Here is a 53,139-nt window from a genome sequence, read left to right on the forward strand (position 1 = left end):
ACCGAGTCATCTCCTATTGGTGAAGACTCGGTGTGATATGTGGATGTGATAAGCTGGCAGGCACACCCTGCCTGAATCTGATGTGCCCTAAAACTGTTCATTCTGTAACTTTTTTGTTAAAGCAAGATCTCTAACACATGTTTAAAGCCACTGAGCTTATTGAAGTGCCCAAGAAAAGTAGCACATTTAATCTCACTGCTATGTAGATCCAGTTTTGGAATGTTTGTTATTTATTGAAAGGATCTCTAAATAAGATGTATGTCTCCAGTATTATATTCTAGTCATAAAGGGCTTGGTCATTATTTGTCTTAAAGACTTACCGCACAATCAAAATAATATGTAAAGTTCTCTTGACATGTGTATGTACAGAAAGTTTAAAAATGCGAGCGCATCGTGAAGTCAGTTGGTATATTTGGAATATCGTTTGAAATGCACATATTGTAAAGTTAGTAAGTGCCATGGGCCTCCCAAGTGTGGATATTTGTTGTTTGGCCTCCGCTAAGTTTTAGAAGGAAATCGGTTACGTGGTCTTGTTGTGTGGCTGTGATAAAACAGTAGCGCTCATGGCATTCTAATTCGATGGATCTCGCAATGCAGCTGTTATTTTTCTGTGACTTATTCTACAAAGTGCCTTTTATATAATTGGTAAAAACAATCTGAAAGGCACATTATGTTGGTGCACAATAAATTTTAGCCTAAGCTGCACAACTTCACAGGACAAAGTGGATTAGTGCTGCCCTAACTGATATCTTGGTAACTTTCCAACCTTGCTTATAAGAAAGCCAACCTAACGAGTGTGTGCAGAGAAACAACCTCTCAGGGAGTAAATCTTACAAAAGACTCTAAAAACAATTTATTATTCTATAGAGCAATAGAATAAACACTTGACACATTCTGATCTAATTTAGAATAATATTCGCATCATATTTCACTGTGACAAAGTTACACCTAATGTTACATTGAATCTGGATGATCTTCATGTTTTGTTCTTGTGAATGTAAGTGCTGCTTTTTTTTTTAACCATTGTGGGTAGCCAAAGGATCTTATTTAAAGCATTATTACAACGTAATAAACTAAATTAAGTTTAATAAATTCCCAACTTCAGGGCATCCTGTCAATAGCATTCCATGAGTAGGCATGCTTAAATAAAACACAAAAAGTGTAGTAGCAGATAAATGGAGCAAGTATACAGGGCAGTACAAAAGGTAACTGGGACCATGTAGTTGGCTTTTACTGTGGTTTCGAGATTGCAATTATGTTGTAACTGATTCTATCAAATCACAAAATTGGACTGACTGTTGTATCCAACATATTTTTCTAGCGGGTTTTGTCTTTACGTAATGCTTTCGAGTTATTACAAGAACAATGCTAAAAGAAAATATTTGTAAGCCAGATCTCAAAGTAAAAAAAAAAGATTCACATTTATTATTATGAAAAATACATCAAAAAGTGGCTTTCTGTGAGATGTAGTCTCAGAATTAAAGCAGCTGCCATTGGAGTTGAAAGCACTGTGATAAGTTTTTGCTTATTTTTGTTGTGTAACTGTAGCTTCAGTGTCTTGTAACCCTTTTTCTTGGCTAAAAACGTGTGTCATTATCTGGCCGTGATGTTATGTGGTTTGTTACACCACGTTTTCCTGATGTGATCGGTCTTATTCCTTCGGGTTAGTGATTTTGAAAAATCTGCGCAAAAAAACTTCAGTGCATAGTGAAGAGCCTCAATTAGCACGATTAAGACAGGGTCAACCAATGCATCATTCAGTGGCTGAAGGTGGAGGTATTCATTAAGGCATAATGGTTTGTTCGTCGACATCTTGCAGTGCAGCAACTGTATGTTGTGCCAAATATGATCGTGATACTTTAGTGTTCGTGTTATCGTGCACAGGTCAAGCATCAATGTACTATGGGTGGCATGGGAAGGCATTTATTTATGCCCTGAAGGGCTTGAAAGGGACAATTTAGTTTGTATGAGGTAGTTGCAGTATTGAATAAAAGACAGAGTTAAACAGAGGAGACGTTGAATCAACGTTGGCCGTATTTAAAAAAATGCTAATTTCAATAAATATATCTATATAAAATTTATAGTATCTCAAGGTGGGGTACTTTGTGAACCTTGGAAAACTTCATTGTTCATTAGTCTCTCCAAAAGAAGTGTTCTTACTAGTCTGATGCAAGGAGGGCATCATTTCTCAAGCTCAGTCAACAATACTCTGCTTACTTTTTTTACCATAATTTTATTACATATTTTTCATTATTACAACAGACCTCCTGGTGCTTCAAGTACAAAATAACTTTTTTCATGCAGCATGTTTATAGGCTTAAATATTCCATATTCAGTTGCACTTCGGTGCAATAAAACTTGAATTTTATCGCTGCGTGCATTAGGTAGTATGTCACCCCACATTTATTATTATTATTATTATTATTATTGTTTTTTGATGTGGCAAGATTGCCATTAGACCAAAGTGAACCACAGTCAGTTCCACATGTTCCGTACAATGTCATATGGTTATTTTGCTAGCACCGCTGACATGGACTGTTCACTTTATGCTATATTTCCTATTCCCGTATTTTTCCACATTGTGTTTGTATTACCCTGTCGTGTGGTCCACCACTCAGCCTGGGATAAATGTTGCGATTGCTGTGCTTGTTCTGTTTTCTGTCATTGTGGCATTACTCTATGCTCAAGCTGTATTTGCTGCCAAGCCATTCTTTGTTCAACTTTCGCACTCCCAACGGCAACTGCGCAGTCTGTACTCTTTCTCTCTGACAGCATCATCTGACAGCATCAGTGTACCTTAGCCAGTTTGTTGGTCCTTGCCAGAATTGCTGCTTTTGTGAATGTGACTTTGCTTCGTGCATTTTTTTTATGTTGTCAAGGTGTCGTAAAGTATTCATTATTAGACGGTTTGAGTGAGAATAAAGTTAATAAAGCTACTTGTGCACTTGCCATGGCACACCTTCATTGCCTACTGTAGTTTGAGAAAGTTACGAGAACCGTCATTTGTAATCATATAGGGAGCCAGTGAAGCCAAGCTGCGTAGCCTCATATTCGGAGCTACAGTCCACAGTAGTGTAATATATTTAAAATGGCTAGAAGTGACATGCTTTAGCAGAGCACGAGTTTACAATATTTTTAAACCTATAATCTTTGGGCTTTTGACCAAAGCCCACGACAAGCATCGTCTTTGTTCATAAACAGATGTAGAGGGGCAACAATAACATAATTATATATATATATATATTTTTTTTTCAGGAAATATGTTTTCACAATGTAATATCCCATATGAGAATTGCTAATCAAACCAAAACGGCCATTGGAGTGCCCTTTTATTCCCCCTCCCCAAACTTTAAACTTCCAAAGACGTGCTGCTTTATTGTACTGGACTATCAGAACCCCCCATGGGCATCATAAGCTTTTTAGTTGCTTGCGCTGCGTATTCTACATTTAACCGGCAGTGTCCTCAGATTTTCAAGTTTTTTTGTTTTTTGCTTTCCTAAGCGAGGACGATTCAAAACACTGTTATATCTTATCGTGAATACTTGTTGGGGAAAAATGAAGAGTATTGCATTTTGTACTTCATGAGGTGTGCACTCCACTTGGAGATGACAGCAACACTAGATGCACGAGTTCGTTTTGCAACTCTGTGCATCCCCTTCAATTCCATATATTTTTTGTGGGTCTCAGTAATTAATATTAATTAGCAATAATCAAATGTGAAATTAATCTGTAGTCAGTTATATTACACTTGTTTATAAAAACAAACCAAATTCTAGACTTCGATTTCTTGTCATTGTGTTATTTTGAACCAACAAAAATGATACTTTTGACACGGGACCTGGAACACAACGTGCTGCACAGCCCATCAGACATTGTGGTACTTTCACCAGAGTGATTGGCTGCAGTCACAGGCAGCGCATATAGGTCAAGTCGACACATTGAGTATTTGTCAGCTTCAATTTATCTCAGGCACCCGCACGTTCACTGGTTTGAATGCCTGTCACAGTGGTTTCATTCGATAAAAGTGAAGTGCTCGAAGCTCATATACCTACATCTAGGTACAACTTAATGAATACCAGATAGTCAAAATTTGTGGAGGCCTCTACTGCAGCATCCATTAATCATATGGTGATTTTGGGGTGTAGAACCACAATAATCTCTATTGTTGATTTATTCTATGCGTAATGTATCTAACTCTTTCTTGGCACAATTCAAGGAAACTAGCAAATGAAAAAAGGATTGCATCCGAATGTGTGGACACTGCGCGTCACAAGTATATAGTTTCACTTGTGACGGTGCACCACTCTGCAGCCGTTCTGCTTACACCCTGTGTACCGATTTTTCCAGGGATGAGGGAAGCCACTGCCCCATCAATGTTCACTGTTGTGGACAAGGTGCGCCTGTGCAGCCTGTGTAGCTACGCAACCAAGAGCTCCTACAACATGGCTGTACACTTGCGGACTCACACGGGCGAGAAGCCGCACCAGTGTCCGCACTGTCAACGTGCCTTTGCTCACCCAAGCAACCTTCGCACCCACCTTTATACTCACTTGCACAAAGAGGTGTTCAGTTGCCTCACTTGCAGCTGCGTATTTAAAACACAGACTGAGCTGCATCAGCACGTATGCAGACCTAAGTAGATGGTGTTTCGCAGTGCGAGAAAAAGGTTGTGGTGAGAGAAAGCACTCTATCATCATGTGGGGATCCACTTGAAACTGTATACCAAAAGTGTCGAGTGTTGTTGCACACACACGTGAAAAAATGCCATTTCTACAGCAGCAGTCGCCACGCAAGGCTTTTTCACAGTCTCTTTTTCATACACGAGGCAGGATATACAAAACTATGGCCTAAACACATGCAGTTGTGCAGGGGGTACAGGGGGGGTGGGGGTGGATTCCCTCCAGAATGTTCACCTGCCTTCCACCCCTCCAAGAGTGAGCATAGTTTAAAGAGAACGCATAAGTATAAGTTACTAGTTTTCCTACCCCCCTGGGAAACTTTCTCGCCGTGGGTGCCTCCGCTTCCCATCAGGTGAAAAATTTTAGTGCCACCCCTGCAGCTGTGATGCGTGCCCTTCTAGGGGAGTAGCCGTTTATGGTGAATAATTCTCACTGGGATTTCAAGGAAAGACTAAGCTATATGTTGATGAACAGAAGTCTGTGTATTACATGGATGTAAGGTGTGCGATAGGCATAGTCTGGCAAGTTTCTTGCTGTGTTATGATCAGCACATTGCATGTGGACTACAAGAAAGTTGGTTTCAAATGCCTTACTTCAGCAGCAAGCTGAGGCTTACCGCAAAGCGAGCTGAGGCTAGAAATGTCCCAGAATTCTGCGTGTGGGATCAGCAGTATCAAACTCGAGCTTGAGCCTGTGTCAGTGTAGGTAGCACAATATGCTACGACGGACAGATACAACGTGCACTAACCATGAGCAAGCATTTACTGCAATTGAACATGAATTGCTAGATGCGCATACCTAGCGCTCGTAGTTTGTCCTTTTTATGTTCGTTTTTTAATTGATCTACTTACAGCTATGAATCATTATCAATTAGCCTGATCAGAGTGTCTGTTTGGCCTTTTAGCTGAGGCTTCTTGCGATGGAATTTTTCGTTCAGCTGAATTCTGTAGTCATAATGTGTGGAGCCACCGATACACGTGTCTGCCTCTGCAAAACTAAAGACTTCGGGGGTGTGCAATCATGCAAATTGTGACATTTTTCAGGATGAGCCCAAATTTACTTTTACCTCGTCCAAGCTATAAGATGGCCTGTGAGAGCTTGCTTCACAGCCCTAGCCTCCACACTCCATTGGTCAGCGCATTTATTCATCCTTTCCTTCCTTTTTATTTTTTTTTTTGCACTCCCCTCTCTCTGTCTTCCACATTCCACTCTGTTTTCCCCCAGTGTAGGGTAGCCAACTGGTTAACTGCCCTGCCTTTTTTATTTTGTATTCTATCCATCCTAACCTCTAACTAAAGTGGCATCTTTATGAAGCATTGTATTAGCATTGTTATGTTGTGACCTTCGGCCAAAGTTTAGAGACATGTAGACCAAGGCTTGTAAACACAAGGTCTCATTCCCGGTGTTTTTTTTTCATTTACTCTCACTCTGATGTGCTTACATCATTACATTAAGTATACTACATGCCTTGGATTTGTAACAACATTAACGTTCAAAAAATGGTTCTCAAGAATGCTTGTGAAAGAGTAGTTACAAGTTATCTGCGCGCGAAAAAGCTGTTTTTATGAGGAATTTGTACTGCCTCTCTGGTGTTTCAGTCACAGGTGCAGTCATGTGCTTCTGTTGAGTCTTTCTTTCTTGAAATGCTTCATCAGTAAAAGTGCATTTGTTGTCATGTTCATATACGTTTACAACAGTCTTTGTATTCACAAGCTGGCACCAATTTTTTTAGTTATTCGATTTTTTAATTCTTTCATCTTTTTTCAGCAGCATGTCAATCTTTTGATCGTCATTAAAAACATTGTGAGGAAGAAAACGCATCATTGGCCAGCAGCATCGGCATCACTTGGGTTCTGGTCTGGTCTTGCTCGCCTCGTGCTGATCGTCGCCGGCATCTGCCTGAACGTAGCTCTGTCCCGATCGTGTTTTCATCGTAGAGCCACCGTCACAACACACGCCAATAAACCCCTTTTAAAATGGGGGAGGGTGCTGACATTCCTGTCGCCTGAACCTGGGTGCTGCCATTCGCCGTCGCCTAAACCTGGAGCTGCGCAACCGGGTGCTATCTCCCATCATGGCCACCAACAACGCGCAACCTGGGTCTTCTACTTCATCCTCCAGCAACCCCGGCGTTCTTCGCTTGCGAGAGCCCAAGGTCTTTAGCGGAACTGATGAGACCGGCGTGGAAGACTGGTTCACCCACTACGAACTGGTGAGCGCAAACAACAAGTGGGATGACGCGGACAAATTGACTAACGTCATCTTTTACCTCACTGACGTGGCCGAAATGTGGTATAACAACCACAAAAACGACATTCTGACGTGGTCCATCTTCAAAACGCCGTTTGCTGACGTTTTCAACCGACCCGCTGTCCGCAAGTCCAGGGCCGAACAACGCTTGCGAACTCGTGCACAGAAGCCATCGGAATCGTTCACCGGTTACGTCAAAAACATTGTTGATCTTTGTAACCGTGTGAACATCGCCATGCCTGAGTCTGAGAAGATTCAGCACATCCTCAAAGGGATAAATGATGGCGCATTTCAGATGTTTCTGGCCCGTAACCCTGCCACCATTGCGGAACTTGTCACTTTATTGTCAAAGTTTCGACGAGTTGAGGAAGCAGCGCGCCCTGACTTGGCCATATTCTTCACACGCCGGCTCGCTCTCAAGTCTTATTTCTGTTCCCGATCATTAACCGACCCTGCTATAGATTAAAGACTGTGCGTGAAGAAGTAGCTCGGCAACTGTCGTTGGTTCCCTTCACGCAGTTGTCGCCGTCTTCTCGTCTGCCCTCACCGCTCCACGACGTTATTGCCGAAGAGGTAGCTCAAGCTGTTCCCATCGCTGCCCACCAGCAGCCTGTGGCCACTCCTGTTCCCCATGCGCCGGCTATGCAGGCCGTAGTCGCGCCTCTTACGTATGCCCAGGTGGTACGCAGCAGACCTTCCCAGCAGCATTTGCCACCCATGTCATCACTTGCTCCCCACTCCACCCCTCTTTCGACACCTTGGGCCGCACCACGAATCAGCAATTCCTGGCGCACTCCTGGCAATCGACCGATCTGCTACACTTGCAAGACACGTGGCACGATATTGTCGCCGTCGCTTCCAGCCACTCCACGACGCTACTCGGCCATTCCCGTGTGACCCACAGCCCATGCACCTACCTGCTCCCTATCCCTCACCGCAGTATGGCTACACTAACCTTCCCGAGTCTCAGTCACCCCAGCCTCCATCTCAGACTCACTCTCCCCGCTCCCCGCTCCCCTTTCGCTACACTTCACGTCACTGCTGGCTAAAGCAATATTTTCGTCCACAACCACCTTTCTGCACCGCTTACGCTACTTGCCAGCGAATGTCTCGTTCAAGTGGAGTACCTTGATTCTTCTTTCTTCCTTGCCAGGCGAATGGTGCAGTAGTGCCTCGACCGAACTTCTTGCCCTTTCCCCACAGGAATTGTCTTCGAGTGACATCTTGTCGAGTTCTATCGCCAACACCTTAAGTGCTCAAGAACGCGCCAAGCTTCTTAATCTCCTCCAGCACTTCACGAATTCATTCGAGGCTTCTCAGCCGCAATTGGGTCACACTTCCGCAGTGCACCACTACATTGACACCGGTTCGCACCAGCAATTGCGTCAAAGACCATACCGTGTCTCTGCTGCAGAACGTCACGTCATCAACGACCGGGTCGAAGAGTTGATGTGCCGTCACGTTATCCAACCATTGCACAGTCCTTGGGCATCTCCTGTCGTTCTAGTTTGAAAGAAGAATGAATCGATTCCATTTTGTGTCGACTACCGGCGATTAAACAAGGTGACGCAAAAAGACGTCTATCCATTACCAGGCTTCGACGACGCCCTTGACAGCCTCCAAGGAGCCGAATTCTTCTCCTCCTTAGACTTACGGTCAGGATACTGGCAGAAGCTGATCGCCAAAAAACTGCGTTCATTACACCAAATGGCCTGTACGAATTTAACGTAATGCCTTTTGGGCTTTGCAATGCTCCTGCCACGTTTTAACGATGGACAACACACTGCAGGACTGAAGTGGTCTGTGTGTCTATGCTACCTCGACGACATTTTCTCTCTTGATTTTCCTACAGATCTGCTTCTGCTCCAACTGGTTCTGACATGTTTAACCAACGCTGCGCTCCAACTAAACCTTAAAAAGTGCCGGTTCACCGCGCGAGAGCTGTCCATCTTGGGGCACATGGTGTCCAAGCATGGTGTTCTACCCGACCCTGCGAAACTTTGTGCAGTCGCTGAGTTCCCGAAACCTACTACCCTGAAAGAATTACGCAGTTTCGTCGGACTATGCTCGTACTTCCGGCGCTTCGTTAGAAATTTTGTGTCGATCATGTCACCACTGACCAACCTCCTACGTGGTGACTCAGACCTTTTATCCTGATCTCGTGACTGCGACGTCGTATTTGCCACACTCCGTAGTCTGCTGACCTCTCCTCCCATTATTCGGCATTTCGACCCAACAGCTGCAATGGAAGTTCACACAGACGCTAGCGCTAGCTGTCCTCGCCCAGCGCCAGCCGGGCTACTTCGAATACGTCGTCGCTTATGCTAGTCGCACGCTTGATAAAGCTGAGGCCAATTACAGCGTCACTGAAAAAAAGTGCTTAGCGCTAGTGTGGGTGTTTTGTGAATTCCGCCCTTATTTGTACAGTCACCCATTCGACCTGGTAATGGACCACTATGCACTTTGTTGGATTGCCACATTGAAAGATCCTTCTGGCCGCCTAGCTCGGAGGGCACTGCAAATCCAGGAGTACGACACTCATCTCATCTATCGCAGCGGACGCAAGCACTCTGATGCCGACGCCCTGTCCCGTTCGCCTTTACCTCCCGACTCGGCCTGCGGAATCACTGGTACCAACTCCGTCTCATCTCTCGACCTTGACTCCTTTGCCAGTGAACAAAACAAGGACCCGTGGATCGCTTCCCTTTTTGACTGTCTCTCTGGATCGTCGACCACTGTGGTATCACGATCTCGCCAACGTCAAGCTTCTCATTTCGCCATTTGTGATTGGCTGCTACACTGACGCAACTATGCCCCTGAAGGTCGTAAGTGGCTCTTGGTTGTTCCCCGCAGCGTGCGATCACAAATACGCCTTCTTTCACGACGATCCCCAATGTGCTCATACCGGAGTTTTCGAAACTTATGAATGTATTCGCCATCGCTTCTACTGGCGCGGAATGTATAATTTTGTTCGAAAATTTGTTATGGGCTGCCCTGACTGTCGGCGCTGCAAATCACCGCCTTTCCACTCGTCCAGTGCGCTTCAGCTGCTTTCGTGCCGTGCCAATCCTTTCAATCAGATCAGAATTGATCTCTATGGCCCTTTACCGATAACATCAGATGAAAATCGGTGGATCGTAGTCGCTGTGGACCATTTACCACGCTACGCCGACACCACAGCCCTTCCAAGTGCCACTGCGCGGGACGTAGCGTCCTTCGTCCTCGATCGCTTCCTACTACAACATGGTGCACCCCGAAAACTACTATGTGACCAAGGTCGAGCCTTCCTATCAGAAGTCTTCACGGCTATGCTTTCTGAATGCCATGTTGTTTATCGCGAGACCACGGCATACCACCCACAGACTAACGGGCTCACGAAGAAATTTAACCACACCCTCGGCAATATGCTCGCGATGTATGTGACATCTGATCATACTAACTGGGATCGCATTCTTCCATTCATCACGTTCGCATACAACACCGCGGCACAGTCTACCACTGGATTTTCACATTTCTTTCTTCTTTATGGACGCGAACCTTCCCACACCATTGACACTCTCCTTCCATACTGCCTGACGATTTGAATGCCCATCTGTGTCCGAAGCTGCCCGAAAAGGGGAAGAGTGCCGTGAACTCGCATGCACCTTTACGTCACAAGAACAGCAGCGCCAGAGAGAAAACAACGCCGACCCTTCACGAAGCCACAGCTATTCCCCGGGATCACTTGTATAGCTGGCTGTTTCTTACCAAACCCCTGGCTTTTCCTCAAAACTCATCCCGTAGTATGAGGGCCCTTACCGCGTTTTGGAGCGAACCTCACCGGTGAATTTTCTCATTGAGCCACTTTCCCCATCTGACGAGATGCGCCGGCGTGGACATGACATCGCCCACATCGCTTGCCTTTAGCCATATCATAGCCCTCTGCCTCCAGACTCTTAGGTCACCAGGATGGCTCTTTTTTGGCGGGGGCAAATTGTGAAGAATAAAACGCATCGTTGGCAAGCAGCATTGCCACGGTTTGGGTACTGGGTTCTGGGCTGGTCTCGCTCGCCTCGTGCTGATCGTCGCCGGCATCTGCCTGAACGTTGCTCTGTTCCGATCGTGTTTTCATCGTAGAACCGGCCTTAACAACACACGCCAATAAACCCCTTTTCAATGTATATATAGTACACTGCCACGTTTTTGCGTTCTGTGCTGAATTCACATGTGAGTGAACGCAAAGCAGCTGCTATAGAACCTACTTGGAAATTTTTTGAAATTTTCTTTTGCATCGTTCAGCTCTTTCTACTCAAGTGTTACCGTCCCACAACCTTTGGTCTCGGTTTAGTGCATTCTATGGCATGGTGCTGGGCCACGCTGTAAATTCGTAGTGACAACAGTTGCATTTAATGAGGGCAGAGCTGGATAAGTGACAATGCTTTGAAATCTCGGTGCTTCTTACGGAATCCCAAGCCTTGTTACTGACAATCAACCATACAGTGTGGCATTATGTACGCTCCTGTCATGTAAATATATGACATACAAATCAAATAAGTTATTCAGAGACACCATAACACGCATTATCATTGTTGTGATACGGTCATGCCTTCAGTAATATTTCCATTCTTGTTCATCAATCGTGGACTCATCATTGTGGATCACTCTTGTCTGTTAGCTTTGTGTATTCTGTTCATTGACATGCCTATTGAATAAACTTGCATTGGGTATTTTATGTATTCGTTACAGAAATTCTTTCGCTTAACCTGAAAGGCATCGATTGCATTCTCGAAACCTTTCCATGACGTTGCCTGCTATTAGCAATTACACTCAAACCATGATATGACAAACCATATATAACAAAATATTGGTTGTAGTGTAGTAAATGAAAAATAGTCGTGGCTTGAATATAGTATCAGGAATGTACCTTTATAATAAATTTTCGTATATCATTAACTTATTTTATTGCAAGATGTGACCTCATTATAATGAAATTTGAGTATATATCTTGACTCAAGAGCATATCCACCAAATTCCTTATGTTTTCTCATGCATGACGGCCTTTTTTCTTCCGTCTCTGTTTCAGTTTTTGGCCATTTGAGTGTACTATGCTTTGCATGATTATTCTCTTTGGCAGTGCTAGAGATAATTTAGGTTTGATTGACAGATACCTTAGTTTTTAATATAATGAGCTGCATATATCAGCTTCTGTTGTGGTATTACTAATGAAACTGAAGTAAAAGAGAATTTCATGTATGAAGTGTGACGCTGGTATCTTGTTCTCTACTATCAATTCAACTTTATGCTTGCTGTCACAGGTGGGAACGTGCTTCTTGATATATTATATATATGACGCTATATACAGCTGTTGCATTTTCAGATATACAAGCGTTGCAATGTTACGTCATGTTCGACTTCAATTTTTGATCAAGTTGTGCAAAAATGCTCAAAGACTTTCAAAAGTATACGAAAGTAGTAGAAGAATGCCATAAAAAGATTGGCAGTCTATTAAACTCTTGTTATACATATGTTTATACGTACATATAAATTCCTGTAAATGTGCCTTTCGTAATAAAATATAAGCTGTGCACTTGTTTTTTTTTTTACTGGACCCTCTCAACATAATGTCATTTATGTTCTAGAAACATAAGATAAACGAATGGTATTTTTGTTAAGGCTCTTCCTTAACAATTAAGCACACGAGTGTGCAGAAACTATCATCACGTTCCACTCTTTATTCTTCTTTTTTTGAGTGAAGCTTTTGTAAACACACCGAAAAGCCTTCGTCCGTGTTTTGCATCATGTCTTGAGCATTGCCAACCATCCTCACTATTACATGCTCATTTGAATTTCGCACCATTTATCTGTGTTTCTGTGTCTGCATGCTTCATCTGAACATTTGGTTTACCTTACGGTAATTGTAAGTGAATGATGAGAACATTCACTTCAGTTTGTGCCTAAAGTATGCTTTGTCCTCTTTTGCACAAAAATAACAAACGTTCCTTGCTAAAGCAAAAGCTGATGGAGTCAAAATGGTAGAGGTCCACGTACTGCACGATGTCGGCACACGTTAAAGAACACCAGATTGTAAACATTTCTGGAGCCCTCCTCTATGTGGTCTCTCGTAATCATATCGCGGTTTTGGGGGCATAAAATCCCACATGTTAATATTAAAGTAAAAGGTGGCGAGGACACTTCGAAAGCTCTGTCGATCTTTTAGTGACAGGATCACTGAGTGGCGCTTTTGTTTCTCTTTCATGCACTTCCAGTCGAGTGTTTCACTTTTTTTTTTTTTTTTCAGATTTCTTGTCAAAATCTTGCAGAAAGTACAACTGATATGATATTCATGGTTGTGGTTCCAGTTAAAAGTTAGGTTGAATACGTCCAGTACTGCAACATAAGTTTATTTAAGATAAGAGCTAATGAACTGTCAAGATAATGAAAGTTTATTACATTCAGTTTATGATAACTTCAGTCAGTTTTTGTGTGATCTCAACCATGAACTTCAGTGTGGAATCTTGAGATATGCTTGGGCAGTGTGATCAAACACTATGTTAACTCAAAGAATACACTATGGCACAGGAATGCTGACATGCAAATGCCACTAACACACAGCCAAATCAAGGATTATGGTTGCCTTAATATTTGTATCAGTGTTTCCGTGTTTTCTTTTTCTTCTTGACAGCCATAAACATTTAATGAGCATGAACCCACCACCGAGGATGACGTGTCTGCCCTTGCATGTGCATTTCTTTGTGTGAAGGCAATCTGTTCTGAGGTTGGTATTGGGTTCTTGTTTGCTCAAAGAAGTTCTGAAAAGGATTTCCTGTATGTTTGGATAATTCTAAACATCCGTAGTTACAGTTAAGCCAGCGTTGGGCTTTTATAGATGCAGTTGAATATACAACTTTTATAACATGCGTTCTCTATTGAATAATGTACTTATTTGCATCAATTAACAGAAGAGCGCTCTAACGAGGCAGCTAAAAACAAACCAATCACTGAGCGTGATCGACTTTTTAACGGTGAACAGTGCACATATAAATGTCACACTAACAGAAACGTAACTTGCGGGAGGTAATCACTCTCGGAGTCTGGCCATTTGTTGTCATGAAGGTTCTTGCTTCGACCTGGACTTGCTGACCGTATGCTTCCTCTACACTCCTAATTAACTTCCATTGAAAACGAAGTGTCTTGGTGCAATATTTGAACAGAGCCTTCACCTGGCATTACTGCCAGCTTCGGTTCTTGCCTTCTTGTGTTAGCTTGGTATCTCAAGGACACAATTTTATGTACATGCTGTTTAAACCTATGTAATACAAAATGTGCATACCGTTTCAAGAGTGACAAAGCACTGACGGAGTAATTTGTCTCAATACACATTCCCTGAGTGTGGCTTAACGAAAAATTTATGCTGAAAAGTGGTGTCCTATCCTGCCTTGTTTGCTATTCCACTTTGCATTACAGCTGTGTTGTTAAGCTATGCACCATCTTGCCCAACGTAATATTTCTGAGCATGAACCTTTATGCTGTTACTTTAAATGTGCTTCATCATCTGATAGCTTTCTGAATTCCGCTAAATAGTGAGCACTTGTAATGTTGCCATTTGCCTCACATCATATTTAGGGCAAGAGAAGTTAACATTTACCATACCTTGTAATGTAAATGAAGTTGTATTTTAGCAAGCATCACGTCGATGAAAAACTTTAATGCAAATACGTCAATGTATAGACTGGTGCTTCTGTCTCCTGTTTTCCACCTGAAGAAATTGGCATTATCCTTCTGCATTTCTCTGTTAATTCAGACAAACCGAAGAAACTGTGACATTTCAGTAGTATTTGTTCAGTAGTGACATTAATAAACTAAGCTGTCCAGGTTTCAAAATTGATGACATCACTTGTTCTTGTTTGAAATGCGTGTTCCTGTCGTGAAGTGATGAGCACATTTTGTGAGATGTCCAGTCTAGTTACTCTAGCAGAACTTGGAAACTTACAACTCATATTAGGTGTAACTGTACATGAACATTTATTTTCAGAACAGTGATGCCATTGTATATTTTAAACTTCTCTAGAGATAAATTGCAGCACATGGAAATGGTAAAAGAAGAAACTTGTACCATCATATCTTATTTGAACTAGGCTGTGGTTGCTCAGTTTTGTGCACAGGTGATAAACAGCATGCATTAAATGCTTTGTAAAGAAAACATTAATAGAGCCCATGTAATGCACTCCAATCCTAAATCTCAGCAGAGATGAAAAAAAAAGTGTGTTTAAGGCAGGTTTATAGGGGAAAATTGTGGGGCAACAAGCACCACTTACAAAAGCTTATTGTCCAATCTTTCATCCGCTGTCGACATGTTTCTAACAAATTACGCTGGCATCCCAATCTATTGTCATGTATTCCACTCTCATAAAGTTGGTTTTTTTATGAATCAGCAAATTAATGTTTGTGATGAATGCCAGCAAACTTGATAGATTGTCTAGCATGGGTATCTTTGTGGATACCATTGGGATAAGCTTGCATAAATTTGTGTTGGTATTATGCTGAGTTCTACAGGGATATCTGTTCTATTACAGATGCACCTATCCCTTCTAAAAGTACAAGAACTCGTGTACTTCAGTCTTTGCGAGGAGTCCAACTCACAAGCTTCTCCCAGGAATGCATCCACCTTTTTTTTCTGGTTTACAATGTGGCTGTTTTATTTGTTGTTTTATCACTTCAGTTGTGATTCAGATGGGGGGTTACTGGCTGCCAAACATTCTTGGCTCGTTTGTAACAAGGGAATTAAGTACTGTTTTTGCTTCACTGTTTCTTTTTGTTGTTAAAATCATAAATTATAGAAAGTGGTCTCATGGTGGCTACAAAAAAGAACATTGACAGATTCATGTTAATCCAAGCAACTCATATATCAGAGATATTGAAACAGTGCAGAAGCACCCTGACTTGTTTTTGAGGGGCCCAGGGACCTAACCATACTTGCAATCTGCTTCAGACTTTTAAAAAAATCTTTGCTACATCCATTCAAGAACTTGTTCAAAAACTTTCTTGTTTCTTGAACTTTCTTATAGCAAAGAGAGTATATTTACAGGCATCACTGCATCCTATTTAAATGTGTCTGTATACCTTCTATTATACCTGCTCTACTAGGCTTTTCACTAAGGTAATAAATCTAATTCGGGTGTATCGTATGTGTAGCAAGATTTTTTGCTATGTCCAGTGTACTCTGCAGTTAAGCATGATTAAGGTGACAGCAGCATTAGGGATGTTGTCAAAGTGAAGGCACACAAATAAATAATGAAAAAAAAAAAGAAATTGCACTTCATATTGTCATATACTTGGCACTTTTTGTGCCTGAATATGGATGAATAACTTGTTACACCTTTCATGTTAAACTTAATACGCCGTAGATGTACACTGTACTGGGCTAGTTCATAAATTATCATTTCAGTATCAAATAGCGCTTCAGACTGGATGAACGGAGGATCGAAGACTTAGTGCCACGTGTGTTGTGCTTACTTTGTCTTCTGAGAAGTGCTGTCTAAAATGCTGTTCAATTCTATTCTAATTTATGCTTCGTGCGCGCTAGGATTGTATAAAGTACTTGTCAAACACTATACTGTATTTGAAACAGTATCTTCACTATATTTGGGCCTATTCTGAAGCAGTTAGAAGTTATATTTAGCAGTTAGTCTGCATTCCATACGTAGCACTCAACGCTGTGGAGGCTGAAATCGATAGTTGGACGGAAACCCATCTGATTAGGAACAGACATGAAGACAAGCTCGCTTTTACTTGCTTTCAATCGTGGTCAGTGCGATGTTTTAACTGTGGAGGCTAGTGAGACGTCTCAAAGCAGATGTTTTTGCGCCAGGAAATACAAAGTTCACACCCACAGTGTGATTTCTTTCAATTTTATCCAGAGTAAAGAGAAAAAAAGTTAGAAGTTTCTGTGTCTTAGAGATAAACAACCATGTTGTATGACTGTGAATACATTGTTCTGTACCTCTGAGCATTTCGTTGTTTTTATTTTTTTTGTTTTTCGTTTGAAGCATCAAGGCGCTTTTCCTTGCGCTGCTCACTGGAGCACTTACCACGACAAAATGCGGCTATGAGACATGCAGTGTTGTATATCGTGCAGTTCGAACTTCCTGTGTCGCCTCCACGGCACTGACTGCTCTATACAGATTGCAGTACAGACGTGAAATTTATCAGGCATACAATGTGGTCAGCTAATGGGGGATCAGTGTAAACCGGCCACCGTTGTGAGAGGATTTCATTTTACGTTAGCCCTAACAGCTTTATGAACATGATACACCTTGTGAAATTCGCAAATCTGCAGTGTATCAATGCGAGGTGCATACAGTTTCAGAAGATTGGCAAAGAAGGGACATATATTTGTGTGTGAAATGGTGTCTTTGAACAAGGCATGCATGTGGAAGCCAGTACAAGTTCTTTTTTTTTTGCAACATATTTGATTGGCATGTTTGTTTCAAATTTTTTCACACACACAGACGGCATTTGCCAAATGTCTTTTTATCAGAAGGGCCAAAAGCTATTTAAATTTTTCTGGATAACGTAAGGCTTTAAGTTCATCGAATGTTTTATTGAACTGCAGCACTACAAAGTGCTTTGTCTACTAAAAATACCTCTTAAATGAAACTTTATGATGGAATAGTCAAGTTGCTCTAATAATATCACTGAAAGTAGCCTGATTATAGTGGGACAGTCAATTTTAGGTAATTAGACCTCAAAAATACCTTCCGCATTGTTCCTATGCATTCTAAAGATCTGGTCGAAAAATCCACATTGCCATACAAAAAAACAAAAAACAACTTACTTAGTTTTAATGCAAAAGTATGTCACCTGTCAAATCAGCCTCCACCTTCACATACCTGGATTGGGTGTTTAAAATTTGTGTCTGCATAGGGATAGCACTTGGTTTTTTCACATCTGCGCTTTGTGCACATTGTGGGCATGGGGGCATGTGCCATTGCAATGGCTATGCAAGTTAGCCGTGGCTGCCCTCATTGCATTGCGTTGTTGTATCATGTCATGAAATAGTTTTTAGCAGTTGTATCCGTAACGATAATTTGAGGTTGTCTCATTAAATGTTTGCGCTCTTTTCCTCTGACATGCAGGCTCTTCTCCTTCGTGGTCTCAACAGTTGTCCCGTGCGCTTGTGTCTGTACGTGGCCGAGTGCGGTCTTGCCGTCTGTGCAACTACACGACCACAGCCAGCTCGAGCATGACGACGCACGTGCGCACACACACGGGCGAGCGCCCCTTCCGGTGCCACCTGTGCCCAAGTGCATTTGCCCAAAGTGCCAACCTCAAGCGACACGTGCGCACCCACACGGGGGAGCGTCCCTTTGTCTGCGTGCACTGCGACGCGTCCTTCACGCAAAAATCGGACCTCTATAGCCACATGCGCCTGCACACTGGAGAGAAGCCATTCAGGTCAGGGGGGGGGGGGGGGCACTTCTGTTTGTGATTATCGGAGGATGCACTAACTCGATAGAAAATAACAGCAACCCGCGGGTCATGAGGTTTTCACTCCCACTTTTTCAATGGGAGTTCGGCAACAGATTTCGTGCAGTAGTGAAAGACAGCGTGCAAGGATGTGGCTGATATCGAATGTAAATACAATACAGAATGTGTAGGGCATTGCGTCTCGTTTGAAATGCAGTGATTATGAAATTTGCTTTGCTCATCCAAGAATACTCAACGGCTTACACGGCCCTGTTTAAAAACTAATAATTTGACTTTTCCTTTTCTCTCTCTCTCTCTTTGTGCTCTCTCTTTGTGCATTATAGCTGCGTGCTGAAATTAGGATTTTTTGAGTTTGTACAACTGCACAAGTGAAAGCTGGTGATCCAACACAGCCTGCATGCAACAAATCACTAAAAGGAATCCAGTAAAAAAAAAGATGATAAAAGCAAAATAAAGACTCAATCAAGCCTGTCAGGTCTTATACAACCTCTTGTACCATTTACTTGTCTGTGTTGGGAGTGCTGAATGGGAGGGGGCCAGGAGCATGTGGCTAATCCAGGATGAATGCAGGTAACACTTATACAAGCAGTATATGCTAGGAACAAGGGTAGTGTGCTGATATAATCTTGGTTTTCTTCGTAGTGTGGTTCACATCCAGTAGTCTAGTGAAACTTTTCTTTTTTTTTTATTCCATCAACAAGAAGTAAAGGTGCTTCGAACTGGCATTCCAACCTACCTAGCTACTATGAACTCTTAGGGCTAGACTGGCTAGCCCAATCTTGGCATTTGGTGAGCTATTTCGAAAGCTAGCAATCGGAACATTAACTGTACGGTCGCATTAGCTACGGCCAGTCAGGGACAGCATAAGAGTTATGAGTATAGACAAATTTCACCGGGCATACGTCACGAAAATGGGGTGGTGCTCTTGTCGGGCATTTGGTTTCGCTTGGTAGGCAGAAGACGGTCTGCCTACCACAGTTCCTGCTGGGCTTTCAATGATGCATGTGGTGCTCTCAGTCAAGCAACGAGAAAAAAAAAAAAAAAAAACGGTATGCCGAGGAGCTGCGTCGCGGCTGAATGTGCTGAAAGGCATAAGAAAGGCAGGATAAGTTTTTATCGATTTCCATTTGACGAGGGCCGTCGTGAGAAATGGGCTGCAGCGGTAAAACAGGCGAACTGGTCCCCGGCGCGAGCTCATCGGTTGTGTGCCAAACATAGAACGTGACGGGGAGTCGCGTCTCACAACATCGTTTTGTTGGTTGGCGCACATCGCAGCCCTCAGCGCTTATCGGTTGTGTCTCGCTGGGCCCTAGTGGTCAGGAGACGGGCCATGACCACGGCGCGCCCCACGCGCTGCGATAGCTCACCTTGTCAGGGTACATCCGCTTTTGCGTGTTTATTTATTTTGTAGTGACAAATTCTTACAATTTATCTTCATAATACCCACAGTGCCCAAGGGCATTACAGAGGAGGGGGGGAAGGGAAGAATACAATTTCAACACTGAATACAGGTACTCACACTTCTACAGCACAATAATAATGCAATTCATTGTCAACTATGCGTTGCGGCATGTGGGAGTAGACAATACAAAGCAGCTTCACAATACCGTTTCACCCCTACACATCCTCGTGAGTACACTACTCTAGACCCTGAAGTAATCTTGAAAATACTTCATGTGAAGTAACCACTGCTACTTCAGAAGGCAACCTATTCCACGGCGCTATCGTCCTGGGAAAAAATGACATTTTAAATGCGTCCGTGCGGCAGCTTATTTCCCTTATCTTATTGGCATAATCTAGTTGCTGTGAAACGTAGTCCGGTTTGCAAAAATATCGTGAGAGGTCCAGAGCTGTAAGGCTATAAAATATGTTGTGTAAAAGTTTCAAGTTCCCAACCAAGCTTTTCTTTTGCTTTTGAAACACTGAAATTTCCGGTAAAATCAGAGGAGTCAAACCAAACAGCCATGTTTTGAATTTTTTCTAAGTTGGACACATCACATGCCTTCCACGGATTTCACACAACACTAGTGTAATCTAAGACAGATCGAATGTTAGTCATATATAGTTGATTCTTGGCCTCAAGTGGTAATTTACTTGCGTTTCTGCGCAGGAAACCTAACACACGTCCTGCTTTACTTGTGACGTGATCGATGTGATGGCTCCGGGAAAGGTCCGGTGTAAAATATACACCGAAACGCTTGTGTTCACGAACTGTTAGCAGCCTGGTTAAATTTACAGTGTTGTGATCGAAGTTACCGCATCGAAGGGTAGCCCCTATGTTGTGTCTCCTTGGCTTGTACGCTGGAGGCAGGCCACATCTGTGTGGCGTCTGGTGCCGAGTGGCGGCCCCGTTGCCAGGGTATGGCCGTCTGCCTGAAACAAAACCCCCCCCTGAGGGGGAAGACATGCCGGGGCAGACGTATAGATGATGATAGGTTGATGAGTTACGTGAGACTCTGAGACAAATCGCCTCCGGGCGCCTCGTCTCCTTCCCATCTGACAACGGCATGGCACGGGGCATGGAGTCGGGCTTTCCCGCCGGAAAACGTGAGCAGAAGTTACGTGCGGACGTCGCTATAATTTGACCCATAATGCCGACGTCCGCCTACCTGTGTTTACAAACATGGAATGGGTCTACAGGCTGTGATTTAAGTACTGTACATTGACAGCTCGAATAAGTGTCGGTCAACCCACGTTTAAACAAACATGAAGAATGTATGTTTTCGAGACGTGAATAGGTTTTATAACAGATGTATCCAGGTATTCATTTTTAAGGAAGAGATGTTACAGAAGGCTTTAGAGGAAAACGTTTTTTTTTTTTTTTCTAGATGCTGTGACGAGGTGTCTGAATGTCATCGTTAGTAGAAGGCTGGTCACTTCATGATTGCCTCCATGCAGGTGTTGCCGATGCTACCGCCTGTTCCGAACCCAGTCTCAGCGGGCCTGCCACTCGAAAGAGTGCACCGGCGTCCCTGTCAGACATTCACAGCCGAATGCGCAAGCTCCACAAGACCAAGAGCCGGTGCTTAATCCGAATCCAGAGCTAGAGCTGCTAGAGCTTCCAGAGCAAGTACTTTCTAATGACCTGCCACTGCAGATGTACTCACCCCATTCTGTCGACCAGGAGACTCCTCAGTCGGAGCCGGAGTCGCCACCACAGTCGCCCTCTTCACTTTTGCCAACATTGTAGCATCTGCGTTCGGCAATGCCGAGATGATAATGCCGACAGGTCTGGGTAGGATGTATTAATCTTTCGTTGTTTTTAAAGATGTATGCGTAACGAAATAGCATTTCTTTTTAATTTGCTGCCATTGAGGTGAATTGGCCTGTGCAGAGCATTATGTCTATGCTTGAATGGAATGCAGCTGAGTGGCATACTGGAAGTTCTCCAAGCTGCACATATATAATAGTCTTTTTTTTTTTTTTTGAAGCGTCACAACTTAGTTTTAAGAGTTCTTGATGCAGATTTTTTCTATTTTTATGAAAAATCATGTGTCAGTCGTCGACAGGTATGGAAATGCATTTGTAGCGTTTTTTTGTTAAAATGATGTGTTGACCGGTCTTGCGGAAGCAAATGTCAGAAAGAAAAGGCTGAAGGTCAGGTTACTAAATACTTCATTAAGTCATATATTTGCCACGGGAATCGCTTGGTGCTAGCTACTCTCATCACATACTACTTAAATGTCCAAGTAATCACTTGTTGAAATCTACCTCTAGTTTTTATAGCATTGCAATGGGTCTTCGTCGCATTAGTGCTTTCACGTTTTCAGACAGGAGCTGCTGTACGGAAGGCGACGCCTTTTATACGTGCCTTCCGCCTGCTTTCCTGCCATTATCCGTGCATCTTGTGGACTCTTCAGGGCATATGTCGCACAGCATTTATAAATGTACTGGTGTGCTATAGCACAAGGGGACGTTTTGCCTTACAATCATCTAGTGCAAGTTGTATATAGGAGGTGGTTAGCTTGAAGCGAGCACACTACGCACTTTCATGCAGGCACGGCTAATATTTGTGTTGCGGGGTACATACCCTTGCAATCCATCTGACAGTTCTTTCCAAATAAAACAACGCTTTAGAAAATCACCTGGCGCTAAAGGAACAGTGTGAGAGTGCCCACTGACACACTTCTTGTTGGTTTTGAAACACCATATACTGTCTATTCGGCTCGATGGTAACTGCTACCTGTAATACAAACGAGATGTGCAGGAACGTAATGCATGGACTTTTTTTTTTCTTGAAATCACTGGGGAAACCCACGAGATTCACAGGTAAAACTAGATATTTTGTCATGGTGACATTACAAATGTGTAATTACTAGTAGCGATTAATTGATTGATTGATTTGTGGGGTTTAACGTCCCAAAACCACCATATGATTATGAGAGACGCCGTAGTGGAGGGCTCCGGAAATTTTGACCACCTGGGGTTCTTTAACGTGCACCCTAGTAGCGATTAACAAAACAGGCTTAAGGACACTGATTACTTGTTTCCTTTCACCATTTCAAGAACCCAAGTAACTATGGTCAACAAATTGTCAGGTTCTCTGCTTTTGGTGGTTGTTTCTTGTGAGTATGCATGTCATCTACTTATGTTCTGTTTAATGAATGGCCTGTCTACAAAATCAGTTATGTGAAAAAAAGTGAATACCTCCGGTAAAATTCAGTCTTAAGCAGAATTCTGGAAATACAGCTTGTCCAGAGCATGCCTACATAAAGTTTCTGTTTACCGATATTAGTTCATTAGTCATATAATATTGATTGGTCGTCCTTCTAAATTCATGTGAGATGTATGCCTGTGTCTTTTAATTTTTCATTTATTTCATTTCATTTATTTACTCTCTAAGCCGTAAGGCGTTACAGAGAGGAGGGGTACAATATTAAACAATCAAGAGAAAAGACAACAGCGGAGTGGTTACAAAAAGTGTTTGCTGACGGTGGACCTGAAGTGCGCAGCGTCGCTGATGGAGACGATGGAGGCTGGAAGGCGATTCCACTGCACGCTGGTCGTTGGGACAAACGAGTTCAGATAGAGGTTTGTTCGGGAGTTTGGCACACCAACTTTTAACGGATGATCAATGCGGGATGACACGTATGATGGAACTGAAAAAAGGGATTGTTTTAAGGTCTGATTGGTGTAAAATATTTTATGGAAAACACATAGGCGGGATATCATACGACGGGTTGCAAGATCAGGTAGTTGTACTACTTGTTTCATGTTAGTGACACTGGATGACCGAGAATAATCAGAGAGAATGAAACGAGCGGCCCGATTTTGGATAGCTTCAAGTGTGGAGACAAGATTGGCAGAATGTGGATCCCATACAGAAGAGGCATATTCAATCTTCGGTCGTACAAGGGTTTTGTAAAGCTGCAGTTTTAATGAAGTGGGAGCTCGAGAGAAATTTTGTCCAAGGAAGCCGAGCATGCGGTTCGCATTATTGCTAATATATTCAATGTGCGAGTCCCACGAAAGGTTATCTGAAATCCGAACGCCCAGGTATTTGTAGGTGGTAACCGATAATAGAGGGGAGCCATTCAGGAAATATGTGTTTACAGGGGTGTGCTTGATTGTTCGAGTTAGCCTCATATATTTGCACTTGTCGACGTTTAGTTTCATTAGCCAGGTGTTGCACCAGGCTGAAATTGTGTTAAGGTTGGTTTGAAGTTGTGAGGGATCAGAAGGTTCGCATATATTTCTATATATAGCACAATCGTCAGCGAAAAGACGTATTGATGAGGTTATGGTATCAGGAAGATTATTAATATAAATTAGGAAGAGAATTAATGTGTGAAAATCGGTAATATCAAATTGGCTATGCTTGCATGTGCTCATGTTTGAGCATGTTGAATGCACTGAAATGTGCTACCTGAAGAACTTTGTGAAACTAGGCATATCCACACTGCAATCAATCACACGCTAGGCCAACATTGACTACTATTAAAGGTCACAGCTATTTGTACCATATTCACTTGCATCTCAGTTTAGCAGCTTAGCTTTAAACTTGCACCCCAAAAAAAATGAAGTTTTTAGAAGGGGGAAACATTCGACTCTGAGCCTGATGTGGATTTTGCACTTATGACGTGCGATACCATTTCGCCTTGCTTTTTCTATGTGTCTGCAGTTTGAATCAATGATTTCAGATTACTGCACCCGGTTTTCAGGATCCTGCTTTCACGACTCTTCCTAGTCTGCCGCTGTTCTTGTACTAAATGCATCCGATGCAACTAGTTCTCTTTACTCTTTACTAAACAACCTTTTTTAAGTGTTCATTTGTTACAGCGTCCCTGTCAACTATTATTTTATTGGTTGTTAAATGCCTGGCATGGAGTGGCTGCTATCGCAGGATCAAATCCGAGCCACCACAGCAGTGTTTCAATGAAGCCGAGACGCTAGAGGCCCGTGCGCTTAGATTTCGGTGCACATTAAAGAACCTCAGGTGGTCTAAAGTTCCGCAGCCCTCCACTACAACATTCCTCACAGTCATGTTTTTGTTGTGGGGTGTGAAGTCCCAGCAATTATTAATAGAGAACTTGCAATTAATTCTCACCTTAGCCATATTAAACTCTTTTAGCTCTTTGAAAATCAAGTTCTCGAATCGCACTCACACCATTATTTTTGTTTCATCATTTTGTAAGAAATTACATCAGCCTGAATAGGAGTAAACCCAGTAAGTGTGAGAATTGGACAAGTACATGACACGTTTTTGCATTCCCCCTTTTTTGTTTGTTTTTTGCATTATGCATAGCATATGTAACATAACAGTTAACATGTATTACTCATGCAAGGGCCATTTTAGGGGTGTTGCATGACACACTCTCGCAGCTTAAATTTGACACTGAGCTGTGATGGCTAACTGTTCTGTATGTTTGTGATGTGTGCTGTAAACACCTTTACTTTTTTTTATCGGTGCGTTAGAAGAGCGATTGTTGGAGTTGTGCATGTTTTAGCGGTAGCACAGAGCCCCTTTTGGGCTACACCATTGTTGTTGGCTTATAAAAATGTTTTGCCATGCTTGCCGTGTGAACATTGACTGAAATCGTGCCTTGTGTACCGCTGTGCCTTTAGGCCTCCTGTAGGCATGCATGACGCGCTAAAATAGTGCCCTTCATAGTCTCACGGCTGATGCATAGATGTTGTGGAGTTCAAGGTAAATGATATCTTTCATCTGGTATCGGGAGGCCTTTTGCCACAGTTGTCCGAAGAAGATTTTTCAGCTGCCTTTTGCGACTGAATAGTTTTTATAGTGACTCAAGCTGCAAATGGACGGTGATTTGCTCACCTTTGTTGTTCGCCTGAAGTTTTTTCATCCTGATTGCTTATCATATGCCTGCTTAGCAGAATGACTGGGCATTTCTAGCTCGACTTTGAGCCATTCAACTAAAAATGAACCAGCGCAAAATAACTAATATATAGAGAATGCTGAAAAGTGCATGCTTACTTTAAAAAAAGTAATAGACAGTACCTTGAAGTTGACCTTCAATTAGTTGAAAGTACGCTTATCTAGCACAATGAATTGTCAGTAAAAAAACTTTCATAAGTTGCCTGTGGCTTTTTAGGGTGCAGATCCTCTAGATCTGGGTTTCCCAATGAGGTGGGCATTATGTGCACAAGCAATCACAGTGCATATTGAAAGTGTAGTTTTCAATTTAAAAACTTAGTTATTTACCCATTCATAGCACATACAGCAATTTATGAATTGATGCCAATAAGTTGTTTAGGCAAGAAAACTGTGCGGAAATTTCGATATTAGCGCCAGCTCTGAAATAAGTTCTGTTACATTTGTGACTGCCTACACTCAAAAGGTTCTGCAGAACCCCTATAATGTTTTAGCACCTGCAATGGGTTTTGTATACCTGTAGGGCCACTGGAACAAAAAACTATTATGTTATATTGGTGGGCTTTCATTGTTGAAGGTTAACTGCGGGGTCATCAAGAGCGATGTCTTAGCCCTATTGCAGCTTGCTTTTTTCTTCACTAGGCTTCGGCTTAGTATGCACGTGTATATTATGCACCTATATTCGCTATGAATGGTGTCGGCCACGAGTGAACAAATTTTGACTTGTTTCTGTGCAAGCAAGCTGTTTATTTGTGAGAAACGAACGGAGAAATACAGCTGTCAAATACTAATTGTCAATAGTCTATAAATGTACTGTCAGTACTCATCAGCATTGTCATTTTAGCTAGCTGTTTTTCTTGGTAACGTGTGTTTTTACATTTATTTGGTGGGATTTTGTGTAAATGAAATGAGTCCGAAAAATTGCAGCTACTGCATAGAAAGTAAGCGCTGTTTGAATGCCAGGAACATTTGCATGATATATCTATGTATTTCCTATTTTGTGTCGGGTCACAGTCGAGGATTCGATTTTTTGAAGCAAATTTATTTGTTTTTATTTACTATTTCGGTTTTTATACTGTTACTTATTAGTTGTCATTACTGTTGTACTCCAATACATATCTTCATTCATTTTCTGTGTTTTACTGTTTGAGGAGATTTTTTTTTCGTGCATCATTTCACTGACTTTTGTCCATAATCATAGTCTAAGGACACTATAAATGTATGTATTTCTTTTTTTGTTTTGTAGAAACCACCAAATGTTTCATTCTGGCCACTTTTGTATACAGCTTTGCGTTGACACCAAGTGTTAGCATTTCTGTAGTCATGTACTTTTTTAAAAGGCAGTGGTGTTTCGACCTTAAAGGCGGATGCACACAAGCCTGAAACAGTGTGCACGCCGATCCAGATTGACATTGTAAGTTTGACGGTCAGTGAATTTGTGGTCAGAAACCATCATCTAGTACAGGGGTCGGCAATCTTTTCTGCCAAGAGGGCCACTTCACATGAAGCCAGCACAGCCGGGGCTAGACGGCAGACTTGTGCGAGGAGGGGCGAGGTTGGCGAACTTATTGTACGGCAAATGGAATAGAAATCATTGCTATTTTTTGTGCGTATGGCTTAAGGTTGCAATTTATAAACAGTTTAGAAGTGAAAATACCACCTCAAATAAAGAATGCCATGTAGGCCTCCAGATATGAAGTGTCAAGGAGAGGATGACTAGGGTCTGGTTTTACCGACCAGTTTTAGCCCTGCTCGGCCAGTGTTTCAGACAGCGGGCCGGTTGCCTGTCCGCACCCACCATCATTGGCTGGTTTTTTACTGCGAAAGCTGTTATGAGATCAGAGCATGGGTCACATGCGGCGCCGTAGTTGTCCGCCACCGCCGATGTCGGTAACCACTTTCAAAAAAAAAGCTGTAAATAAAAAACACCAATGGCACAATGGGATTCGAACCCGGGTCCACTGCGTGCCAGCCAAGTATTCTACCACTGAGTCACGCCAGTGCATTGAACTTGTTTTTAAACTGGCTTTAGGCAGGCTTCATGTCGGGAAAGGAATCGCGTTAATATAAGTAATAAAGCATTTTAGAACATGAAATGAACAGCCAGGCATCACACAATGTGAATTGCATAACGAGTAGGTCATTAAATGCTCCAACCCATTAGAAAACTTGCTCTTGATCACCTGTTAACTGTGATGCATACCCACTTCAGGCGTAATTCTTCCACAGCATGAAACGTTGCACAAAATATCTAACAAGCGTGTAGCAGATACCACGCTTCTCCAAAGAATGACAAAGGATAGCATAGTAAATGCTGGCCTACTACGCAAAAATTATTTTTATGGCATAGTGGGTACCCAGCAGTGTACTTGTAGCAGTTACCCAAAGAGTATTTAGAAAAGACTCTGAAAGGTCGCTCTTCTAGCTTTCGCTGCAACTGTGCTGCGCGTTCCGCGAAAACCTGTTTCTTTTTTTTTTTTTTTCCAGAGTTGTAAACGAAAAGTCATTCTAATAATCGGTATTTTTATGCAAAGAATTGGACTAGTAGGTTGGTTCAGTGTGCTGTTTTTGTTTCTGAATCAAGTTCATTTGGCTCAAGGAAAGCAACACTACATTAAATGGCACCGCATGCCAAGAACATTACGTGGCGTCTATTAAACACTAATTTACTCCTAGTAGAGCATTACCCCCCCCCCCTTCCCCCTTCCTCTGTTGAAGGACCAGCTTTTTTGTTTGAGGAACCTCATTCTTCTGACATCGGCACGACGTCGGAAAGATGAGGGTTCAGACGTCGTGCCTGGGGCCGCATAATACTGTCTTGCAGGCAGCATGCGCACAGGTTGCCGACCTCTGTCGACAGGTTGCCGACCTCTGACCTAGTACTTGAGTGGACCTACTGCAAGTCGCGGAAGCAATTTGATGCTGCATTTCGGTCATCTGGACTGTGTCTCTCCTGCCTTCTTAGGTTATATCTGGCTGTAGTGTTGTTTTAGTGGTGTGCTTTGTACACTTTCTAATGCACTTGGGCAGCCTTTAGTTGTTGGCTACAAGCAAGTGTCCAATCGCTATCAAGCTGCATGTGCCAGTGTGTCCTAGCATGCTGGTATGCACAATCCTGGTAGCACCTAATGCATGAACTATGTGGGACTATACGTGTCTCTTGATATGTAGCCAAGAGATGACAAGTGCCTGTGCGTCTTTTTATGTTATGATGCTTTGAACAATAAAATTTTATATAATCTCTGTGATGGTTTCACAGAAACGTTTTAATTTTACATGCGAACGAATATCTGTGCCTCGTAATTTAGGGACACAGGAACTAGTTAGTTTAAACTTTTACCTAAAAAAATGGCCATGAACTAAGCAGAAGATAGGAATATTTTTCACATTGCCATAGAAGTACAGCATCGTTATTCTCTCGCATTTCACTCAACGTATGCAAAAACGCACACACACACACCTACACACAAAAGAACGTTAGAATTGCTATAATATGACCGATGAAAACTTTGAAGCCAGATAATTTGCTCATGCCAGCCAGCTAGCTCACGGTATTCTGAAAACAGTTTTTCTAAGGCTGAGAAAGTACAGATTTTGTATGCGCTGTCAACCTTGGGGTCAGAGCACAGGACAAGCATCTTTAGTCATGTAATGTAGCTGGGGCCTCGAGAAAGTGTTCAGGTTTTCATGTGTATTCTGTTCATTCTTTCAGAATATTGCTCAAGCATAGCAAACGGGAGTAGCGTAACTCTAGTAGCACGGTAAGAAAGGGTTTCATTCATTTCATAAGTTGATAAAGGTTGCATCTGTGTCATGCTGGGAACTTTTCACTTGTTTGCAATGTCACACCTACTGCACATAATTTTAAATGGCACTGCGTGTTAACCATAACCACACTGAAGTAAATGTCTTTAGTGTTGTAGCTGTTTTCTAGTGTGAGAAATTGTAAATAAGCGAAATTGTACTTAAATATGTCAAATGCTTTTTATGGTTTTTTTGCAACACATACAGCAGGAAAGGTTATGCACAGCTTGCTTGACAACATATGCAACAGCTGTATGTTCTGCAAGTGGTGCTACATTTGGTCACAGCCTCATTGGGAGGTATACCTTGCTGCTTCCAACCTAAATTACTATAACATTATAAGGGAGTGGGCTTCACCCCACAATTTTCTGTGTAGTGGTTGAGCCAGCTTTAAAAGGCCCTTCACTAGGTCCATTGTAAATTTTTTATTGAACCGTGGTGATGTAGGTTCCTTAAAGTTGTAAGTGTGCTGGAGAGTGTTTCACTGAATGAATGAATGAATAGACTTTATTTAAAGTCCGGCAGTTTATCGGGCGAGGTTGGGGAAGAGGGGATTAACCCCTGTCCTTTCTCGCTCTCCGTTGACTATGATGGCGGAGCCTCAGGTGACCGCTCGAAGTTATTGCACCCGGGCGGCATCTTCAGCTTGCCGGACGGCCCAAAGCTGGTCGGGCAGCTCATTGCTGGTGAGTGCCGCCTCCCAGCGGCAGCGCAGCTGACGCCGCCGATCGGCAACAGTGACCGTCGCCGCGCCGGAGGTCGGCCCCTGCCCTTGCGCGGTGGTGGCAGCAGCAATTGGCCTTGGATTTCACCCCTGCCTAACATGTGTCGCGAAGGGAGCGGCGGCAGTGCCGTCAACGTTTTCAGCACACTCCCAAAGCATGTGCTGCAGTGTGGCCCTTTCCCCGCACGCCTTACACGCGTTCGTAGGCTATAGGTGAGGATAGCACAGGCGTAGGATCACCGGGCTGGAGTACGTATTTGTTTTACTGAAAAAAAAAAAAAAATTAAGTGCTATAGTGCATCTCGCTGTGTTCGCTGTCTTTCATTCACCATTGCGCCAATCAATAGCACTCTTGCCATTTGGCTCTGCGCCCTCAGCTTTTGGTGAGAGAGCATCTCGTGGAATGACGAACTTCTAACGCTATGCCCACAACGCCTTTAAGCTTTGTGTACACTATTCTAAAACTCTAATAAGGGGAAAAGCGTAGATATCGCATCAAATGCAAAAATTGCTCATCAGCAAACCCCGTTTAATACAAGTTGTGCAAAAAATAATTGCATGATGACATCATCATAACGTCACAGATGGGAAAAGTGAACTTGACATTGTTGCTTGGTTACGGCTTGGTCAAATGTGGGCTTATCATGGAGGCCGAGCAAAACCAGGTGAGGGGCAGAAGAAATGCCCCAGATGGCTTGTAAAGCCACCGACTCCCAGATGCAGAAAGCTTTCTGCATCTGCGGAAAGCTTCTAGTGGTGGGAAAAGAAATAGGGAAACAGAACCTAGGAAAGTGACACCACAGACAAAAAAGTTTGCCCAATCCAATTAGAAATTTCCGATTGGATGCAATTGGAACCATTTGGAAATTTCCAGTTACGTTTTGGAATACCAATTGGACAATTTCATTGGGTTCAATGGGCCATCCCTTTAGCTTGAATGGGCCTGATCAATGTACCAATTTGTAAGGCAATCAATATCTAAATAGATTGACCAATTAGGCTAGCAGGTGAAGTGAACTTTATTGCCACATATATCAAAACATGTTTAAACAATAAGGATGGTGGGATAAAAGCTGCATGTATGCAGCTTGACTAGTCCTACCTCCCAGAACAATAACAGCAGCAGCAAACATTAACAATTCTTACTTGTCACAATAGTAAAATAGAAATACATAAAGCAAAGCGATAAGAGAAGAAGAAAAAAAGTATGAAACAAACATTCTCAACATCGGTGTTCATAAAATTAGTTGAAGCATTCACTTTTTGGAAACATGACGTATGTTGTCATCACTTAATTTAGTATACTTGTCTAGTATTGAAGGAAGGCGGTAGGAAAGTGTTTGAAAACCGTAGTTTGTGCGTGGTCGCGGAACTGCCCAATGTTCGGTGTGTCGGTTTATGCGTTATGATTGATTTATTGACAAGTTAGCAATGTTCCTCGTATGAGTACTGCCCTTAATCGTTTCATGTTTAAAAGAACTGATACTCATAAAAGTGGTCAACTCGGATAATTTTGAGCTTCAAATATAGGTCACGCGTGTGCTCATAAGGTAGATCAGCAATAGCCCGTAGGGCTTGCTTCTGTAGTGTGACTAAATTTTCTAATGATTGTTTAGTGCTGTTTGACCAAACGAGGTGACAATAGCGCAGATGTGAAGCAAAGAGTGCATTATATATCATGAGTTTCTGTTGTATTGGTAAAAGTTTCTGGCATCTGCGCAGCATACCTAAAACCTTGGGAAGCTTAGATTTTAAGTGATCAGTATGGTGGTCCCAAGTTGCCAGTTTGTGAAAGATGACACTCAATGGTTTAGCCAACGCAGAGAGTACTACTTTAGAGTCATTTAGCATAAGACACTTTGTGTGATCGCAAGGCGTAGATTTTGCTCTAAAGAGTACTGCTTTTGTCTTCGAGCAATTGAGCTGAAGTGAGTTTTTTACTGAACAGTTATTTATTTTTCTTAGTATTTCATTAGCCAGATGTATAAGTTCGTCATCCTTAGTTCCTGGAACGAAAAAACTGGTGTCATCCGTGCAGATAATGTAGCTAGCTGAGTCATCAACATTCACAATATCATTTATATATATAACAAATAGAAGTGGGCCTAGTATGCTGCCCTGAGGCACACCCTGCTCAATTGGTTTTAGCGAAGAGTAATGTATGTTTGGGTGAACACAGTTCCCCCATTGGAAATAGCATAGAGTTCTAATTGGATTTATTGATTGTGTTGATGGGTCTAACCAACTCAAACAATCCGTAGCACAAACAATCCAATTGGTTTGGCCAATTAAGTTGATTGTTCAGGACAACCTCTTTAGTAGGAAATACCATGTAGCCGCCCTGAATTAAGCGTTACCTGCTAATCTCATTGGAGACACATCAAAATTAAGAAATGATGTTGGACTGCATGAACTTGACATTAGTGAAGGCTAGCGTGAAATAGAAAAAAATTCTATACAAATGTTAGTCTCTCCGAAGGTGCTTAATGTGCCTGAAATTTCGGCCTAGTAAGTTGTGCCAGGTCCCATGAACAATTGAGTAGTTTTTGGGGCCAACTGTAAAATGAACTGGTGAAATAATCGGTACACTATGTAGAGCATATTATTATGCAAAGATGTTTTATTTGAAGAGTAGTCATGTAATTGGAAACATGTTTCTTGTTTCACAGCTTTACTCATTTCTGTGATGTCTAATTGAAACCAGCTTGCAATCTAAAATCCAATTGGAATGAATTTGTGGAATTCTCATTAGAACTGTATCTGGTGTAAAGGGTCCTTGGCCCATCCCCATTTATAAATTTTAGTATGAAACTCTCAATTAATCATTCGATGAACATTAAACCTGGTGAATTTCTCTCAACTGGATATTAAATATAATTAATATCTGTTCAGTATGTAATGAGGCCCACCTGGAACTGTCCTATATGGAGCACTGATTGGACCTACAACAATCACTAATTGGTCCTGTATATACAAATGTCAAATTGAAGGCTTAATACCACATGGCCTAATACCACAATAGCGCAGGGATATTGAAGGATATAGGTATATTGAAACATTCGGAGTAGAAAAAAATCTTCTAACATGGATTGACCTCAATTGGAATTGCACAAGCATTTAGATTATCGAAAATTCTAATAGGGTGGCAAAATGGAAAATTTACACCTAGTGTTGTGACCATTTGAAACGATTACTTTCAATTGGGCTACCCGGTCGAGTTCAAGGTCCCAATTGGTTGCAGCCCATACCATAGGGGGCCAATTGGTATGGTCAGTTGAACCAGGTGACTTTTTCTAAAAGTGTTGGAGAACCAGGCGGAGAAGAGCCAACGAGCTAGCTCTCCAATTGGACATTTCAGAGTATCCCATTGAAACTGATTGGATAATGGGCGACACTCATGTAGTCCCACCAACTTGGGGCAATTGAGACCAACTGGAATTTCCAATTGGTTTCAGTGGTTTTTGTTTTTACTGGGTACCAATAACACAAGAGGTGCTTTTGCAGGAAGAGGCAGAAGGGTGCTCACTGCTTTTAGTTCTCTCTCGCGCTGCCTGTTGCAACAAAGTGAAACCCGCGAAGGTGCGCGCATGGCGCTGTGTACCGAAACAGGTGGATGCTAATGTATATGCACTAACTGTATTTTATTCACTCAGCTGACTATCGCAGGAGCACGTACGCAGCCTCTGACCCAAGCTCATCAATCTCATTTGTGATTGAGAGGCACTTAACATAACTGAAGACAGTGAAGGCAATTCAAGAAATCAACCAAGTTTGTGCCCTTTCTTCCACTATGAGCAGAACTCAACATAGAACAAATACTTCGAAATTGTCGTATCTTGTGAGTGACGTGTTGGTATGTGTTTACGGATATTGTCGCGCTTTCACACCTCGCCTCACGGGGTGCGAAAGTGGCGAAACTCTCCGGAAACTGGCACGTTTCGCCGTCCAAGCGGCCGAAAACCTACGCCGCGTGGCCGGTGCAAAAAACATCTGTTTGGGACCGATTTTCCCGCCACGCGATAGCGGATTTGGTTTACGCTTAACGGCTTTGGCTGCGCCATGGAGGAAGGAAAGAAGGAGGAAGGACAGAAGGAAAGGAAAAAGAAGAAAGACCTTTCCTTCCTTCGTGGGCTGCGCTAGCTCGAACCACGTGATATAACCACTGGCCGCAGATTCAAAATTGCGGCCAAGTCGCATCAGCGCAAATCGCCAACTACCCGTGCAGCTCGACGAAACGTGACGGCCTCAACAAGGACGCGTTCATTGAGAGCCTGGCTCGGATTACGATTGCCGAGAACACTGGAGTTCACGGAGGAAGGAAAAGGTGTGCTGGAGTTAGACGGTGCAGCCGTGCAGCAGCAGCGAGTCAGCATGCCCCAAAGCATGACCTACTACACTCCTGACCTGCCCAGAGAGCACCTCTTCCAGCGCCCACGTTCTAGTTCATACCTTCTGCCGCTAGGGCCGTCACCTACGAGCGGCGTGGCGCTAGGCAGCACCTGTTCGCTGTCGTCTGCTTCAGCCATCGCTGTGGCAGTGCAAATCGTTCTTATTGTGCATGAATTGTGTATGAATGTGTAAAATATGGCAAATAAAGCGATATGATTCCTCGTCAGAGTTGGCTGCATTCGTGTGGACGTTTGAAGCAGAAATAGAACCGTAAAAAAAGCACACAAAGGGTCACAGTGGCAAGCAGACGGGAACTTTTCTACAAATGAAGGAAAATTTATTATGAAAATATTTCTTGAATGAAAACGTAGTCCAACGAGATAAAAAAACTATTGTTAGGCATTCATTGTTCACACTGAATCACGATGGTTCCAGACGATACGCATACACAAATTGCAGAAGATACGCAGAAACACAGTAGGTCGTGTGCAGAAACTTGCAGACGGCAGATAGCTGCAGTAGTCAGCTCTAATAGTGGCCGCGTGCAGTTTTTTTTTTTTAGATGAGCTGACACCTCAAATGTAAGTATGGTGTATTGCTGCGTGCCATATTGCAAATCGGAACAAGGCAAACAAAGTAAAGTAAGTTTTCACGAGTTTCCTGCCACAGACATACGGGAAGAATGGATCGAGGCAATTGGAAGAAAAGGTGAGTCTTGTGTTTTTGAGAGTCGTTTCAATTCAGAACGAGTTGCAAGCTAGCAAGAAGCACCAGGGTGCTTTAGTAAACTTTATTTCCGTGTGTTATGCTAATTCACTGAGCTAAAAAACATGAAAGCTTTTTTAAAGTACCGCGGCTAATATGGCAGGCTCCACAAATAGTGCCAAGAAATTTAAATATAGCACACAAGAAAAAAGTAAATATACGAAATCTGTAAATTATGTAAAAATGCGTAGCGGTGGGTTGCGAGGGGTTCGAGCACCCTTCCCGAAGGCTGCCTCAACAAATGCCGCCGAAATCCATAAAAAAATTAATGATATGAAATATTTACGTGCTGCCTCCACAGTTTGTCTCTGTGTGTGTGTGTGTGTGTGTGTGTGTGTGTGTGTGTGTGTGTGTGTGTGTGTGTGTGTGTGTGTGTGTGTGTGTGTGTGTTTAGCGATGGACAACTCTTGAACACTGGGTGTCACTGAAGTTAGCGACCGAATTTGGTCAAATGTATTTCTCATCTCAAACCTCTATCTTCCCATACAGCTTTGTTCGTTTCTGTATAAGCTTACTTAAGGTAATTAGAAACGTTACGCCGGTAACGAAATGTGGCGATTAACTGTTCACTCTATATAGGGCTGGCAGGCGGTCGGGTATAATGACATAATTGAAGTCCTTCGTGCAATGAGCCCATCGGCTCTGTGAGGGTTAAGAGACCCAGCCGGTGAAACCGAAATGAGGAACCTGGAATAATCAGCGACAGATACTCTATTTATGTGCGTGCTGCATCTGAGATTACATCATGCATGACAAAGATTCGTTTTGGAGAATGCAAAAGAACAAAAACCACTGAAGTCATCGTCGTCAACGGCGGAGTCATTGTACAGGTTAGAGGTTTGCGCTCTAAACCAAGACCAAGGCGCTCAAGTGCGCCTCGGTTTCGGCTCTGTCGTATTGGGTCGCGCTTCGTTACTGAGCAGCCATTAGGAAATTCAGCTTTGTTATGAAACCTTGTATAGCCAATGAGCTCTTCGAATAAAGGGCTTCAAGTATGCCACTGGACTCGACCACGTACCATCACTAAACATCAATCGACGAATGTAGTCATCTAAAAAGACATTTACAAAGGCTGCGAGAAAATATGAAAATGCACTAAATGGGTATACAGGTACTTCCCCAGAATAAAATCGTGGCTATGCTTTTTCTTAACCTCCCCATTTGGCTTGTTACATTTTGGAAAAATTAATTACAAAAAAGGTGTTATGGACTGTTATTTTGCAATCTTGCTAGCCATGCGTATACGCCTTTACCTTTGATGAAGGTTCAGGAAAGCATCGCTGGGAGCCCAGCGACCGGTCGAAGGTATGCAGCCTGCATTTTACCGCTGAAGATTACAGAACAGTGACGAAAAGGAAGATGTTGAAGCCCACAGCCGTGCCTTCCTTATTTCCCGCTTCTCCTGATCCACGTGGGCAAGATCCAATGCCGCGGAAAAAGCGGCTAAAACGAACGCAGGGGGAAACAACGCTGGCACCCATACAAGTAAAAATACTGTAAGTAAAACTTGAAGTCTAACACAACAACGGATAAGAATAATGTTAGCAGTATTCCCTTATGCGTTTAGCGGGACAATATATCTGTCATGCTTCGCTATTTTTTCGGCTTAACAGGGGAACGTCCAACGCAGATTCTTCTCAAGAAGAGCGAGCATCAGCGGAGCCTGGGGAAGTATATAGTTCTGAAAACCCAATTGAAACTGCACAAGAGGCCGAGTGGTTGCATTTTCCATCAAGTCAGGACAACATGGAGGACTGTAGTTCAGTTATACAAGGGGAACACCAGAAGAGGCCAGTGCGGCGCTCCATGACGTCGCAAACGTCGATCGGTTTGAAGAAGATGCGCCAAATTCTTTTAGCAGAAACCTTGATATCACTTTGAGGGATCTGCTTTTCATTGACAAACGAGTATAATGGCACATTTTCAGCATGTGTACGCGCCCCAACTGCGGGTGTCGCCCTTGGGCGCTATCAATCAAACATAACCACTAGTACAACAAAGGCGGTACTATTCCGCCCTAAAAATAAGTCTGTTAATGAAAACATACATTTCAAGTATGGCGATACTATTATTGAGTTAGTAAATTGTATAAAAATTCTTGGAGTTACATTTTCGAGCAATATGCTTTGAAACGATCGCATTTACAGTGTGCTGGGTCAGTTATCTCGCGTAGAGGGCACGGTGTACAGTGGCAAAACTGTTCTACTATACAAGGTAAAATTCTTACTTTATAAATGACTGTTCTGTTGGCATCTTGCTTATTGTTTCTTGGTATGAAGGACTACGACTAACACGCGCTTACAAAAACTGTACCTGATGCAAAAGACGTATATTAGAATAATTTTTTACTGGTCGTATGATGCTCGCAGAAGTGAATTGTTTCAACAGGCTGGAATACCACCCCTACATCGTCTCTACGATTTTAAGTTAGCATTGGTGGTCAGGCGTCAATTTCAAGAAAGTCGACATTATTTGTACGACCTCTCGAAACTGCAGCCAAATAATTTGTTCGAAACATGACATAAAGAAACATGGAAAATAAAAACTTCGAGAACAAACTACTCCACAGATAGGTTGTTCTACACAGTTTCTACGTTAATTGATAAATATGTGAAAGCTGGCATAGATTTCTTACTCTGTACCCGAACTCAATTGCACGATATACACATGTATAGTTTTCAAGATTTCTTTGCAGTTGCTACATTGTTATCATGGTTGCTATTTTTATTTTTAGAATTTGAACTTGATATTTTTGTAATTGTTGCTTAGATAACATTGCTAACTGTTTGCCAGTGCTGTCGTGCTAAAGGCGTCTGTGGGCCTATGTCAAGCTGCCTCTTTCGAAGAGCAGCTTTTACCTGCCGCTGTCCTTCATCAAACTATTGATGAAAAATAAAACATTATTATTATTATTATTATTATTATTATTATTATTATTATTATTATTATTATTATTATTATTATTATTATTATTATTATTATTATTATTATTAACTATGCTCGACAAGATGATGATAATGATGACGATAAAAACTTTATTGGGGTCGCAATGTGTTGCCCTCGATAGGCACATCACTGCCTTTACCATATCGTCTCATCGCACGGACATATAAAATCATAGAAACGCGCATCGGCCAGCGCTCCCCGTTCCAGCAGACAAACTCCCGTAGCGAAATTTGACGCACAATTTTTGTTGTGTAGGTCACAGTAAGAGTTAAAGCTTCAATTCCTGTGTCTCTCCTTGATATGCGTCCGTGGGCGTATGTGCATTATTCTCTTCTATCAATTGACTACAAGTGTAACACCTGTCCAGGGCGAGTGTCCAAGGTAAGTGCTCAACAGGGGCACTGCGTTTCACCTGACGCGTCCTAAACAACCTAAAATCAGTTTGATATTCTATTACCAATGAGTACATTATTAGTCAAAAGCTTTATGAATACTAAATTGAAGTTTTTTTAGGCTGGAATGGCAAAAACAACCATGCAGCAAGACATTTCTACGCAAATATACAGCTTTAGAAGTCAATCAACCAGTATAGCCTAACTACTAAAATGTAACACATAGCACACGTTAGCCTTTTCAGCAAAAAACAATCACACGTATAGGCAGTTTGTCACAGAAGCAGACGCATGGTATCAGTCCGTCGCCCTCCTGCCGGCCGCACAGTAGCAGACGAACAGGTTATAGGTAGCGCCACCTACGGCGAGCGATTGAACGAGAGCGGGGACACGCGCTCCCATAGGAACCCCGCTATCTGAACAGGTCAGGAGTGTAGTAGGTCATGCCCCAAAGTGTCTTGCGTTTGTGTACAGCGAGCTGAATCCGCCGCCGCCGGTGCGTTTTCTCGTGTCGTTTCTGCTGGCGTATCTCCCGAAACAACATTTTGGAGCTGCTTCTTTTTAGTACTTTGCGTGAATAACTAGAACGGGGTATGAAATTTAGTGCTCAGAAAACAGGCAAAATCGCATTAATTCTCAAGGTAGCAATGGCAGCGGCAGGGCGCCATCAGGGGCAGAACGAATGTGAACACATATTGGGGAACATTTCCGACGCGCGCAGTCGTGGTTTTCGGGTTGCTCTGGTGTTTTCGTGTTTACTTTTCATGTGGGACGCCTTCAGCTGTTTCAACCAGGTTTTGTGGGGCTTTAGCCATTTAACAGGGCTTTACCAATTTTGTGCGTCAAATTTCACTCTTGTGTATTCCAAGATGGTGTGTAAACACGTGTGGTTCGGAATTTTCAGCTAATGAACCGTTTCAGCCGGTGAAAATTGTGAGTGTGCAGCAGTGATGTGGGTGGCCGCCGTTCCCGACACATATTGATTCAGTACACGGACGTTACCGCAGTTTCGTGTTGTTTCAAGTGTTTCAACAGAGTTTGAACATTCGTTACAGCTGTCTTTCTTGTGCCATTTGCCCGCACTCTGTGTGTCGTGTTGTGTGGTTTAATGGGAGTCGAGTAGCTCTTGACAAATTTTGTGATGCGCAGAAAAATTACACTATCTTCCACTAAAGGGAACCATGTTGGGATGCGAAGCAGTGCTGGTGTTCACTTGTGTTTTATTTGTATGTTTCATTTGTGTGTGGAGTTGTGTATATGTTGTGCACCGCTTAAGCCACCTCCCCCCTCCTCCCATTTGTGTGTATTACCGTGTGTGTTCCACAAAGTGAACACCAGCGCTGCTAGGAGAGTGCAACGGCGCGCGCTCGCGCAGCTGTGGCGAAAAGAAAAACTAGAGAAGATAAATGAAGCGGAGGAAGCGCTTTGCCACCTCACGCGAGTAGAGGGCCCTCGGCGACCGAGCGCTCCCCCACTGCGCATGTGCCAACTCTCTTCTCCTCACATGCAGTAAGTAATGAAAGCTACAGTTTTTATGTAGCATGCCTTCTCTATGCCAGGCCTCCCTTTGGTTGTTCTAAAACTGGGCACAATCCAGAAACATTACAACAGTGTGTGATAGAAGGTGCACTAGCATTGCTAAAACTGTACCATAAAAAAGTGGAGCAGTGTGAACAGAATGTTGGCATAATGAGTAAGGTCATCAGGAATCCGAGCAAAAAACTTCATGATGAAACAAGCGCAGAAATACACACACTCAGAGAGGACTGTGTGCTCTCTGAGTGTGTGTATTTCTGCGCTTGTTTCATCATGAACCTTTACCAACACGCTCAACTGGCAGTCATCCTAAAAAGCAAAAAACTTGATGACAGGGAAAACAGAAGCTGCCGGAATAACCTTATCATTTATGGTTTGCAAGAAAAAAAAGTGGTGAAAATAGCAGAGATCTAGAACAAGTGGTTATGAAAGGTGTGTTCAAAGGCGAACTCGGAGTGGAAACAAGATCGGTTGAGCGTGTATATCATGTTGGAAAGAAAAGGACAAACTGCACAAAGACTGTCATTATAAAGTTTCACAACTTCATAGAAAAGATCACCATTCTGTGTAATTGCAAGAAGCTTAAAACTAGTTCGATAGCTATGTCAGAAGACTTCTCGGCCTCAGTGCGTGACGTACGCAGTAAGCTTTGGCAGCCTCCAAGGCAAAGCGTGATGGGGGCGATAAAGTAACACTTCTTTATGCTAAACTTAAAGTGAACAATGAACTGTACGTATGTAATGATGAACAAAAATGCAGATTACCTTTGAACGCTGTGCGTCACGATGACACCGGGATGTCCAGAGCCCACAATGCATGACGAGTACAAGTTGTGAATTCACTTTCCCTAATAAGCTTTAATAAAACTGCTGCTTGGGCGAGTTGGTTCATGATTATTTAGACAAATTTATCAGCGCAAAAAGATGGAACTTTTAGAAAAGAAACACACACGCAGCACTGTTGCAATGCAAGGAGAATTGTGAATAAAGCTGCAAAACTTGAAGAAATTTTGCTGATTCAATCTCCTGACATGGCAGTAATAAGCGAGACGTGGCTACATGGCGATATTCATGATTGAGAGATAATTTCCCCCTCTTATTCTCTTTTGCGCACCGACCGCGATAGCCGCGGAGTTGGGGTCGCAGTGGCAGTATGCAAGGGCTTATCATTTCGGAAAGAGCAAAGCACTCCAGATTATGAAAGTTTGTGGTGCACTGTATACGTTCATATGTCACCCGTGCTTATAGGTGGTGTTTATTGGAAGCCAAACCCGTCGGACGAATACGTCACAAGAAGTCACGATTTTTTCCACGACAAGTTGAATGATCAAACTAAGCTAATTCTTACCGGTGATTTTAATTTACCTACTATTAATTGGAATGCATCGACAGTCGATAGTAGAGATCCTTCTTGTTCCGAGCTGCTTTTGAATGTAGCATTAAGTTTTTCATTATCTCAGCTTGTCAGAGACCCAACACGCATTCAGCGGCAGACACTTTAAATACTAGATCTTGCCTTTGTCTTTTACGATCCAACAGCTGACGTCAAGCTAGGAGATGGCATATCTGATCATAAACTTCTTTTACTAGCAGTCACTATCAGTAGCAGCGTACCAATTCTGAAATAGCATGTAGCTATTAAAAACTAATAGAGCTGATGATGTTAGCATTATTGACTTCCTCATAGTAGCGCTGGAATGCTTTTTCATTGAAAATCACCGTACAGTGAATAATCTATTGCTTAAACTGAAGGACATAATAATATATTGTGAGAACAGATTCTTTCCCACACAACTCAAATGTATAAAACACAGAAACCCATGGATTACGCGCCATGTGATCCACCTGAAAACAAGGATGCAAAAGAAAAACTGTAATTGTGATGATATTTGCAGACTTTCTGATGAGCTGAGGGCATCTATTAGGAACTCAAGAGATGTTCTCTTTCCAATGACACTAATGAATTTCATGACCCAGCATCCACATAAGTTTGGCGCTATCAATCCAAACCTAAAGACCACGTGACTCAAATAGATATAAATGGGACTATAACAGATGAAGCTCACTCTCTCGCTGGCACATTTAACGGGTACTTTCAATTTGTTTTTCCACGTACTCGTGGGCTTTCAGAATCTGAGGAGTTAGACATCCTCTCAGTTATTTTGCAAGAGTCTGTGCTAGGCCCCATTCTATTTCTGATTTTTGTTCACAACATTCATTCTTACGTTGAACCTGATGTAACGGTCAGACTCTTTGCGGATGACTGCGTCATTTATACCACAGTACAAACGATCGACGACCAAATTCAGTTAAATACATCCCTCACTAACATTTTAGGATGGTGTCACAACTGGGGAATGGAAATAAATGTAAGAAAAACTTCGTACATACGTATTACCTGAATGCGCAGGAGTGCTATTATGCACAGGAGTATGCGCAGGAGTGCTATTACTGCAGCAAAGTGTTCCAGCAGAATGACCTGCAAAGACACCTACGTGTCCACACTGGCGAAAAACCGTTCACCTGCCACCTATGTCCCGTGACATTCACCCAAAAGCACAGCCTCACTCGTCACATTCGAACGCATACGGGCGAGAAGCCACACAAGTGTCGCTTCTGCCCGAAGGCATTCATCAACAATTGGGATAAAAACAGGCACGAGGCATGTGAACACACGGGTGCGAGACCGTGTAAATGTCGTTTTTGTCCAATGAAATTCATCATCAAGTGGGAATGGAAAAAGCACGAATAGGGCTCGCACAGGTAGTGAGGGCTTATCGCACCAGGGTTCACGCAGTGAGCGACAGATGAGGGGGACTGTATGGAATTTGTTGGAATGACGCATTTCCAAGCATCGAAAACATCCGTTTTGAGACGGTGACATCAAGTCACCACCGCTTTTGCAGTGGTTCCCAACAAAATCATAAACTTCCATACTTGGTAGGGTGGAAAGCCAATATAGTGGGTTAGCTGCATGATAACATTAGTAAAGACAGCATAATAAAAAAGCAGCATGTAAAAAAAGTGGAGATTAAAGACGAGCAATGACCGACTACTGATACTCTAAAGCTTGAGATTTATAATTGCACTTAACACACCACATACCCTCAAAACAATCATTACAAAGGAAACATAAATAATATAATTAACAAGAAAAATAGCGTAGACTGATAACTCTATTACAAGAAATTAAAATACCTGTGCTCTGTTAACTAGAGCAATGAAAGTCTGAGTAATACATGCCTCAGACAAACTACTGGTGCACCCTCCTGTGGAAATTTCCCATTGCACCCAGCCACTTTGTACAGAATGGCACTTTCGGCAAACAAGGGGACGCCTGTGAGTGAAAAAGTATTTACTCACTATAATTACTTTAGCGTGGACGATTGCACCACTAAAGTATACGGTGGCACTTGGGTTTTGAGACATATTGAATAATTACGAATGACATCAGCTGTGTTCTTACGAGAACTTCTGTTGACAGTCTTTTTTGGGGGGGGTAGGATGATCGCACCACTTGCTCCCAAACGTTTGGTATTTGCCATACACGCTCTTCCTATTGCAGTGATGCAGAGTCTTAATTTGTTGTCATCTTCACTCACCGCTATCAAATTATGTCTTCACATTTGACCCATAACACTGTGTGCTGATCTAGTGAGAAGGTGCTTGAAGCATGGTGTGGTGAGATCTTTCAACAATGGCACAGTGTTTAGTTTGCTCCGCATAAGATGACTCTGCCGCAAAGGTCTTACATTACCAAGAGAAAAGAGAGCTGTTTAATCACTACAACACTGCAAGATGAAATATGTGTATTGATTTTTGTATTTCTTGGCTACTCAATGCATACTTCTATTCCACTGCATGGGTATTAAGTCTTTCATCGCTAATAAAAGAATAGCTAAACTTTTTGTTGTACAGTTGTCTTTGTCTCTAGTCAATTTGTGCATCAATGGTTCCCAAGAGGCTGGAATCAATTGATGGCTTTTCTGAGGAGTTAGTGCATTTTATTATTTTTTTTTACATTTTTAGGACTGTGATAGCATTGTATGCAAACGGTGAGAAATTTTAGCAGGGATGTCCTTGGTAAGGACAGATAGCTCTTGCCAAGGACAACATATGCAATAAACTTATGTGGGAGGTCAACATAAAGACGAAACATTTTGCTACGATAATGTGTGTGTTTAGATGTTGCACTTTGTGAATTCGGTTAAATAATGTTGATTCAAAATTTACAGATGCGCGATAAATAAATAATCCCCCGTGAATATCTGAAGTCGTAGGGATGAAGGCTGTACAAATCCATGTATTGCCCACAATTCCCGTGGTAAAATCAAAACAATCATAGCACTTAGTTTACAGTAACTGAAAAGTTGGCAATGCCACCTTTTTTTATAATCTTGTCCTTTCAAGTTTTTTATCATGATGTACCATTTCGTTCGCTTTTCTAATGCAGCTCATCTTAAGAGTGCCTTGAAGGGCCCCTAAACTACCTCCAATAATTTTTTCAACATTTCAGTTAAATGCGTGCATCCATTCAGGATGCCATCACGGTCAACAGTACCAAGTGCGGCAGCTACTGTGGAGCTCATAGGCTGCAGGCGCTCCGCAAATTACAAGAAAAAATCCATTCTTTCTTCTCTTTGCACCTTTCAGCATTCCTGAGCATTTGCTGTTAGGTCAACAATTCCCATGTGCTCCTGTCATCCACAAAAAAAAGGGGGGCCATCTGCATGCAAGTACGTGTTCTTGCACTCGGCTAGGAGGAGAGAAACGAACCGACGAAGAGAGCATGCTGAAAGAAAAGGTGAAATGAGCGAGGGCCTCTTTTTCTTGATTATCAGACATGCGTAACTCTGTTATTACGCCACCATTTCAAAAAAATTCTTATGGCTACATGCTCGTTGTAAACCAGTGCACAACTGCAACACCAACCACAACCGAGTTTTAACTTCTGGATAGTTTAGGCGCCGTCTAAAACCTCTTTCTGTGTACCAGTGGAGCTTGATGAAATGGGTTGGAGTGCAATACAGGGTGGAAAAAAAAGAAGCAAATGCGAGTTGTATTATAATAATCGTCTAAAATTTACGTTGCCTGACCTGTACCACTAAATGGGGCCAAGATGGTCCAGCCCACTGTAGCCCTCTTCCCACAAGCTCTGCCTCTTCTGTATGTGGTTTCCCTGTTGGCCACCGAAACAACCAGCAGCACTTATTCGCTCTGTGAACTGAATGCTATTTTCTCACACGGCACATTTCAACTTTGTAAAAATTGTATCGAACGCTTCTTAACCTTTACACCCCTCTGCAGCCATCTGAAAGAACAAGCATCTTGAACAACACTGTATCATGAGCAATAAGAGCTGGAAAACCAAGTTTTCGTTTATTGAATGATTACTTGTAATGTACAGATATGAATGAGACATGTTGAATTGCTGGAGACACCGATTTTCTCTATGGTTGTTGAAAGGTAATTTCAGTGTTGCATCTTGTATTGGTCTTGATCACATGTGCACCGCTTGTTACAGCATCCTAGAGAACTGGCTAATCAGGATAGTCTTTTTTTTTTTTTCATCAAATAGAGTGCACACATAATAAAATTCAAGATGAAGATAGACAATTCATATTTTATTAGGTTCCTCAAATGTGACAATTTCACATTACAAAGAAACGTTTTTTTATTATTTTTTGTCACAAATATTGAGTGGCCGAGTTTACTTTCCTGTAGTGAATGAGCACAGACCAAATGTCATCCTCCTTGAATTGTAGTGCAAGCTATTACAGTAGGTGTTGTTCTACAAAAAAGACGTGTTATTGATTGATTTGATTGGTATGTGGGGTTTAACGTCCCAAAACCACCATATGATTATGAGAGACGCCGTAGTGGAGGGCTCCGGAAATCTTGACCACCTGGGGTTCTTTAACATTTGCCCAAGATGTGTTATTACAAGCTGTGCTTCCTCAGATACAGTCAGTCTCAAATCATGTTTACTGTCTACTTTGAAGGTTGTCATTGTTAACTACAGCCCCTTGAAGAAGCACAACACTATGCAGACAGGAAGGACTGCACATATGCATGTCAAGCACGGCACAAGAAGAATCTTATTGGCTGGATTCTTTCCGATACAGGCACGTCAACTCGACCCCTGGAATACAAACAGTACTTGCTGACACTCCCAGAGATTATATCCACAGAAGTACTCAAATAAGTGCAACACTTTTCATCGTAGCCCAGATGGTAGAGCATTGGACGCGTAATTCGAAGGTTGTGGTTCTGGGTATGGCAGGTGAAATGGGTGAATTTCTGTCCACTTTAATCAATTTCTATCAATGACAAAATTGGTACCCACACCAATAAACATCTATACTTTGCCAGGCCAAACTGTCCGATTCATTTGGTTGTGTTTAACATAAAAATGAGCCCCTCAAACATTTTTTCTTCGCTTATTCATGCATGCGAACTGTTCCACCAGAGGACACCAATTTCCTGCATAATCTCGACCATCGGCGCTAATTGCCCTTGTGAACTACGACTAGTCCACACAACGTGTCGCTGTCGCGGAGGGCACACGAAATTCCAAGCACACACTCTCACGTTGATTACATTTCTTCGGGAGCTGTGCACCGTTTCACGTCGCTGTGTGACCGCGGGCAGCGCTTGCAATTGTACGGTGGTTCGTCCGTGTAGGACACCACGTGACACCATTTTGCGCACACTTTAGCTCATTCAGCGTGAAGCGCTTCACCAACCCCTTACAAATGTCGGCACTGTCAATACCCCTATGCACGCGTCCAAAAAAAAGACCGGCAGCCTCACTTGCGAGGAGAGGGGCAAGGTTCCTTTTGGCGTTGCATAAGTGGTTGCCAGACTGGCAGGATCAATGTTGCCAGATTGCCGCTAAATTTGACTGCAAATTTTTTTTCTGTAGTTGTGGCTTTTTTGTGAGAATTTGGTGCCATCCGCGGTGCATTTCGCGAACGAGCGACGCTGGCCGTTTTAATTAACAGCAGTCTGGCAACAACCACCCCAAAGTTTGGCAACTGACTTAAGCAACGCCAAAAGCACGGAGGAAGGAAACGTGGCCAAAAGGAACCTTGCCACCGCGAGAATCCTGTCCGAAGGCGCGCCAAGTCATCGCAAACGGCGAAGCAAAATCCCAGTGCCCAGGAGGCGTTGTCCTCACACAGCCAACAAACGCAAACAAAGCGCGCTAGTCCTGTAAGGAGCGGGCCAGGGGTGTCCGATCACGTCGACCGATGGAGCTGTCACGGCTGACACAAGAAAACCGAAGCTAGCGACAGTTAGATCACCAACGAGCACGCGCGCTCAGACGCCATCATTAAGCCACGAGGTTTTGTTTTTCGTTTGAGTTTCGTTTTCGTATTTATGCGCTACGTCGGCAACTTGCAACAGTCTCAAATAGAAGCAATCCGCAGCTTATGTTGTTGTGTATGGTTACTAAGCTTGTTAACAAAGAAGTTTACTCAAAAGTGCTTTACGCTCATTTATTAAAGGCACGACCACTTTTAGCAGGCTCTCAGTGCCTAAAGAAGCTCTATGGACACTGACATAAGGTTTTTTTTTTTTTTTTTGCCTCTCGTAGCGTCTGTCCAAGTTCGAAGTCCTACGTTCTAGCAATCCTAGTTCTTATGTTTGAGTAGTATTTCGATGGAAAAGCGCTGCGCGTTTTTGTTGGAGTGTTTCGTATTGCTACCAAGCGTTAGTACAGTGAGCCAATTAGCGACTACCTGTGGCATTGGTCGTAAAGTTTGCTGGAGAGCTTACGCACGAGTGCGCCACGCTAGGCGAAGGCAGATGTAAAATGCGATGAAATGCGTGCGCGCTGAAGACAACGCTACGTCCATATTGCCCAATCAGGTCTGTCAGATGCATTGATCGATATGTGGGGTTTAACGTCCCACCTGTCTGTTGCAGGCGAGATGCGCCCGAAGGAATGAAACGTGCGTGTTCTTCACGGACCTGACCGTCGACCACAGCGTTGCCTCTAAAATGCACTTCCGATGAGTGCACGGCCTAAGGCCTTCTTTGTTACGGCGTCTTCGTGTGGCAAATGCCAACGGTGTCAAGAGACTCTTGAGGCTCGTAGCGTCAACGCAACTAGAGTCATGTTCATCTTTCAGGGAGGGCAAGTTAATGGACTTCGAGTTTCGTTTTACGCGTCTGAGTTCATCCTGCTTACATGTTCGCATGCACCGTGCGCCATTTCATTCTAGATTCATCGTCACCGGTTAAAACTGAGCATCTGCGGGTGCCCGCATTTATGTAAAGTTCACTTGTTGACGTAACACGTTTTCTCAAGAGGCAAAGTGGTTCTGTTGTCTTGGTGATATCACATGAACATTTGTTGCCTACGGGATTATTGTTGTCACATTTGTTGTCTACTCTAACTCGGTTGCAATTTGAGCCTCTTACTTGTTTGTAATCCATTTCATTGATGTAGTTTCATCATCAAGTTTTCAATCACCGAATCACACAGGTTTCAACCTATCTCCGGAAGATGGTTGATTGCTCAATGAAGTTTCTGTACGTCCTTCAGCAGGGGCGACGTCAGCGGGGTTGTAGAGGGGGAGGAGGGAGGGAGGGGGGCCATCAAATTCTCGCCTTTGCCCTCCCCCCACCCCCAAGAGCAAGCATAGTCAAAACACAATGCATATGTTCCTTGCCCCCTGAAAGAACTCGCTTGTAAAGGGCGCCCCCCCCCCCCCCCTCCATCAATAAAAGAATCCTGGCGCCGCCCTGTCCTTCAGTGACTCACACAAACGTAACACCATAAGGTTCTGGTAGATCACGCATGGCCATGTGCAAGCAAAGTTATTTCAAATTGTACAGCTTTCATTAGAGCAAATATGTATGATGTTGAAGCTGATCTTTTGTGTGAATTTCCACAGTGTGATCAGGTGCTCTTTGTGAAGATGGCGTTGACACCCTTTAAAAAAAAAAAGTCGTATTTAGGGTGCCTAAACAAGCTGTCGATCAAGCAATGATTGGCTTTGTTTCCAATGTCTAAAATATGCTGTGTTCGTTGTGCAAAAAAAAAAAGTCATGACTCAACAAAAAATGATAATCAACTGTTAGACAGTCTGAGTGATAGCAAATCTCCTTAGGAGATGCATCTCCTAAGGACACTTGTTTGTGGGCGTTTGTTTGCAATGTCAGCACACATTTCTCAATATGGCCAATGGGTCAAAATTCCCTAATGTAATAGCAAATTTTCAAATGGAGCATCTGGTAATGCGTATTTCAATATGCTGTTTCATTGCACAATCTCCCGCTTCACAATCAAAGAGGAAAGTGCAACTCCTGCAGCTTCTCATTTTGTGCTCTACATTTAGCATGCAAACAATCGTTGTGTAAATGCTGGCTTTGCTCGAATGATCGATGTATATCGGTGTTCCTGCATCAAGTGAACTAAGCATATTTAGCCATAGAAGCAGCCCCTGGAATTATTATTACTGTGTGGCAGGAGGGTGCTTCTTGAGAGCATGGCATACTCGTGCTGTTTTGTTTGCACCATCGCGTTCGATCAGTGTACTTAGATAATTTAATCTTATCTTGGCATCTCTCAATACGGGAAACCCTGCATGCCACGAAGGTTTTTTCCTTAGTATATGGCCTGGGGTTCTGTATGTTCCCCACTTGTATGTAAAAAGGTACAAAGTGGTTGCCTAATGCATGACATTAAGTGTAGTAGACTGACCCACTTGTATCCCTGATTCACCTCTCACCAAGTCCACTTTTCTTTGTACCTCAGTTTGCAGAATTCAGGGCATGTGCACAGACCGAGGAATACAGGATGGTGGAGGATTGTCTTGAAGGAATCGCTGGTGGCCCCTTCCACGAATTGTTTGCAAACGAGCACATGCGAGGATTTTTCTTGCAGCGGCATCATCTCATGGATAGCATCCGGCTATGACGACCATTTGCATTCTATTGCTTTCTGCTGATGTGTCTTGGTGTGATGTCGTTCTGTCAGGTTTTCAGCATGTTTTGTCTTGCTGTTGGTAACTGTGGAGTGTTTTCTTGTCAAGCTGGCCTTGTCAGCATTGCTCGTTGTCACCCTAGTTGTGTCCAACTCAGCAACTCGGTCTGCTTTATCTTATTATTACTACTGCTTGATGGATCTGTGGTGAGAGGGAAGGCTGTGGAAAATAATCGTATTGACATTGTAATTTTTGTTCATGGTCACATTGTGCTGCTTTTTGATTGTTACTTCAACAATCAGTGCCAGCGACTGTTACCATCAGCTTGTTTTGTTTCTGATGGTATTCTCATAGTACAGTAAAAGCTCATTAATTGAAACTCATAGGGGACTGTAAGATTGTTCGAATTAAGCGGAGTTTGAATTAGTGGTTGAATGCTACAGTGAACATACTTCGGGCCATGCTGTGCGGGAAAGAACCAAAGAGCCACATGGACTTGTTATTAAAAAGTAGGTGCTACATGTTTGTAGCAGGTGACTTTGTAAATTAAGTGAAGCTCTAAGACCGAAAAGAATTAATTGATCAGTCAGTGATTGACAAAAAAATACCTAGTGAAATGCATTCATGCGAGCAATTTGATGTGAAAATTAATGATGCTATTTGAGCTCCAAATGCATTTGTTTACATGGAAAAGTTTGCACAATTAGAATGAAAAGTAATCAGCAATTTCTATTAGCTTGCGTTTCTTCAGTTGCGACTCCATGAGCATCGTTTGCTGCTTGTTCAAGGGCTCTAACGAAGTGTCCAAATTGTATTTTGACTAGAAATGCTGCAGTTTCGTTGCTTTGGATCTCTAGTGAGTTTGGTTTGGTTTTGCAACGCATTGTGATCACTCGACGCGGAGTTTCACGAGGAGCGATGAAAACCAGGGGCTCCCTGTTGGAATTAATCATTGTAGATATCGGCATGTTCAAATTATTGGGAGCTTTCTCACAATGATATTCGCAGCGCTCTGCCTGGGCCGGGGCATCAGTTTGAATTAACTGTAAGTTCAGATTATCCAAACTTGAATTAACGAGCTTTTACTGTGTTCAGTTTTGATTATTTGTGGCAAATGACGTGGACAAGATATTTGTCATTGTTTCTGTCTCTGTTGACTGGCAGTTTATAGTGAACTAAAATTATGAATGGGTAAAAACTGTAATAAAATAACCAAAAAATATGGAGCTGTGCCTTTTACATATGTCGTAACGGTCACCACCTTGTAAGCTGCAACATCAGGCACTGTCCTATATAAAAGTGATGTCACATGTAATTTGTCAAGGTGGATTGCTGTCTCGTGAGCCTTTAGAATGAAGGCTCTGTGCCTGTAGCGTTTCGCCCTCGTCTGTCATGCTTTCCCTGGAACTCGTGAAGCCTTTAAAAAAACGTGAGCAGTTTGTAATGTGCAAGTGCTTGGTTCTCCGAGTATGTTCTACGGGTCAAGTCAATGGCTAACCAGTGTATCGTTGTGCAGTAACAAAGTGTTCTTGCTGGTCAGGTGTTCACCTGTATACTGACACAGGTGAACACCTTATACAGGTGTATACCTGATCAGCCCACCTGTATACTTAGAAGCACACATGTTGACTCACTCATTCTTAGTGTGGGAACAGTGCAAGGAGCGAACAGCGACATCATGGAAGCTTGTAGCCAAATAACCATTGCGGATAGTTGCTCAGTTTCAATGCTATATAAGTACCCTCAGCTACTTGCACATCATGCATTCTTGTTGCCTTGTATGTCTCAGATATACCAGTGGGACAACAAACTTTCCTGATGAGTGCAGCTCCTGTAACCGATCGCATTTTCTCTCTTGCAGGCTTCACTAGATTACCTCCTCATCAGCTCGGTGATGGCTCATCTACCCAAAAAGAGTGGCTTCATTGCAACTTCCTTCGAACGAGTAGCTCAGACTACTCTGAAGGTGTGGGTGTCGCGGAGTGGCACACTTGCACATACTGCAAAAAGGTCTTCCGAAAGAAGGCAAACCTGACAGTTCACCTCCGCACCCACACCGGCGAGAGGCCATTCCATTGTCACCTGTGTCCCATGAGCTTCGCGCAGAAGGCAACTCTCGTGTATCACACACGATCGCACACCGGAGCGAAGCCCTACCAGTGCCGCTACTGTCCCACGTCCTTCACACGAAATGTTAGACTGCTAAACCACGAGCGCAGATGGCATCTGAAGCATTGAAATGCTCCCTGGAGATGCTCTCACTGGCGTCTCTTGTGATGAGCGGACTTTGAGGAGCAGATGTGTTCAATTTCTCTAGTTACCACGGTTTTGTCGGTTAAATGAAGAGTTCGATGACAAAATGAGATTTCACGGCCAGTGATGCTGCCTTTGTATCAGAGGGTGTGGTGGATATTTTATAAGGCTGCCAAGGTTGAAGACGGCGCTTGTTGGCATAGCATCGTTGCCAAGTGTATAGGGCAACTAACTGACAGAACACAAGTGCTCTGTTACGTGTCCTGTCCTTTAGTTGCACTGTACAACCTGCAGCTTTTAAGATAGCTCATATGTCTCGTGAAAATATTTGGCTGATTGGCGATGTCATGGTGAACTACCTTTTTCCGGCTCCTCTGTTTTCAAAACTATCCCTGTTTTTTCTGACCTGCAACATGAAGTGTCTTAAATGTGTGTTGAACCGTATTGACGTGGACTGCATCTAATTAACATTATATAGAGACATAGGTAAGTGCTGCGATGTAGAGAAATTTTATAGGAATACAATCCTGGTTGACAAAGTTGTGGAAAGAAACTTATTACCATAGCTAGGTTATTTTCTAATGGTAAATATAAAATAATAATAAACTTGCCTCAATTAGGTTATTACCTTCATCCCTCCGCCTTTTCTTATTTGGTGTACG

General features: G+C 42.8%; 1 protein-coding gene and 1 long non-coding RNA gene across 2 annotated transcripts; both read left to right on the forward strand.

Annotated features, from left to right (window-relative positions):
- The first annotated feature begins 18,021 nt into the window (after nucleotides 1–18,021).
- On the forward strand, nucleotides 18,022–21,857 carry LOC119165034 (uncharacterized). Its single transcript, XM_037417226.2, has 2 exons — nucleotides 18,022–18,362; nucleotides 21,294–21,857. Exons 1-2 carry the CDS (start codon nucleotides 18,151–18,153, stop codon nucleotides 21,583–21,585), a joined length of 504 nt encoding a protein of 167 aa, XP_037273123.2. The 5' UTR covers nucleotides 18,022–18,150; the 3' UTR covers nucleotides 21,586–21,857.
- Nucleotides 21,858–47,307: 25,450 nt separating this feature from the next.
- Nucleotides 47,308–51,450, forward strand: LOC119163819 (uncharacterized). Its single transcript, XR_005108744.2, has 2 exons — nucleotides 47,308–48,161; nucleotides 48,219–51,450. It is a non-coding gene; the product is annotated as an uncharacterized LOC119163819 (long non-coding RNA).
- Nucleotides 51,451–53,139: the final 1,689 nt, after the last annotated feature.

This window comes from Rhipicephalus microplus, chromosome 9, assembly GCF_043290135.1.
Source record: "Rhipicephalus microplus isolate Deutch F79 chromosome 9, USDA_Rmic, whole genome shotgun sequence".
Taxonomy (NCBI): Eukaryota; Metazoa; Arthropoda; class Arachnida; order Ixodida; family Ixodidae; genus Rhipicephalus; species Rhipicephalus microplus.

Excerpts from the sequence above, each read along its gene's own strand:
- LOC119165034 (XM_037417226.2), top strand. The coding sequence starts at position 18,151 with ATGACGACGCACGTGCGCACACACACGGGCGAGCGCCCCTTCCGGTGC. Across the intron at positions 18,363-21,293 it reads ACTGGAGAGAAGCCATTCAG|GTGTTGCCGATGCTACCGCC; the intron begins GTCAGGGGGGGG and ends GCCTCCATGCAG.